Raw genomic sequence first — 72,089 nt, 5'->3', positions numbered from 1 at the left:
ATGCAGAAACCATTGCCATCACTTTCCAAATGTCTCATGTGGATAGCTTATGATCCATTAATGACTTCACTGATATGTAGCTTTAAAGTAACTTCAGGCAAGTCCCCCACATTGTTTTAGGCAATACAGCATTGACAACAATAAGTTAAAGAACAATGCCATCCCAGAAATGCAACCCCCATAAATTGGTCCACATGGAAGTAGCTGAAATTGGCTATCATGATAACTGATAAGTTGAGTCCATATTAAGAAAATTCTGAGTGGGAGATTCAAAATTGTACCCCAAGTCTATTATCTAATGTGATGAAACCCCCTTGTAAGTTTAAATTACTGGCTTCTACCGCCTCCCAAAAAGAAAGAGTAATAACTATCAAACATCACAACTAAAGGCACCACCTCTTGCAATTTTCCAAGAAATATATTGATGTACATCTTTTGTTTTATGGCCCGTTTGGATTGAGGGAAAGGGAGGGAGAGTAGAGTAGATTTAGCACAAAATTAACTTATTTTTAGCTAACTCTACTCAACTCCCCTCCACTCCCCCTCCTTCCCCCTCCATCCTTAGTGAAGAGAGGGACTGAGTACCCTAAGCAGTCTAAAAAATATTTTGGAAGACTAGCACATGCTGAGTACCCTAAAACTATACAAATAGGAGGATTGAAGCTACTCTAAACTTAGTGAAATTTCTTTTTTAACACTTAAAATACAAAAAGCACTCAATTTTCAAGCTTCACAATTAAATTATCTTTGTAAGTGACAATTTTTCTAAATCTCCTTAAAACTAAACACTCTAACAGATAAGCATAAAGGCTCAATTTCTTACTAGTGTTTAAGGCTGGGGCAGCTAAGCCACATCGAAGTTTAACCCAGAAAGAAGGAAGATATCCACAGTAAAATAGCCCAAACATGGTACTACTGAGCTGTGCAAAACGAGGATTTCCTCTCTGTAAAAGCAATGCCATAGCAACAACAAAGGCAGCAAATGTCACGGAAATGTCAATTTGACCGAAATACCTGGCCACATATGAGAAACACTAATCAGAAACATATATTCATCACCCTCCCAAACCTGAAGAATGCATTTATAAAAAATGAGATAGAAAGTTTCACTATCGTGCAAGTCTAAAGAATTCTTTCTGGAGTAAATTTAACGATAGAAGTTCAGTTTCTTAATGTCATTTGAAAATTAAGGCAAAAGAAAGAATAGGGGTCCTGTGACGAATATATCCCATATCCAACATTTCATCTTTAATTGATTTCCCCAGAGTATACTCAAGGATATTGCTTTGCTTTCTCTTTCTATTTCTTCCTTCAATCTACTCATAATAAATTTGAGTCGATTTTCATTCTTATTTTTGCTCTTTCTCTCTCCCTTGTGTTGAATCCTTGTGACACCAACAATGAGTTGCATTTCAATATAAATTTGAGTAACTATCTGGATTTACTATGGGAAATATAGCTGCATCTAGAAGAATTTTTTGACTTAAAAGGACGGATAAAAAACTTAGATGGAAAGCAGCTTGCCTTGCAACCAATTTCATTGTAAATGACATGGACAACAGGAAGGTAGCTTGTTGATTAAATCACTCAACTTTTCATTTTATATATTTCCCCTCACCAAATCTTTTTTGTTACTACTTTTAAAGTAAAAAAAAAAAAAAAAAAAAAAAGAGGAATTTGATTATTGATGCAATTGTCACTATTTTCTGATTATTAAAGTAGCATAGTACGCAAGAAAAAAGGGAAAAAATTACACTAAAAAAATAAAGAAAATTGAAGAAAAAAAAAATCCCCACTAGAGATGCATAACTTACAAGGTAATTATGGGCATGACAGCACAAATGATGGAGCACACTCGCGACACGTATCGAGGAGGGGGTGTCATTCCTGCAGTGATTCCATGACTCCTAACTAAATCGAAATACTCACGTGCACCAACAAAAACAGCAGCAGCCATGAATGCCGTGAAAATCCATCCTCCAGCCAATACAACACCACCAACAGAGATTCCAATGCCAAGTCCAAAAACAATTCTTTTCCTTAACTGACTGGCTTTCTGTTGATGCTCCGAGAGCAAATCCTCATTTTCTGATAATTTATCACCTTTGTTGACTTCCTACAACATATCCATTTCAGTGATTCCACTCAACCATACATCCATTCTCACAAAGATACATAATTATTTTAATAAGTAAAAATTAAAAATAAACCAAAGTTCCAAACTTTTTCACATCAACCATGGCAACCATCACAATCTTTTCATCCATAACAAAAAGCCTAAACTTACACCATATATTCCAATTTTCCCTAATTATCCTACATACCATGAATATTTTATGAAATTCTATTATATAAATATATATTTTCTTTATCATCAATTAATTTCTTAGGCTAAATTACAAATTTTACATCCTCTAACTTTGCCATGTTTTCAATTCAGCTCTTTATATTTTTTTTTTTTTTCATTTCAGTCTTTGAATTTCATTCATTACAATGGAGTCCTTCCATCCAATCCGCAGCATTATTTAAAACCTTTATCGATCGAATTGGGCCGAACTAGATGGAATTACTAAATTGAATACATTTTTGATTGAAATTGATATATTAAAAAAAAAAAAAAAAAAATGAAAACTTACAATAGTGAATTGAAAACATGTCAAAATTAGTCTCCGTAATTTATATTTTAGCCTTTTCTTCTAACTAGTTTTCTTAGCACACATTAAATTCAATAAAATAACCACACAAACACACATAAATTTAAGCTTTTTTTTTTTTTTTATAAATTTATTTTTCAACACCGACACATTTTTTAAAATAAATTCTTTCAAAATCGAAAACAGATTAAGTTACAAGCAAATTCACCAAAAAAAAATTGAAACTTACAAGCAAATTCAGCAAATAACCACACAAACAAACATAAATTGAAGTTAAATTCACCCAAAAAAAAATTTTTAATTTATTACAATCTCAAATTCAAATTGAAAGTACCTGATTGGCATTCTCCTTGCCGAGCTGGTCCAACACATTAAGTTACAAGCAAATTGACCAAAAAAAATTGAAACTTACAAGCAAATTCAGCGAATAACCACACAAACAAACATAAATTGAAGTTAAATTCACCAAAAAAAAATTAAAATTTATTACAATCTCAAATTCAAATTGAAAGTACCTGATTGGCACTCACCTCGCCGAGCTGTTCCGGCTCAACTCGAGCCACGGCGGTGATGACGCGCCGGCGAGCCAAGCCGCCATCTCGGCCGAGCCGAAGCACGCTTTTGCGGTCGTCAAAGACGAAATTGAGCTTCACAACTCTAGGACGAGCAGGAACTAGGGCTTTCGACGGTGATGAGTGGCAAGGGCAACGGGTTATGGAGGACAGAGAGAGCGGAAGAAGCTTGTAGTTGTAGCGTCCGATTCCTGAATACGACGTCGTCGCCATGAAAGCCGCCGAGTACTACTACTACTACTGGTTCTACGGATTTCGCATTGGTTGAGAGAGAGAGAGAGAGAGAGAGTGAAACTGTTGTAGTGTTTATTTTTGTTTGTGGTGTGTTTGGAGAGAGAAGGAGAGATTTGAGAAACCGAAGAAGATGATGGAGCTCAGATCGAGGCTGCTCTTCTTTGCGCGTGATAAGCGATCGGGGATCTGCCACGTAGGATTCATTTCTTTCCTCTTTTAAATGGAATCTTGTTTTCATCGTTAAAGAAATGAGAATGAATCTAATAAATTATTCATGGGGATCTTTGGTGTAATAGAAGTAATTATCAATAGTCATTTTATCGTTTAGTTGTGTTTTTATTATACAAAATATTTATTTTTTAAGTGATTGTAAATTTGTAATATTTATTCTTTATTGCATGTAATTGGGTTTAAAATTAATATATGTTTAAGCTATATCTAATAGTCAAACTTATGAATAGTTACTGTTATTTTTTATTTTGAGTTTAGTGTTATAATATTTAAAAATGAGAAAGATAGTGTCCTAATGTTTAGAATATTTATCTAAGTGAGTTTTTTTTTTTTTAAATAGTAAAAAATAATATATTCTTAGGAACTTTTTTTAAAAAATAGTAAATTACTCTCTTAACCAGTTTGTGTTTTTAAATTTAAAATTATTTAACTAAAAGATAGAGGTATTTTAGAGAGTTTAAGAATTTGTGTGAAAATAATTTAGTATGCAAAACGATGAAACTCAAATCAGAATCAATTATTACTTATTAGTAATATAGATTAAATCTTCTATTACCGATAATAAAGATTAGTATTCTTAATATAATATTTATTTAGTGTACTAAATGTGCCTTAAAAATTAAAAATATTAGTGTTATGTTAATGAGTCTAGTTAACAGGTGTTATTATAGCAAATAATGAATCATTTTAAGAAAATTTTAATATGACTTTAATGGGAAATTTTTTTTTAAAAAGTCAAAAAAGTTTTTTTTTTTTTTTTTATGAAAAGTTTCTAAGAATATTTCTTAAATCAATGCCCTTAGGGGCTAGGGCATCATTAACTTTTTCCCATGTTACTTACAAGACATTGTTTGATATCATGTTTTTAACTAACAATCTTTATCAAATTTATCTATGTGCAAACATGTGTAAAATAATGTGTAATAGGTTTTATGATAAAAAGAAAATCACATTAATTTTTTTTTTTAAACTTATTTATGGAAGCCTTTAAATGAATTGGATAAGAGTTATTATACATAATCCAATATTAACTTTCATTTCCATTAAAAAAACTAGTTGTCATTCATTAAAATTTAAATTTTATTAAGAGCTATAAAACACCACACCTTCACTATACAATATCCAATTATTTATTTGATCACTGACTATCTTTCTAGAAAATCCCCAACTATTAATACCACAGTCATTTCTTTACCTTTGTGTGCATACTCTATCACAGACCCATCCTCATCCTTACATTCATATTCCATAACTGATATGATAGAAAGTCTCCCCTCAGACAAAAAAAATCACATAAAAAACCTAACCCTTGAAGCCAGATCCAAAAGAATCGTCAGAATTCTCCATGATTACCTTAAACAATATTACAACCATTTTCTTGCCATCTATCCTACCTTGACCAGCCATGGAAAACACTTTTTGCCTTTTGGATATCTAATTGGACTGTTTTCCATTACCTTTACATGTGGTATCTACTAAATGAGTATTATTTGTGCATTCATTTTGAACCAGGATTTTACAAGCTCCTTTTTCCAAACAATAATAGATATTATGAAAAATTCTATTTTAAAATCCTAAAAAATGATGCGCATAATGGAGATTGGAAACAATATACCACTGAAGTTCATCCAAGATTTGGACACAAAATTACTACAGGATCCATGATTGTCAAGTTTAATTCAAAAAATGATATTCAAGCAGAAGGAATTTTCCACCCGCCAGAAGTCCATTGGCTCACCAATCCAAATAATTCTTTCCATGTGTATGTGGACCCCTCTTGGTCATGTTGCTAGAAAGCACTCAAGTTGATAGAAACTCTCAACACAAGAATTGAAAATCCGAATGAATCGAGTCCAAGTACTCCAGAAGTCTATCACCAGCAATTGCCACATGTTGAATCTTGGGAACTACCCAATCCCTTTCTAGCTGGCCACCTTTTATAAACAATGACCCTTATTAAGACAATCATGACCCAGATGGATATTGATGATGACTGGTTCCAAGGAAGAGATGGATGGAACTAATAGTGTACAACACTTAAAAATAAATAAAATAAAATAAAATAAAATAAAAAGGAAGAAGATTTTATCCTTATCTGTCTGTAGCATTTATTCCTACATATGGCAGCATCTTTAATCATTCCCATGAATGACAGACGCTTTTATCATTTTCAACAGATCCTACCAGAAGATATTATGGTACTCTGAAGGAGATTTGTCCATTACCAAGCCCATGCATTCTACTGTATTGTCAGAAAAAGAATTGTTTGTAAAATATGTTGAATTGTAGTTTGAGTTTCGGGTTCTATAAATAGTAGATCAGTGTATAAAGGAAGGATATAGAGCCTTAGAGTTTCTAAACTCCTCCTTTCCTCCTTATGTAAAATTCCTATGTCATATGTAACAATCAATCTAATAATATCAATTTGTTATATATAGTTTCATGTTCTATTCCACATTTTCCAGTAATATTCTATGTATTGTTAGCTACTTACATTCTCAACCAACTCCCATAATCTTCTTATACCTCTTTTGAATCATAATCTTCTTACACCTCCTTTGAATCTGTGTGTCTTCCTATATGTCCTCTATATTTGGTATTAGAGCCATATAACATTTTCATCTCCTTTGATTAGTATACTTAGATTATTGTCTTAATTGGTATGCTCTGTGATTTACAGTTGCCACAATACGTGGATCCTCTATACTAATCACGTCAAAACACTAGACTATATAATCAAGTAGAACACTAAGGTTTAACTGGAACTAAAATTACCATTCATCAGTGCTAACGCCATAATTATGCTCCTATTTTCTTTTAGAACACAATCTTTTCTTTACAATTATCCTTTGTTAAATAGTAAAATATTTTCTTATTATATAATTGTTGGCATGGGAACTTGCTAAAATTATTTACCCCAGTCTCCCATCACACTTGGTGCACATCTTCACATGGTAAAAGCTTGGAGTATTTCTTAATTGGGAAAATTACAATAAACCCACCTGTGCTTTGGCCCATTTGCATTTTGCCTACTTATAGTTTAAAACTTAACACTTTGCCCACCCAAACTTCATTCTGTTTTTGCTCCCCGTTATCCATCTCACCTTCAGACGTTAAAAAAACACGTTTTTAATAGAAATCACAACATAAGAAGGATCAAAACCACTTTCCCTTAAAAACTTTCCTCGCGAGTCCTAAAATCATGAAAAATCTCCATCTACATCTAATATACAAATTGTGCTACAAGAATAAATCGAGACGAGTAACAAGTTGTTCAAAGGACCTAAATCTAGGTAATAAATCAGTCATTGTTTGGGTTTTCGAACTATTTTTCTTTGGGTTTTATAATTTTTTGAGAAATCAGTCAATGTTACATGTATTTATCTGTCGAAACTCATCATTATTGTGAATGTTACATGAATTTGTTGATGTTTATGAAAAATGTGATCACCTGTGGATATAATTTGTTGATGTTTATGGGCATTTTATCTGTCGTGGTCATTGTGCCTCATTATGGGCTCTACGAATCTGTTAGGTTTTAATTTTAGTGCTTGCATGTGCTTATTAGTAAAACAGAAACATGTGATCCCTGTCTCCTGTGTGTGTTGCCTTCTAAAAACAAAACAGAAACATACAAGTGTATATTTTTTATGTGTCTATTCTTTTACAATTCGTTAATTGTCTACGTGTAAAATGGTAATTTGTTATTGTAGATGGATGATATAGATTTCAAATTCGAGGTTCATTATGGGGGTACTTTTTTGTAGAACCCAAATTTAGAATATTTTGGTGGGGAAGTTGAAATTGTGTATGATAAGAATCCTGATAGGCTTAGTTATTTTGGAATAGAAGCTATATGTGATGATTTGGGGGTTGATGAACCATATAGGTTTCATTATTTAGTTCCTGGGGGCAACTTGAGCAAGACTTAAGGCTCATAAATGATGATGCAGATGTGGTGTCTATGTGTAAGCTTCATGCAGAATGGCCAATAGATACCATCATATTATATGTGGAAAGTGGTCATACTCTTTACAGTTGAACTTCCTAAAGGGGTTGGTGGAGGGGTTAGTGGAGGGATAGATGAAGGGGTTGGTTGAGGTGAAGATGGAGATGGCCAATTAGAGAGTAATGGTGATAGTGTGGTGGTAGAAGAACCACATGGTATAATAGTTACTATTGAAGAAGAGTTTGATTGGTTGAATGAAGGTTTAGAAGGAGAAAACTTTGATGATAATGTATTTGGTGTGATTTCTCCACCCACAGTATTCCACCTGAGCCTAACAATGATTCACCTCAACCAACCATTAATACACCTCAACCAAACACTAATACACCTCCTACAAACATGAATACACTTCAGCCAAATATTGTTCTACCTCCATATATAGATGTAAATGAGGAGTGGGCGGCTTAACCAACTTTAGATGATGACATTGCAAGTATGGATAGTTTTGATGATGAGCAAAGGCCTAGCTTCCTAGAATTCAGTGAGAAGACTGATATGAGAAATGTTAAGTTGGTAAAAGGGATGAAATTTCCAAATTCCAAGGTTTTTAGGAAGGCTCTGATGAAGTATATCATTAAAAAACATATTGATATCAAGTGGAAGTTAAATGAGAAGAAAAAGATTTCTGTACATTGTAAGAATAAGTGTGGATGAAGGTGTTATGCTTCTATGGTTACTGGAGAGTACACGTTTCAAATTAATACACTTAATTTTGAGTGTACCTACCCTCTAACATTTCAAAATAGCCAAGTTACATCAGCATATATGGCAATAGGTACTTGGAATATTTTAGTAGAAATCCAAATTGGGAGGTCTCAAATGTCCAACACCATGTCATGCAATAGATTTCAGTTGATTTAAGTCTTAGTCAAGTGCATAGATTAAGAAATGCAACTAAGGGTTTGATCACCGGGAATGAAGAGCAGCAACATAGCCTACTTAGAGATTATGTAGAAATGATAAGAATGATAAATATAGGCAGTAAGGTGATATTGCAAATAGAGATGGAAGATGAGAATGCATAACCCAAGTTCAAAAGGATGTACATTAGGTACAAAACTAAAAAACAAGAGTTTCTAGGTGGTTGTAAACCATTTGTTGGGCTAGATGGATGTCACTTGAAGGGTAGGTTTGGTGGGCAATTACTGTTTGCCATTACCAAGGATGGAAATAACAATATATTCCCAGTGCAATAGTTGTAGTTGAGCAAGAGAACAAGGACAACTAGATATGGTTCCTGGGGCAATTTGCAGATGATATTAATAGGCCAGAGTAACTAAATCTGGTATTCATCAGTGATAGGCAAAAATAATTCTCATATTGCTTATAATTATTACTTACTTGTGATGTTCATATTGATCATACTGTTACTTGTGATTCTAAACTTACTTACTTATATTACTCAGAGCCTTATACTTGCAATGGAGACTCTATTTGCAACTATAGAGTATAGGTGTTATGTGAAGCACATATACAACAATTTCAAGGTTAATCACAAGGGTATGAAGTTGAAAAGTGTATTGTGGAGGTGTGCTAACATAACATTAGTTATGGAATTTGAGAGAGGGATGCAATATTTGAAAGATTTGGATGAAGAAGCTTGGAAATATCTTGCAGATATAGATCCTGCACAATGGACCAGATCTCATTTTACTCATAGGGTTTTGACTGATTGTATTGTCAACAATTTGAGTGAGAGCTTTAACTCCATGATTTTAAAGGCTAGAGATAAGCCAATCTTATCAATGCTGGAATGGATTAGGGTTAGACTTATGAGCAGACTTTACATAAAGAGAATTGACATAGAAAAGTATCGTGGCAAATTGTGTCCAAACATACAAGACAGGCTGGAGAAGTTGAAAGTAAAGTGTAAGGGCTTTTGTGCCATGCCATTTAGGTGGTTTATGTATGAAGTTGACAATGAGAGGGAGAGGCATGTGGTGGACTTGGTAAGTAAGACATGTAGCTGTAAAGTGTGGGACTTGAAAGGAATCCCTTGCAAGCATAAAGTTGCAGCCATTTTTGTGAATCATGAGAAACTAGAGGATTACACCCATCCATGCTATTATAAAGATGCTTATGTAGAGACATACAAGACATCCTTACCTCCAATGTCTAGTCAGTCTAAGTGGATTCTAAGTGGCCTACCTGCTCCTGTTGCACCTAATGTCTATAAGCCACCAAGTAAGCCACCCATAAAAAGGAAGAGGGATGCTGATGAGCCAAGGAACCCTTACAGAGTTTCTAGAGAGAACAAGCCCATCAATTGTGAGAGATGTTAAAGGGAAGGGCACAATGCAAAAGGATGTAAGACTAATGTCACTGGTGAGACACCATAGGAGAGAAGGAAGAGAATGCAAAAATCTAAATCAATAAGTATTTTTTTATGTGTGTTATTTAATTGTTACCAGCCATACATTAATAACTACTTTAACATGTTGAAATTTGGTTGTACGCAAGGAGAATGGGCTTTTACATGTAAACAAAGATCACAAGCCCCATCCTCATCTCAAGCCCCATCTTCATCTCAGCCCCCACCAACTCATTAGCCTTATAATTTGGCATTCTTTAACCAGACTTCAGGGTTATAGCCACTAGCTCAATGGTACTCTTTAGACTTCAAGAATATAGTTGAAGGAGGTTCATGGTTCTCTTTAAGTCAGCCAGCTCTACATACCCTTGCAGAAACATGGGACACTAGAGTACCATCTTACAAGTATTATAGTTTTAAGTTTGATGTTTATTCATAAATTAGTAAAATGGGTAGCTAACATCTCAATTCTTGTATTTTATACCCTACAAGACCACATGCTACTAGAGGAACTACTTTAAGAGGAAGAAGTAATGCACCAAGGACACAAAAACGTAACACAAGAGGTGGAAATGGCAGCTATGGGAGGAGTGGCAACCATAAGGGCAAGTGTAGTCAATGAAGTAAGGACAGAGCAACCATGGAGTTATATATGTCAATTAATTATTAATTTAATATTTAGTAAACAAGGGCAGGGCAATGTGTTAGTTTATATACTGTTGGGGTTATATGATTAAGTGTTAGTTTATATGCTGTCAAAACATTATTGGGGTTTGTGTTATTTTTGTAAGTTTTGCACCAAATGCATTATATGCAATGGTCATGGCAGGTGCAACTGTTTTTTGGTTGTTATACCAAATGCCTTTGTTTGACTGGTGGTTGATGAAAGACAATGTTTAATGCCACTTTAAGTGTGTAGACAAATTCCCAACTTAATGGCAAATGTTTTATGTGATTATTTTGAGTAATTGTTGTCATGTGGTTGATTATTGCAATTGAATATAGCAGGTTTATGTGTGTATGTGTTGAATACATTAGATTTATTATTTTAAGTTGTTGTTGTCATGTGGTTGATTATTGCAATTGAATATAGTAGATTTATGTGTGTATATGTTCAAGATAACATGTTTATTATTTTGACTAGATGGCATTGCACTTATCTTATTTTGCAAGTTGACAGATGGTTGTCATGCACTTTCAACACAAACACCAGACACAATGCACTTTAAACAATTCATTTTCAACACAATTCACTTTACACAATGCACTTTCAACACAAACACCAAATACAATTCACTTAAAACAATTCATAGCATCTAACAAAACACAAGACACAAGTTGCTAATTCACTTTAAACCATAGTGCTATTACAAAATAAAGTGGCTTCAAGCCAATATTAGCCAATTAAGAAACTACTTATATATTACAACCCACCAAGCAAACTCAATCTCATCATTCCAACATTCTCACTTGAGCCAAAACAAAAAAAAACAACATAACCGAAAAAAAAAAAAAAAAATGAAAGAATTAGTGCAATTCTGGACTTTCTCTCTTGTTCTAAAGCTCTCGCTACTATCTCCTTGGCTTTAATAGAGGAAGCTCGAAACTTCCTCTCCCTCTCAGTAGCTTTTGTTGCCCTTTCTTGAGCAATTTCTACCATTTGGGTAGCTTTTGTTGCTGTTTGGGTAGCAGTTCTTTCCCTTTCATTTGCAAGTTGCAGCTCACTTTGCAGTATAGATAGCTTTTGTTGCACCAAAAGGGCAGCTTCATTCCCACGTATACAAGTGGGATTATCAATCCAATGAAAGAAAGGGTACTTAGGACCAACCTATTCATAAATTTAATTAAACATATCACTTTCCAAACTCACTTCAGTCAACTAGATTAACTAAAAACTAAACTTACTTTATATCAGCTATAACCCAGAAACCTTCTCCCAAAATTATCCACTGTCAGACTTGTTCTCAGCACACAAGTCTTATATGTACACATATGCCTACTTGAACCTAAGTAATTTCCACTCGAAGAAGACATTGCTTATCAACTTTTGCCCAAATTTCCTATGAATCAAAACTACATATCAATGGACTTTTGCCAACGAATCAATCTTTCAAAAGGTGAAAACCCAACCCAAATAAAGTAGAAATTTTGTACCTGGTTTGCTGTATCTTCAACTTAGAAATGGCTCAAGACAACCTAAAGTCAGAATGTTTGGAATGATGAAAATTTTATGAAACACATGAAGAAAAATAAAAAACCTAGCTCAATACAAAGATTTTTCGTGATTCTAGGGCTCGTGGGGAAGGTCTTTAAGGGAAAGTGGTTTTGATCCTTCTTGTGTTGTGATTTCTACTAAAAATGTGTTTTTCTAATGTCTAAGGGTGAGGTGGATAATGGGGATCAAACAAAATGAAACTTAGGTGGGTAAAGTGTAAAGTTTTAAATCACAGGTAGGCAATGTGCAAATGGGCCAAAGCATAGGTAGGTTTACTGTAATTTCTCCTTCTTAATTTGTACATTTTCAAAAAAACCACAAATCTCAGTGTAGTTTCTTTTATTTTTATTATTATTTTTATATGGTTACTAAACTGATTACAAACAAGAATGCATTTACAATTTTTAAATTCTTGTAGGACCTTGATCAGTTTTGGTTGTTGATGAACTGTACTTAAGTAACAAACTTTTCAACAAAATGTTTTGATGGTGTTTACTTAGTATTGTCATTTGTTTATGATGTCCAAATGAATTGTAGTTGTTATTAGGTTAAGGTGTTTATTTTGTTAAACTCATTTGGACTACATCACTCTCTTATGTTAGGGGGTGTTTGGTACACCCACTCAAATACATATTTTCAGTTTTTAAACAATATTATACGCATTTTCATATATTTTTTCACTTACACATATTTTCAAACAACAAAACACATGTTTTCAAACACATGTACCAAACATTTCTGGATATGATTTGCAATTTGGTTTTAGTGTGTTTACAGAAATGATTAAGCACTTAACTGTGTTTGCCATGCTTGCATTGTGTGCGCATACGTGCTAAATTTCTTATTTCTTAGTGTGTGTAAAGGTATTTATGCAAAACTATTTGTAAATTTGTCTTGTAGTCTTTAGGGTATTTACATTTAAGATGATACAGAGGGATTGCATATTGCATGTTACCGTCTATTAAGATCAGCATGGAGTACACGTGTGATGTTTGGTAGTAAATCTTCCAAATCACAATATATGTCTTCTTACCTTCTAAAAAAAAAAAAAAAAAAAAAAAAAAAAAAAAAGTAATAACAAATGAAAAAAAAAATCTCAATATATATTTAATTTTATTTTTCTAGTCACGTATGTTGTACATAAAATGTGAATATATCTTAATATTTTTTAACGATGGCGAGTTTTAGGGATAAAACCAAATGGAATCATATCATTGATTAGATGGCCTCACTCGAAAGATTATATTGAAGGCCTTTCAATGCACAAGTTAGGCAGCAACCTTGGCGGTAGAGCTTGAGGCTTTCTTTGGGACGATATCTATACTATTCCTAAGAAATGATGTGTTCGAACGTAGGATAATTCTATTAGCTCAAAATTGTTTCATTAGATGGATTAACGACATGACAAATTGTATGGGTTTTTCACCAAATATGGAATTAACGAGACAGAAAGTTCAACTTTTAAGGATAAAAAAGTGTTTCATTATCTTAGATATAGCCTTATTTAATATAAATTTTGCCATCCATGGCTCATATAGGTAGGTGAAATTGGCTTTTGGCAATGTATCAATATGCAAGCCGAAACTATTAATCGAAATATTGCTGGGTAAAGTAGCTCAATATGAATTTCTATTGAAAATTATATTGTTGGTGGTTTTTAATTAATTTATTTTTATCACATTATCACATTCACTATGAGTTAGGGAGTAGACAAAAAAAGGAAATTTTATATGTAAAAAATGTGTTTTCCTTCAATATTTTTGTTCACTTTTAAATTTTATGTATAACTTTTTAAGACTTCACTTTTGTTTTTGTTTTTTTTTTATTTATTTATTTAAGTACAAGTATATTTTTGCTCATTCAGAAGTATATGTAAAGTTGCTATTGTAGTTCAATGGCTTTGGCAGTTTTTATTTATTTATTTATTTTTTTTACACAATAACTTATTTTTAAAACAATTTAACTTAAGCAATATACAAAGGTTATTCTATACAACAAATTACAATATATATCTCTTTTTTTCTTGCTTGGTTTAGTCTTCAGCGTCATAATTTTTTATTCATTCTAATTTGAAGTTTACACGTTTGTCCGCTATATTATGCATTTAGAACTACTAATATAATTATGAGTGTGATGAGACTAGCTCCAAAAAATGAACAAACTCACATATGAACATATGATTTCAATGCTATTTTGGTGTTCATATTTTGAAGCTAGCCTTATCACACTCCAACTGTATTAGTAATTCTAAATGCGTAATATAGTAGACAACTGTGTAAACCTTAAATAGATCGCGTGTGTATATATATATATTGTAAACCTTACAGAAATGATTAAGCACTTAACTGTGTTTGCCATGCTTGCATTGTGTGTGTATACGTGCTAAATTTCTTATTTCTTAGTGTGTGTAAAGGTATTTATGCAAAACTATCTGTAAATTTGTCTTGTAGTCTTTAGGGTATTTACATTTGAGATGATACAGAGGGATTGCATATTGCATGTTACCGTCTATTAAGGCTTTATTTATTATTATCTTTTTTTTTTTAGAAGAAAGTCCAATTTTATTCATTAAGGAAGGCTGTTAAAATCAGTTTGGAATGTTGCAACTTGCAAAAGAGAATGAGGAGACCATTGTTTTAACCCTCATTTCTTTTTCCCCATTATATACCATAATATTTAATTAATAAAGTCTACTATCATTTCCTCTAGAAAAAAAAAAAATGATTAGCGTGGAGTACAAGTGTGATGTTTGGTAGTAAATCTTCCAAATCACAATATATGTCTTCTTACCTTTTTTTTTTTTTTTGGTAATAACAAATGGAAAAAAAAAATCTCTATATATGTTTAATTTTATTTTTCTAGTCACGTATGTTGTACATAATATGTGAATTATATCTTAATATTTTTTAACGATGGCGAGTTTTAGGGATAAAACCAAATGGAATCATATCATTGATTAGATGGCCTCACTCGAAAGATTATATTGAAGGCCCTTCAATGCACAAATTAGGCAGCAACCTTGGCGGTAGAGCTTGAGGCTTTCTTTGGGAGGATATCTATACTATTCCTAAGAAATGATGTGTTCGAACGTAGGATAATTCTATTAGCTCAAAATTGTTTCATTAGATGGATTAACGACATGACAAATTGTATGGGTTTTTCACCAAATATGGAATTAACGAGACAGAAAGTTCAACTTTTAAGGATAAAAAAGTGTTCCATTATCTTAGATATAGCCTTATTTAATATAAATTTTGCCATCCATGGCTCATATAGGTAGGTGAAATTGGCTTTTGGCAATGTATCAATATGCAAGCCGAAACTATTAATCGAAATATTGTTGGGTAAAGTAGCTCAATATGAATTTCTATTGAAAATTATATTGTTGGTGGTTTTTAATTAATTTATTTTTATCACATTATCACATTCACTATGAGTTAGGGAGTAGACAAAAAAAGGAAATTTTATATGTAAAAAATGTGTTTTCCTTCAATATTTTTTGTTCATTTTTAAATTTTATGTATAACTTTTTAAGACTTCACTTTTGTTTTTATTTATTTATTTAAGTACAAGTATATTTTTGCTCATTAAGAAGTATATGTAAAGTTGCTATTGTAGTTCAATGGCTTTGACAGTTTTTATTTATTTATTTATTTTACACAATAACTTATTTTTAAAACAATTTAACTTAAGCAATATACAAAGGTTATTCTATACAACAAATTACAATATATATCTCTTTTTTTCTTGCTTGGTTTAGTCTTTAGTGTCATAATTTTTTATTCATTCTAATTTGAAGTTTACACGTTTGTCCGCTATATTATACATTTAGAACTACTAATATAATTATGAGTGTGATGAGACTAGCTCCAAAAAATGAACAAACTCACATATGAATATATGATTTCAATGCTATTTTGGTGTTCATATTTTGAAGCTAGCCTTATCACACTCCAACTGTATTAGTAATTCTAAATGCGTAATATAGTAGACAACTGTGTAAACCTTAAATAGATCGCGTGTGTGTATATATATATATATAATTTTTTTAAATTTTTTTTTTTTGAGGAAAGTATATATAAGACAATACTATTAAATAAATCACGTGAGAAACACTAGTGTCCGAGAAAATTTCCTAAAACTCCGTCCTTAGAGGAACAGTAAAGTACAGAGCAAAATTCAGATTTGTAATTCAATCCGAAACCCCCCATTAACCAATATGCCAAAACATAGCCGCTCAGGTTCCGAGTCCGAAGAAGACAATGAAGAATCCCCGGAAAATTCAGGCTCAGACTCAGAACCAGAGGACCCACAGCCACAAACACCCAGCAACAATGGTGTGTCAGAGTACGAGAAACAGAGGCTATCGAGAATTGCAGAGAACAGGGCTAGAATGGAGGCTCTGGGCTTGCCCAAGTTTGCTTCTTCGTTGCTGGGTTCTGCTCAAAAAGTAAGCAACAAGAACAAGAACAAGAACAAGAAGAAGGGAAAAGAGAAGGTTGATGATGATGATTACAGACCCGATGAGGTGGAAGAGGAACCGAGTTCTTCGAGCGAAGAGGAAAAATATGGTGATGAAGATGAAGATTACTCTTCTGGGTCACGTAGAAAAAAGGTGTGGCTCTCTAATCTCTGTGCGTGTATTTGAAATTTGCTTTGAAGTTTTCTTCTTTCTTAGGTTTCAATTTGCTACCTTAGTAATTTCCCAACTAGTTTGTTCGTATAAGTTTTTATAAAAATGACTTAGGTTCTCCAATTAAATTCAACCATGTAGCTTGCTGTACTGACCAAAAGCCACATTGAAGATAACACCTTTTGTGTTGCATTGATCAATACAATCACATGGTTGAATTTAATGGGGGGAAATTGAAGCCGATTTAGTCACAAAAATGCCGAGCTTGTTGTTGTTGAATATCATGAATATGGATACTGTAATGCATTCTGCTAATATTTATCAACCAAGGACAGAAATAACTTGTTCTTGCATTCACTAACAGACAGTTTTGGGTACTTAAAATTAGAGCTTTCAGTATGGATGTGCTCTGGTATAAAAATAAAAGAAACCATAATACTGATAAGTTTAGTGATAGATGACACAGTTTGTGAAATTGAATGAAAAAATGTTCCTTTCTGGAATTTTATGGCATCCATTTGTCTAAAGATTTCAATCAAGTTTTAGATTAAAACGTTCTTAGATACCACTTTAGAGTCAGAGAATGAATCCTCATAGAAGTACCCTTTACAGGGAAAAGTAATTAGTATAAAGTGCTATGAGGGCACTTTCAATCTATTAGAACACGAGAGTTTCTATCAGTGTCTCTGCTGTAATTGGCATGTGTTTTCAGTAATTATCTAAGATATATAACCATGAGCACTGCCTTGACATAGTTTCTGAATACTCTTGTTTTTTTTTTCATTTTACTCCAGGTTAGGAATAAAGGTGCAAAACCTAAGAAGAAAGTTCCTGCTCATAAGGGTTTGAGCAAGTCAGATTACATTGATAATGATGATGCACTGAGGCAGGCAAGTTTGAATGAATTTCTTAATAAATATTCTTTTCCATTGCCAGCTTTAGGTCGAGTATTTGTTCCAGTAGACCATTAAACAACTAATGCGAGAATGGCCCTATGCTATTAGACAGAAAGAAGTACACTAATTCTTTAGCATTAATATGCAGGCAATTGCTCTTTCCTTACAAGAGTCTGCAGGACTTTCAGGTGTGGTCCATTGTGGGCCTTCGAAATGCTCTGAAGCTGATGTAGTGAATGCTAATCTTAATGAGAAGAAGGGACATACACGAATTCAGGAAGATACGGGGAAGAGGAAGAGAAAAAAATCGGTTTGTTTTGGGCTTAAAATTATTTTACCATGCACAGATCTTTTTCCTTTTTTCCCATTCTTTGTTCTCTCACCTTGTTTTTTGATGATTTACTTTATATTCCTGGTGAGCAGTTTGCTAGTCGGGTGCAAATGACTGAAGATGAACTGGTTCTGAACTTCTATCAGTTTGATGGTAATTTCTGCTGCCACTGTCTGGTGTGTGCGTGTGCATGTGTAGAAAGAGATACAAATGGAGAGAATCTGGCATACAGGTTCAAGAACCAATTAATAGGAACTATATAAAGATCTTTAGGGAAAACTATAACTAAAAGATGTTTTGATTTTTGAAAAATGCAGGTTTGAGCAGGGTTCACATTTGAATATATGTTTTTATACACTAGAAAAAATGAGGTCTCTTTAACTTATGCTGTAATTTCATTTTTTTTTTTTTTAAATTTAGTTTAGATGTATTTCATTTCAATTGGACAGATTAGGTCTTACTTTCAAATCTTTGCCAGCCAAAAAAGGCAATATTCCTATTTGTGGTATTATATTGCTTGCTTAAAGAGATTTTTGGTCACTGATGAGAGTATTGGCATGCAGATACATGGAAGGGGGGCATAACTGTGAGGGATATCGAAAGAGTATCGAATGCTCATGATTTTATGTGGACTAAGCAGGAGTTGTCTGATATGATTCATTGCTTCGATAGTGACAGAGATGGGAAGGTCCGTTCCTGCTGCTCTTTGATCTCTCTCTCTCTCTCCAGTTAATATGAATAACTAAAGATAAGTAGTTTTCAATGAGAAGTGTTTGAAATTTTCCTGAATAATAATAGTATGCCCATGTGATGAACAAATTAATGAATATTAAAGAAAAATGTTTTACTAATATCATCGAAATTGAACAATAAGAAAGATACCACATTTAAATAAGTAATATATATTTAAAGTTCGGTAGATTACTACACATACTTTGAGCTAGTTGGTGCAAGTACAGTGTGTAGGACACAATTTATATTTTATGATGTTCATACTAATATATATATATATATATATTACATTTTAATCTTCTGTTGAATTAAGTCTCTACTTCTGTAACTGATTTCATTGCAGCTAAGTCTCGAAGATTTTCGAAAGATTGTTGGTAGATGCAACATGATAAAAGGGCCTGAAAGTTCTTGACTGGTTCTAAGTATTGACAATCTAATCGAACAGATCAATTGGAGGTATGGTTAGGATTTGGATATGATGATTTATTGATCTGTTTATTTTCTTTCCCTGCCAAAAAGTAAGATAACCTTTTTTCCCTCTTCACTTTTGCTACAGGCAAGTAGGTTTTTCAAGCTCAGCAACACATTGATATCTAGAAACAAGTTTGTGATTCTTTGGATTGACTTTGTAGCTAAGCAATGAATGCATCCTTGAATATATAATATGTTTACCTTGTGAAGTGGAAAAGGCTACACGTCTGGTGCATTGCCTTTAAGGAGCCAAGGGCTGTTCCAATATGAAGAAAAAGAGGCCCCGTGACTTATTAGCAATGATTTTATCAATTTTCCAGGTTTTTGTTACTTTTTCCGGTGAAGGAATTTATTGGTAAATATTGGCTAGTGATTTTAGCTCATAGTAAAGTGCTTTATTTGTCTTATATTTTTGCCGAAGTATTTGTCTTTCTTTTGCTATTGGACCTAAGATGATCATACATATATAAAGGCCAGTAGTTATATGATTATGCATATTGAATTTGGCTGTGAATCAGTGTCAGTTGCCATGATATGCATGTGCAGCATGTTGCTCAGCCTCATTCATTCATCGATTTGTGAGCATGAGTTGAAACATAAAGACATAAATAAACACATTCGAATACTAGAATATCAGTCAATGAGTTAACCATGTGTCTAATTAGATTAGCTCCAAGGGGTGCTCGAAAGTGTTTGAAAAACCTCATATTAGACAAAAATAAAATGTCATTCAAAATGCCAGGGTTAAAAGACTGAAAAATTGCTAGCATTACAAGTTAGGGGGAAAAACTCCCAATTCTAGGAGCACGGTGGACTGGAAAAGTCTGGATTTGGCCCAATGAGGGTGAGTGGAAATCGGATGCATGAAATAAGACTTGGAAAAAGTAGCCTCTTGATTATCATTCAATTTTTACCCATAGCCTATTAAACATCATTAGTTTGCAATTGTTAACAGGACAAAGTTTAGTTACAAAATTGGTTGTAGTTTTAGACTACAAACTCACTCAATAAAATAAATATTACTGTATATTTTGAAAATCTAACCGTTGAATTATATGTTTTTACACTTTTAATACACATGACAATTTTTGTGTTAATCGGATATTATTTACTATATAATCTATAATTTTATATTTTATGCATAATTTTAAATTATGAAAACTTGCAATTTAAAAATTTATTGATGATATAGTTATTGATCTTTAATTTTCTTAAAATTTTACAAACATGGAGGATATAAGAAGAAGATGTAATCCAATGGTGGATTTGTCAAAATTCATCTCCAATAAAAAGATATTGAGTGAGTTTGTAGCCTAAGGTTACAATCGATTTTGTAGCTAAACTTTGTCTTTGTTAATAAATCATATTAGGAAAGTGTTGACATCATTTTTATAGAAAATATAAAACAAAATTAATTGCTTTATCCTCTGTGGCATTGGCTAACATTTCTGGTTTGGCAAATTTGTTAAAGTTAATGATTGGACAACTGGTAAACAAGGTTTTCAGACCCGGACCGTTCATTGAACCGTAAAGGGAGAGGTTCAAGGTTTTTGAGGTTGAACCGAGGTCGAACCGGGATCGAACCGTGATGACGTCATAATTAATTTAATAATTAATTAAAGCCTTAATATAGATATTAAATTTATAAAACTAGCAAAATTGACTAATATATCTATATATGTGAGGGAAATTTAATAATTTTCAAGCATATATTTAATAATTAAATAAGAAAGTTAATAAAATAAAATAATAACCATGAAAACATTAAAATTTATGATTAATTTTTAAAATAAAGTTGAATATCTTTGAAGGATTTTAATTATATTTTTTATTTTTTATTTTTTGTAAGAGATGGATAATTTAATTAAGTAGAATAAAATTGTGTTAAGTTGTTTTTATATAAAAAAAAAAAAATTGCTAAGGGGTTGGACCGCACGGTTCTTGACCGGTTCGTACGGTCCAATCCCGGTTTTAGGGGTTCACGGAATTGCCACATATGTCCGGTTCTTTATACTTAAAAAACCGGTTTTCATCACGGTTCACGGTTTTCACGGTTCGACCTCCCGGTCCGGTCCGGTTCTGAAAACTATGCTGGTAAAACCTGAAGCAGAAAGCAATATAAATGTGAATTTGCATTGTACCCCGTGAAATTTATGGCCTGGATGCACTTTAAAAAATTTCAATCACTCCCAATTTCCCAAGGCTGTAATCAAACTCTTCTTGAGCTTGACATGACCTTGCCCGTAAACAAGGGCTCGTTATAAGTTCAATTAGTTGGAACTTGGTTTAGCTTTGCCCAACTTGCTTCACTAGTTGATTTTAGTTAAAGCTCAAATCACATCCTAACTCAATTCTTGCCCAAATTCTTGTAACTTAAATGACACTTCTTAATGATTACAATGGAAACGTTTAGAATTCAAATATCCCATTCTCCAATTATTGAATTATAAAAAAATAATAATAAAAAAAAAGAATCCTAACTCCATAACCATGATCAAGCCTTGGAAAGTTGAAACCTAAATCTCAACTTAAAATTAAAAAAAAATCATTTTAAGATAGAATAAGAACAAAAAGTAAAATCCATCCTGAACCAAAACAGAAAACCGTTTTCCCCACATTAAAGGTTAAAAATGAAGCTCTCTTTATTTAACCACCAATCATGCATTGTATTCCCTCAGACTAAGTTCAAACTCAAACTCTTAATTCAAGGGGAAAAAAACCCCTCAAACTCTTAAAACTTGAACTTTTCCATGTGTGTCAAGCGAAGATTTTAAAATGAGATAAATTAACACTTAAATTTGTTGATATAGATATTTTATTAAAAATAAAAAATCAACATTTGTACGTAGTTCATAAAGTGAAGAGGAAAAATAAAAAAGAAAGAAAGAAAAAGTTGATATCAACAATTAAGTTTTTGTGTCTATCCAAAGAATTTATTAAATAGTGAAAGAGAATTTGATGGAAACAATTAAGCTTTTGTTTTTATTTAAAAGATTATTGTAAATTAATGCAACCACTTGGTAATGGCCGAAACACCACCAATCTGTAACCCAACTAATGCAAGGAAGGTGAGCCCACGGCCAAAGGGATTACAGACGGTGTGGTTTGGTGGAGGTGGGGGGGAAAGAGTCTATTTCCGATATCCTGTTAGGGTCTCTTTTGGGAGGTGTTTTGCTGGGAAAGTATCTTTACCAAAAGTAGGTAGTAAACTGGCGAGGACCACTTGATGCATGCTAGAGGGATTGGTAGAGAGAGACCCAAGGTTTTACCCTTCAAAGGGGAGAGAGTTACACGGCAGAACGAAATGGATAAAAATTTGTCGTGGGATGGGTAGTGGAAGAGAAAGAAACATGTACATGCTTAGATGTAGTGGAGGTGGAACCCATACGGCCAAAGGGGTAGTGGGCACCTTTGAGGAGTGTTTGCAGCGAACAAAAATGGTTGGTGAGCAACAAGACTAAAAAAAGAGAAATCACGTAAGCTTGATTTAGTATAAATAGGAATAGTACCTGTAGGGTCAGTTTTTGCGGCCCATGCCCAAGGAAATATGGATTCAGAGCCCACCGAGCCCAAAACAATAAATTTTGTAGAGAGTGGGTGAAAGAACTAGGCTAGTGATGAAAATAACAGTATCAAACAGCAACACTAATGGGAAGATTTGGATTAATGTGTTCTCGGACTAATATGAGTGCTATGTCCGAAGAGGTGCTTTTCATTAATCATCTAGGATTACAATGCCTGGAACTACAGGAATCAAATATCTCCTTTTTCTCCCCCCACATTAGCCCCTCAAAATTGTAGTTTTTCGTTCGCACCCGACGAGAAAAAGTAGGATTTTGACTTGCCCCGGAGCAAAAGCTTGTAAACAGGCAAATTTGAATTGGCACGTGCATAAGCATAGGAGCTGTCGCTTTAGTAATGCCGTTGCGGTTTCCTTATTCCCCAGGCGCTGCATTAATTGCACCAGGTGGCGCTTTGTCCTTCGTATCCAACGGTGATTGAATGATCCAACGGCTGTGGTTTTTCTTCGAAATTTGGGCGGGAGTGTCCCTGACCCTTCGTTTGACTCCGTATAAAGCTTCAGAGGACACTATTTCTTCCTCACTTTGCGAATCTTCAGACGCTCCAGAGAGAACAGACGCGCCGCTCCGTCCAAACCTCTCAGTCGCTGCTCTCAGGCTTCCCCAGAGCCATCAAGAACCCTCCTACAAGCCTGAAATCATCTCTCCGATTTAGTCCCGGTGAGTCATCGTTCACCAAACCATTTAGTTTTCTCTTCGGCCAACAGTTTCATCTAAGCACCATGGGAAAACTCGAGTACATGATGGATACCCCTGAGCAATTAGAAGCATTTAGGGCCACGTACCACATACCTCCCAACGTGGGTGTGAGGTATTGCCCCCCAGAAAAGATTCTAACAGACCGGGAGACGGGAGAAGTAGTTATTCCCCTTATCGCCTTCAAAGAAGGGGGAATGACCATCCCCATGGGTCCCATTACCACTAGCTATCTCCGAAACCATAGGCTCACTCCCTGGCAGTGCGCACCCAACATGTTTAGGATTCTAGGGGCCATTGAACACCTTAACCTTCACCTAGGATTGGGCCTTACCTGGCTCGACGTAGTATATCGGTACGAATGCCACAGCCAGCAAGACCTAACATGGCAAAGGGGCACATGAATACCGTTAAAAGGAAGGTGTGATCAATGTCAGCGCTTCGCTCCGAGCATTCACCAGCCAGGGGGAAACCTTAACCGCTATCTAGCCATGGCCTTTCGCCCAATGGGCTTGGATATTGTGGGACCTTTCCCAAAGCTGCAGGAAACAAGAAGTACCTCCTGGTCGGAACAGACTATTTCACCAATGGGTTGAAGCTGAGCCCTTAGCCAATATTAGAGACGTTGATGTGCAAAAGTTCGTGTGGAGATATTGTCCCCGGTTTGGAGTTCCTCGCACTCTCATCTCGGACAACGGCTTGCAGTTTGATAGCAGGGCATTCAGGAACTACTGCAGTGAGCTGGAAATAGAACAGATACTCCACTCCAGCCTATCCCCAGGGTAATGGACAGGCAGAAGCCGTCAACAAGGTCATACTGAATGGCTTAAAGAAGAGATTAGATGATGCGAAGGGCAAATGGGTAGACGAACTGCCGCACGTACTTTGGGCTTACAGGACTACACCTCGTAGGTCTACTGGGGAGACCCCTTCTCAATGACCTATGGGGCTAAGCTGTCATTCCTTTGGAGACCGGGTTCCCAACGATGAAAACAAGTTCATTCAGTCCGCCGATAACGATGAGCAACTACAGAGGAGTTTACTTGATTGAGGAAAGGAGGGAGAATGCAATGGTTCGGCTGGCACATTATCAACAAAAACTCAGGCAAGGCTATGATGCTAACGTAAAGCTAAGACCACTAGAGCCTGGTGATCTAGTGTTGAGGAAAGTTGTAGGCACCGCAAAGAACCCGGCTTGGGGAAAACTTGGACCCAATTGGGAAGGACCATATCGTATCACCTCAGGAGCAGGCATTGGGGCATATTTCTTAGAAGACCTAGATGGTCATGTAATACCGCGCCCATGGAATGTAAATAACCTCAAGAGGTACTTTTATTGACCAAAAATCTTCTTCAACTGACGTGTCAATTCTCTGCGTAAAATATTCGTTCTCAAGTGTTTAAACTTAAATCCAATCATGCCTGTAGTCCTCGGACCAGATGATTTGGGTTAGTTAGCACTCAGTTACAGTTCTATAGTGTTTAAACTTAAATCCAATCATGCCTGTAGTCCTCGGACCAGATGATTTGGGTTAGTTAGCACCCAGTTACAGTTCTCAAGTGTTTAAACTTAAATCCAATCATGCCTGTAGTCCTCGGACCAGATGATTTGGGTAGTTAGCACTCAGTTACAGTTCTATAGTGTTTAAACTTAAATCCAATCATGCCTGTAGTCCTCGGACCAGATGATTTGGGTTAGTTAGCACTCAGTTACAGTTCTATAGTGTTTAAACTTAAATCCAATCATGCCTGTAGTCCTCGGACCAGATGATTTGGGTTAGTTAGCACTCAGTTACAGTTCTATAGTGTTTAAACTTAAATCCAATCATGCCTGTAGTCCTCGGACCAGATGATTTGGGTTAGTTAGCACTCAGTTACAGTTCTATGGTGCTTAAACTTAAATCCTATCATGCCTGTAGTCCTCGGACCAGATGATTTGGGTTAGTTAGCACTCAGTTACAGTTCTATGGTGCTTAAACTTAAATCCTATCATGCCTTAGTCCTCGGACCAGGTGATTAGGGTTGGTTAGCACTCGAATGCAGTCGAACCCCATAATCCTTGAACGATCGACAGGTTAGTCAATACGCCCCCCCCCCCCCCGTAGCTGTCGTCACTGGGGTTTAGTGTTAAAATTCCTGATTGCGTTTAGATTGATTCTAATTATAAATATCTTCCTCCGTTATGTTTAATCCGAAACCGAGGGTTAATAACTTATGTTTTACTTGGAAAGACATGCAAAACTCGCGTATGCACTTATTCTAATCATTACTCATCAATAACTCTTATTCGGCCTGTCCTTTTCAATTCTAGTTTTTATTACTCACACCACCAGTATGATGCATCAGTCAAGTTATTTACATTATTATTGTGTCACAATTGCAATGTATGATTGTATGTACGGCAATAGTAAGTAATAAAGCATGTATCAAAGACATCAAAGATAAATAGGGGGCCATTCCATTCAAGAAAGAATATGTACTTACATCAGCAAAACAAGAAAGGAAAACTACAATCTCTTAAACAGAGAACAAAAAGTGCAAATGCAAAATAAAAACCCTATATATCTATTCTTTCGCGGGAGGAAGCACGGGGTCAGCAGCCTGGCTTGTCCGAGCAGTAGCTTCAGGAGGCTTTTCCTTGGGCTCAGAGGAAACTCTCTCTCCGCCTGACCCTTGGCCTTTTCCTTTGGCTGGATCAGCTGGCTTATCTTTGGCGCCGACTACCAGTTTCCTTGCTTGCACCAAGGGTGGACGGAGGAGCCTGGCTGGTCTGGCTTGGCCGAGAAGCCTCAGGAGGCGGGGGAGCAGAGGAATCGTCCACTGGGATCTCTTGGATATCAGGATCGTAGTAGATGCTCCCAGGTAACCTCAGGGGAGAGTCCGAGGGCACCCCAGCTGCGTCCAAGGCTTTTTCCCAAGTTTTGCCGCAGTACTCGCGACAAACTGAGGCAAACTGTTCAGTGAGTTGCTGCGCTGTCTCGTCTGCCCCCAACTGGTACGCCGCCTTCTTCTCGGCTTCAATTGACTCCTTGGCCAATTGAACCTTTGCTCAGCTGCTTTGGCGTTCCCTCTAGCCTTCTGCAGCTCAGCCCTGAGGCCTTTCACCAGCTCTCGTCGTCGTCGCCAAATTGACCTCTGTGGCATTCAGCAGTTTTCGCTGCTCCTCGACTTGTTTTTCAACATTTTTAAGCCCAGCATCGAGGCTTCGTTTCTGGGAGATCACCTCTTTGAGCTCCTCGGACATCTGAGAATGCTCCTCCTTCAGCCTTCCAAGGGATGCTCCGCCTCAAGCCGGGACTGGGTTGCTGCTTGGGCCTTGACCCAGGAGTCCTTGTTCAAACCCTCAGCCACGTAGACTTGCTGAGTAATCTGCATGACAACACTTTCAATGCTAAAAAGAGAAACGAAGCCAATCAGGTATAAAACTTACTCATAAATGGCGCACTTACCATGGCTAAGTCCCTCTTAAGAGACATGAAGAGCTCCTGCGGGTTGAAGCGCCTGTAGGACTCCATGTCGTGGGGGAGGAGGAGTGGTTGCTGCAAGGCTTCGGCGACGTAGCCTGCCCTCCCTCCGTCATAATTCCTGAGGGAGGTATCCCACAGGATTGGAGCGCCATCCAGCTCCAATTTGGGAGACCAGATTCGCGGTCCTCCCCTCGGCGGACATCTGCCACAAAAGCCTCTTCTCGGCTTTCAGTAGACGAGGCTCTATAGGCTCGGCTGTCCACCACTTTCTGCTGCTTAGCCCCTTGTCTGGCGGCGCTTGTTTTTCCCCGACCTCAACGTGGGGCCTCTTCTTCTTCAAGTCTGGATTGGGCTTCAGACTTGGGTCAGGAACCTGCGTAGACACTGGAGGCAGTGTCACTACTACCTTTGATGTCCCAGCCCCTTTCTGCTCAGGCTTTTTCCCCCTGCCCTTCATCAAACTCCTCAGGTCCATATGGTCGTCTGAAGAGCCTTCAGAATGAGCAGCTAACGGATTAAGGTGAATGCCCGATTGCCTGTCGGTATCCTCCTCGGCATCTGAAACCTCTATCACTCGAGCGTCCCCTGCACCCTCGCCCTCAAACTGGAATCTATCTATCTGTTCCTCTAACGAGAAGGTGGAAGAGCCAACCCCTTCGCCTTCAGCCGCCTGCCCGAGAGGGACTTGCTGGAGTGGTCGGACGAGTGGGGTATAGCTTGAGGGCATGGATGTGGTACGGGTTCTAGATCATATGGCGCCAAAAAGCCCTTCCAACCAACGTCAATACGGGCGAGGCGGGGATCTCCTTGGACAATTGCGTTGCCGACCGGTTGAAACCCTTTGGATTTCCTGTGTAGCCCAGAATCAGAGGAGCCGATTGGCTGTCCGTCCTCGCTCACGAAAATCTCGGATCTCAACAGGAAATTGAGGGCGGCGACGTTCGTAAGACTTAGCCGAGGAGATACGAAGTTTTTATCTGTTCCAAGGCACAGCAAAGCTATGTTAGACTCAAAAATAGTAGCACAAAAGGAACCAAAGACGATTAAGAGACGAGGACCCTAGGCCTATGGTTAGTATGCCTAAATCTAACATGGCCCACCTGGCTTTCCACGCTTGGTTGGGCAGTGATGGCCGTCATGCCATGCACCCGAGACGATCACATAGTCGTCTTTCATCCCTTTGTTGGATTTGGGGAGGCAAGAAATGAGCCTGACCACGTCCGACCGGGATTTTAAGTAGTACCCCGCGNGGACACACATGAAGATAACGGGAACAGAGAAATGTCAAGGAGGCATACTTCAACCACCACATTTAATGCACTGCACCTACCTTCCTGGCCGCATTTATGTGGATAAGACCCCTGAATAGTGCTTTCTCAGCTACCGCCACTCACATACGGCTAAAAGTGGGGTGATGGGACTTGCACTCAAATGGGTGCCTGGATGATGAACAAGTGGACGGAGGAGATGTAAAGAGGCAGCGCTATATAAGGGAAGAAAGGGAGAAAAGAGAAGAGGGGGCGAAAAAGGAGATATTTGATTTTGTAGTCCAGGATTGTAATCCGAGATATAATGAAAAGCACCTCTTCGGACAAGCACTCATATTAGTCCAGAACACATTAATTCAAATCCTCCCATTGTGTTGCCGTTTATACTGTTATTTTCATTATAGCCTAGCTTTCACCCACTCTCTACAAAATTTATTGTTTTGGGCTCGGTGGGCTCTTAATCCATATTCCTTGGGCATGGGCCGCAAAAACTGACCCTACAATTGGCGCCGTCTGTGGGGAGGCTTGTGCAAGAGTGAAAACAACAGTTGATGATGGCAGGGCAAGGTGAACAGCAAGTAGAATCCAGGGCATCCCAACACGTGGACCATTTCGCCAACCTAGAGAGGGGACAAAATCGTGAAGGTAGCGTACACACAGTGCGCCTTAGCCAGGGCCAATCACAGAGCGGAAGTCACATGTCCCATGCAAAGAAGAACCGCGACTTGCAACTGGAAGTAGAAAAACTAAAGAGAGAGCTGCGCCATGCAAAGAGGAGACGGGCTTCCTCATACTCTGAGGATGATCTTGATGATGAGCAGGATGTCTCTTATCAGCACAAGTCCAAGACACCAGCCAGCGAGTCCTACACTTATGTGGAGGAATCCCATCGTAAGAGACAACGAAGAAGTCCATCACACGAGGACATGGAGAACGATGCCATGAACAGGGCTCTGAACCAGATATCTAAGTCGCCCTTCACGCGCAGGATAGAGGAGGCTAGACTCCCTCGGCGTTTTAACCAGCCAACGTTTACCATCTATAATGGTAAGACTGACCCCGTGGAGCATGTGAGTCATTTTAATCAAAAGATGGCTGTCTACGCCAGAGACGAAGCCCTGATGTGCAAGGTTTTCCCTTCCAGTATGGGCCTGTGGCCATGAGGTGGTTTGACGGCTTGAAGGCAGGCTCCATCAACTCCTTCAAAGAGCTCACTCAGGCATTCGGCTCCCGTTTTGTCACCTGCCGAAGAGCGGCCAGACCTGTCTCTTCCCTGCTATCTTTGTTCATGCAGGAAGGTGAATCCTTGAAGGCATATTCAGATAGGTACTGGGAGATGTTCAATGAGGTGGAAGGTAACAATGATGCAATGGCCCTCAGTACATTCAAGCTCGGCCTCCCCACTGATCACGGTTTAAGGGCATCTCTATCTGGCAAACCGGTCGCAAACGTGCGTCAGCTAATGGACCGCATAGAGAAGTATAAGAGGGTTGAAGAAGATCAGCAGCAGGGCAAGGGAAAGGACAAGGTTATCTCTCAGGAGAGGAGGATTCGCGGTCGGACCGTTACAATTATAATAAACCGCGAAGGATTTTGCCGGGCAATCAGGATCGATGAATCCTCAATCGGTCAACACCGTGTTCAAAGAGCCAGTACACCAGGTCCTGGAAAAGATCAAGAACGAATCATTCTTCAGGTGGCCGAACAAGATGATAGGAAACCCCGAGAAACGCAACTATAATCTCTACTGCCAGTACCATCAAGACCATGGCACACCACGGAGGATTGTAGGAGCCTGTGGGATCACCTGGACCAATTGGTCCGGGATGGTAAATTGAAACACCTCCTGTACCCCTCCGGTGGCCGAGGGCAGACGGGACAAGGGCCACGCAGAGATGACCCCCAAAACCGCCGCTAGGACTATAAACGTCGTCTTCGCCGCGCCAGGAAGAACAGGATCCTGGCCATTGAAAGTTATGTCAGTAGGCCGACCACCCGTAGGGGAGTCGGGCCGAGGACCTAAGAGAGCTGAGTCTGGTGTCCGTTGGTCATGGGATTCTCGGACGAAGACATGATCGGCACCATCCAACCCCATGATGATGCACTAGTTGTCACCCTCAGGATAGGAGGGTACGATGTAAAGAGAGTGATGGTGGATCAGGGTAGTGCAGTGGAGGTAATGTACCCAGACCTCTACAAGGGGCTAGGCCTAAAGCCCCAGGACCTGACGCCGTACGATTCCCCCCTCTTGAGCTTTGAGGAAGGCCTGTCGTTCCGAAAGGCCGGATACGCTTACCGGTGCAGTCGGGCACCGAGGTGGTAGAGTTAGATTTCATAGTTGTGGATGCCTATTCGCCCTACACGGCACTCGTGGGCAGACCTTGGATTCATGCGCTTGGGGCTGTTCCCTCTACTTTGCACCAAAAGGTCAAATATCCGTCAGAGGACGGATACGCGAGATCCGAGGAGACCAGTCTGTTGCTCGTTAGTGCTTGGTAGCTGCCATTCAGCATAAGACCCCAGCCGAGTCCTCGACGCTGCCGGGAGGGATTTATAGCAACTACAGTCTCGGGGGTTGCCCTTTGAAGAACCAATTGAAGGCACTCGATGTGAGGATCTGACAAAAGTGGTCATCGGAGATGATCCTGATAGGTTCTTTCAAGTCGGATCTCAGCTGCCTCTCCAAGAGAAGGGAGAACTGATAGAGTTCCTAAAGCGAAATCTCGATGTATTTGCCTAGAATCCTTACGACCCCAGGGTAGACCCGGAGTTATATGCCACCACTTGAAGGTGAATCCACTGATCACCCCAAGAAACAGCCCATTCGGCGCCCATCCAAGGAGCATGCTGATGCAGTAAGAGACGAAGTAGCGAAACTCAAAGTGGCCGGGGCTATCAAAGAGGTTTTTTATCCCGAATGGCTGGCAAATACCGTGGTGGTGAAGAAGAAGAGTGGGAAGTGGCGAGTATGCGTAGACTTCACAGATCTGAACAGGGCATGCCCAAAGACCCTTCCCAATGCCAAAATAGATCAGTTGGTCGATGCCACTGTCCGGCCACCTGTTCCCGTTATCTTCATGTGTGTCCTAGGTTCCTCTCCCTCTAGACACTTGTCCAACAGATCATTTGAACCTCCCGTGCTCGTGTTGGGTCAAACCTCTTCGGATCCGAGGATGTTGGACTACTCGGGCACATGATTACCTCCTCGGATGGCACACGTGCTCGTCTCAAGCCATTCCCTTGACGTGGGCCTCTGACCGAAGGTCACTCCTCCTCGGACGAAGAGTGTTCCTCATTCAGGGCCTTGGGCCCAATAAGTTGGGTTGGGTTTTTCTCCCCCCACAGACCCCATGACTGATATCACTTTTTTTATCCGTCAATAGTAGCTTGCATATGATTTGTTGTGAAATTAATGTGAAAATGTTGTGGACTTAACATTTGTTTATTTGATCTATAAGAAACTAAGATCTCAAAAATTATGAAAATATTGTGAAAACAACAAGTATTACAACATTTTCACAAAATATTTATTTTTAGTTGTGGTTCATTACAGTCTCATATTTTATTATTTTATTTTGACTTATAAGAAATTGACACTTCAATAATTATGAAAATATTATGAAATTTATTGTATCAATATAACAATATATATCCTAACTCATATAAATATTTATTTAAAAAAAGAGCACAAACAAATAACTGAAAAAAGAAAAAGGAAAAAAAAGGCCAATGAAGTGATGAACAGTACGTATTGAGCAAACTAGAAAGTACTGTAGTTTTTACATATTTACATAACAAGTGTTATAACATTTTCACAAAACATTTATTTTCAGTTGTGGTTGGTCACAGTCGCATATTTTATTATTTTATTTCAACTTATAAGAAATTGAGGCCTCAATAATTGTGAAAATATTATGAAATTTGTTGTGTCAGTATAACAATATATATGCCAGCTCATATAAATATTTAAAAGAAAAAAAAAACCTCAAACCGATGACTGAAAAAACAAAAAAACATTATAACTACTGTAGCTACAGTGTCAATTGAACAAACCAAAAGACACTGTAGCTACGTGCATTCACGCTTTGTATAATTTTTTTTTTTTTTTTTTAAGAAAATTAGATAATAGGAGAAAGGGAGTTAGGGTTCTCCCACTCACTTCCAAGTTCCAACCATCCTTAATTTTTTTGGTTATAAAATTATAAGGAGAATTTGATTTTAGACAACTCTATTGAAAGAGTAATGCTATAATTGTAACAACATATTCCATGCCAATTAATAAATTTTTATTGATTCTCGTATGAATTTCCATTGACATCATTTTATTATTTATAATCATTAAAGACTTGTCACAATGATAATTGTGAAACATTTTGTGAATATTTGTGTGGCTTTAAAGTTATCACCATTGGAAAACATATAAAGATAGTATTAATTGGAGGGGTAAAGCTTGTATTTAGTGCCTGAAAATGATACGGTTCAAACATGTTTCTACATCTTAGCATGTCTAGTACAAAAAAGCACTAGACGCAAGTCATATCCTAATTGGAGTTATAGAGTCTTGTCTTGAACAAACAAAAGGCATTAAAAGAAGTTAAAATGCAAACTGCACTCCTAAAATTTAGGATTTTTGGATTTGACACCTTGAAATTTTAGAATTTAGATTTTACTCATTGAATTTATATTTTGTTTGCGTTAGAAATCTTTCCCTCCATAATTTATGTTATATTAAGTGTCACATAAGCTTATCAGGTGTATTTAATTCATCCAATAAAATAATATAAAAAATGATGCCACTTTAATGTGACATCATTTTATTGGATGAACTAGATACACGCGACAAGTTTATGTACTCTATCTATCTCAATTTGTTTGTTAGAGATTTTACTGCGGTGGTCATTGTATATGTACTCTCTATAATTACCTTGTGTACTCTAATAGTGATTGCCAAGTGTAATAGTTGTTGTCATAGGATTCTGTTGTAGTTGGTTATATTGATAGGTGATAGGAGTTAGTTAGGTTGGTTAGTACCAGCTGGTGACAGTTGTGAGCAGTTAGTTACAGACGACATAATTAAGGGATATAAGAATAACAACAATATGTACAAAGAAATCAATCAAAGAGTTATGTCACATACTTCTTTCTGTGTTCTCATTCTTCCCTTATATTCTTTCACTATTCTTAGGAGGACAAAGAAATCAATCAAAGAGTTATGTCACAATACTTATTTCTGAGTTCCCATTCTTCCCTTCTATTCTTTCACTATTCTTAGGAGGCCTAGCTAACCTCGAAACTAGCTACAATCTTTCATTTTCCTTTTGGTTCTTTATATTGTTTGTTCTGTTTGAAAAGTTAAACTTTTTAAAGGAACATCATTTATTGTTTTGTTTGTCTTATAAAAATTTATAAGTTTACAAAATTACTCTTAAATAAATTTATCAGCTTTTTTATAAAAGAGTTATTCTTAATGAGACAACTAAAAATTTGTCCCAATTAGATAGATTAAAAAAAAAAAAATTTTTTTTTTTTTTCTTTTTTTTTTCTCTGTTTTTGTTTGGGGTAATGTCATCTTGTCCACTCTTTTATTTTATTTTTTTTTAATTTTTTTATATATAAAGCTGTTAGTTAACATTAAGTTGTCACAATATTTTTGCAATTGTTGATATGTTAATTCCTTATAGGTTAAAATAAAATATCATACTAGAATCATTCACAACTAAAACTAAAGGTATTACGAAAAAAGAAGTGCCACATCTACAACATTTTTCGCAACACTTTCACAACATTGTTCATTAGGCTTTTTTTTTTTCCCACAAACTACGGTACACCAGTTTTGGTTGTACTGTTTTTGTCTTTTATTTTAAATATTTATATGTGTATATATAGTTATACTGACTTAACAAATTCTTACAATATTTTTACAATTACTGACAATTTGCACTGTTCATTAGCCCTTTTTTTTCACAATACGCTAGTTTTGCTTGTGCTTTTAAATATTATATGTCCATACATAATTACGTTGACGCAACAAATTTTTACAATATTTTCATAATTATTAAAGTGTCAATTTTTTAAAGGTCAAAATAAAATAATAAAATAAGAGACTGATACCAATCACAACTAAAAATAAATGTATTATGAAAATGTTATAATGTCTTCTTCTTGTCACAATATTTTCACAATCACGAGATCTTAGTTCCTTATAGATCAAAATAAAATAAAATAAAAAGAAATATTATGTCCACAACGTTTTTCACAACAATTTTGTAACAAAGTTTATGTGGCAATGTATTTTTGAAGGATAAAAAACTAATATCAGTAATGGGTTCAATTTAAAACAAATAACAACTTGTCATTTATAATTTATTCTAAAAATATTATGGATGTAGCATTTCTCTAAAATAAAATAAAAATGTATCTATTCGGATCCTACAAATAAAAGTATTGTGAAAATATTTTAATATTTTGTTATATTCTTAGACTTCCTTTTTGGTATATATAGTCAAATTTAGTGAGCCAAAATTTATTATACATTTCACGCATAATTTTCTTGTATTGTCTTTTTGTTAGGTTTTTTTTTTTTAATGCATAATTTTAAAATTAATAATAATTTTTTACTTAAAATTTTTTATGAAAATACTGTGGATGTAAAAATTAAATAATACTAGGGCATTCTCGATTTGGAATAAAAACTACTATAACTTTATGATAGTTTTTCAACAAAATAACACCAAAACACACTTCATATTCTTTTGGATAATCAACACCAGAACACTTTATTTTAGACTTTAAAAAATTTCAAGTTATTTCATTATTGAATCTAATAAGGTCATTGTGCAATAAGTGTCACACCTCAAACCCAAAAGGTTTCAAAGCATGAGAAACCAAGCCTTCGAAAGACTGTATGGGAATTTTTTTTTCTTTTTCTTTTTCTTTCCATTTGATAAAGTAAATAAATATATTGATCTCTCCACAATACAAGTCAGAGCTCAATGACACAATTACAAGCAATACAAACTACAAATCATGTGTCTCCAAATGTACTTAACAATCCAACACTCCAAATAAAAATAAACACAAAATCATGATCCTCTCAAAGGTACACAACCTCAACAAAAATCTAGGCCTACCACACTCAAGGCTAACAAACCTCAAGAACCCAATCTCCAGTAGCATTAGGTATGGCCTCGATAAATTTAGAAAGTCGAGTCACCAACCAGTCATAGCATAAATCTCTCAATTAGCATAATGCTCCAATCACCACCAATAAAACAAGCTCCATACCCGAGGTATAACAAATTTATCTAAAAAACTGTTGGAGAATAGGATGAGCTAAAGCCCAGTAAGTAGCATAATTAATGGGAGTGGAGGAAATGCAAGTTTCATCTTCAATAATAATAATATGACAAGAATGATCTAATAATGAAACACAAAGTTTCTCAAATTAACTACCTTGAAACTATATACTATAATCTGTGAGCACCAACACTATAATTCCCAAAGCCATAATATCTAGCATAAGATAAATTATCACAAATATACCACACTACCACTTAGATCGATCAGGGGATCTACCCATTCACAACTGGCATGATATTGTCCTCTCCGGTATACAGACTTTTGGCCCCATGGACAGCAACCTCACCTATACCCTCAAAGTTTTTCTCTCCCCCCATGGGCAGCAGAGAGAGTGCGTCAAATAGGACCTCTCTTGCATGTGGTCTCTTGGCCCCATGGGCAACAGCCTCACATCAAGGAACCTCTTCCCCCCATAGGCAGCAGGGAAGAATGCGTCATCCAAAGTAAAAGGGCACTGACCTAAACTTGATTTTGTTGTTACAAAGACTACGGAAATCAAATCGGGTGATCACTGGGAAATCACACATGACATGGTGTTAAAACCACATAAACTCACAAGTTATATTACTTTGAAACACATAGCTCATATCTAGGTAGTTTCAGAAAACCTTAAATAATCTAACTTCTACAAAGTGTGTAAGATTTTCAACTTCATTCTTGTCAAGAAATTTCTATGAATTTCCCACATAACAAAACAAGATAAGCATCTTTAAATTCTCTAATATACCATAAAATCCAAGATTTCTTTATCAAAGATTAAATAAAAGATGCTCATTTTTCCTTGTCAACAATTCATGCATTTCCCCAAATGCAATGCCAAATATAATGCATTTTTATATATAATAATATATAATAGGGTCACTACACTACACTTTTAAGAAAACACATATCCATATATAATTTTCCAAAATGGGTTTGACCTAAAAACAATATTTATGAAACATGGTTATTTTCCAAAAATCCCATTAAAAAAATTACTTGCCTTAGCAGTCCATTCCAAATTTACCTCAACTAGGCACCTCCTTCAACAAATCAAGTTACTAGTTCCATCACCAAGTACTTTAGAACCTAGAAACACAAGTATCAAACCTATTAAAAACAAGGCCTACAACAAAATTATGCTATCGAATTTGTCTCCATAAATCCGAGAATATTCACTCAAAAATAAAACCTAAGGTCCCAAAGCCTAGCTTGACCATCCCAAGACGAGTACCCCTACCTAAACGGGAACCAAACAAGCATCCAAGAAACTCATAGTGCTGACACAACCAAACCATTTTAAATTCATTGCCGCAAAAATGTTCATCATAAGATAATATAGCATACTTATGAATCTCTTTGGGTACTAAATAATATATATAAGCTAAAGATAAGATCATCCAAAGTTTGGGATTTATTCCACAATTTCTCAGCGTTTTTGTCCTGCTTTTAGATTTAGTACATAGCAGGGCAGCCATTTTGTAAAAATTGTTTGGTCAATGAAACGTTATCTGATTAATTCAAAACTTTAAGGGAACATTCCCCTATATGTATACAATATACCACAGAAAATTCTGCTAAAACGATTTTTCTATAATTTATTAAAAATCATGCATTGCGGTTGACTCAAATCTGACATGACAGCCTTAGAAAATTGCTATAGTTGTAAGACTAGCCCAAATTATTTGAGAATTCACTCACATTAAAAACCACCAGATTTAAAGTATATTAAGAACAAGGAATCAAACCCAAAATCTCATATAAACAACCTATCAAACACTAGGTATGCAAAAAAAAAAAAAAGGGCACATGCTCACACTCCAATTTCAGAAATTCAAAGTTAACACTCTTACAAAAATCAACCTCAAACTCTCACAAAATCAACTCATACGATTTGCTCAAGGAGACCCAAGTTTTTAACCATGAAGAAACTCCAAATTATCATCATTTGTAAAAGCCTTTAACCATTTAACAAATAAATCCACCAAATCAAAAATCCATGTACTCAATCACATGTATACCACTCATGTAGCTTAGATTAGAAAGAAATCTTAGAAAAACTTGAAAAGCTACCAAACAATTAAGAGTTTTACCTTTAAAACTTTGAGAGAACAGAGTGTATGGGGTTTCTAATGGGGTTCTTCGGTGAAATCTGCCAAAAGTGGTGGTGGATGGTTGGTTTACCGGTGAGGGAGTGAAAGAAATAGAGGGAGCTGGAGTGTTTATGCGTGTGGGCTTCGGTGGCTGAGTGAGATAGGAAAAAAGAGAAATAGAGAGCAGGGCATACGTATGGTGATGAGAGAAAGGGACTGTGTTGATGGAAGCTAGCATTGTGGACCACTTGTTCCAAAATATCTTAGGATCAAAATTACAACTTTACCTGTAAAGTTTCTCTATATTTAAATTGGTCCATTCCAAAATTAACTAAATACTATCACATGCCCAAATATTCAAAACTCCCCCATAAAATAGTTAACCACACTGATTAAAAAAAAGGTCAAATTTAGATATTATTCTCATTGAAAAAATTGCTTTAAAAAATATATATATTTTGGGTGTTACAATAACCAACTTAAGCAACAAACGAGCCCCGGGCCACACCGGGAAATTTTTGCATGTGCCCAGTGAATGAGACTTACTATGACGCCCTGACATATTGGACCCACAGATACACATAGCGTAAACCAGTGAAATTAAGAGGACACAACACACAAATAAACAAACATATAGTAATATTCTAAATTCTATAACATTGGTGATGGATTACTAGCCAACTCTTAAGCTGTCAAGATTTGAACCCAGCATCTACCACCAAATTATGGCCAGTGACAAATTGGGAATCCTCAGAAGCAAGAAACACCACAGCGTCCGCCACATTTTTCGGCATTAGCAACCCACCTTTCAAGTACGAAACTGACTCTTGCATCTTAGCTACCTCCTCATCATTCAACCTCATCGTGTCCTTCACTATTGGCGTCCCAACTAACCCTGGTGAAACACAATTCACACGTATCCCATATGAACCCACCTGCAGGCTTGCCGACCTCACCAACCCTAACACTGCATGCTTCGACATAGTATAGTCGACAATGCCATTATAGGAACCAACACTTGCCGACACGCTCGCTGTGCAAATTATGCTCCCCCTCACGTGCCCTTCCACCATCGCCTTCACCGCGTGCTTCACACACGCCACCATCCCGCGGGCGTTCACCGCCATGAGCTTGTCGTAAGCCGACAAGTCTATGTCGAACACGCTCTGCACGCACGTGTTGGTCGCTCGACCAATGCCCGCATTGCTGAACATGATGTCGAGGCATCCGTACTTATTGACTGTCGAGTCTACCAACGTTCTCACCTGTTCCTCGTCGCTGACATCGCAATGAACATAGCTGCATATGTTGGGGCTGATAGATGCAGCGACGCTTTGGCCCATTTCGTCTTGGACGTCCGCGATAACGATGGCTCTTGCGCCGTGGGTGGCGAAATGGCGAGCCGTGGCTTCGCCTATTATATGAACCCACCTGCAGGCTTGCCGACCTCACCAACCCTAACACTGCATGCTTCGACATAGTATAGTCGACAATGCCATTATAGGAACCAACACTTGCCGACACGCTCGCTGTGCAAATTATGCTCCCCCTCACGTGCCCTTCCACCATCGCCTTCACCGCGTGCTTCACACACGCCACCATCCCGCGGGCGTTCACCGCCATGAGCTTGTCGTAAGCCGACAAGTCTATGTCGAACACGCTCTGCACGCACGTGTTGGTCGCTCGACCAATGCCCGCATTGCTGAACATGATGTCGAGGCATCCGTACTTATTGACTGTCGAGTCTACCAACGTTCTCACCTGTTCCTCGTCGCTGACATCGCAATGAACATAGCTGCATATGTTGGGGCTGATAGATGCAGCGACGCTTTGGCCCATTTCGTCTTGGACGTCCGCGATAACGATGGCTCTTGCGCCGTGGGTGGCGAAATGGCGAGCCGTGGCTTCGCCTATGCCGCTTGCTCCGCCAGTGACTATGGCCACCTTGCCTTCGAGCTTGTTCTTTGGCGTTGTGGAGTCTGTCATTTCGTTTGTTTGCGTAAATCAGGTGATTGAATATCTTTGCTATGTCGAAAAGGCTAATTATATACATATTAATCTTTCATTTGTTATGTGCTACTTTTAGCCAACTACTACCAAGAAAGGTTGTCCGACTCTGGTCCCATACATACAAAAGCATGGGCACGAGGATTGACAGACTGCATTTGCACGTTTTGCATTTTCTCCTCTTTTTTTTCCTTTTTTCAGCGCTTATAAACAGTAATTGATATTGTTTATACATGTGATAATACTGTGTGCTACTTTTAGCCAACTACTCCCAAGAAAGGTTGTCCGACTCTGGTCCCATACATACAAAAGTATGGGCACGAGGATTGACTGATTGCATTTGCACGTTTTGCGTTTTCTCGTCTCTTTTTTCTTTTTTCAGCGCTTATAAACAGTAATTGATATTGTTTATACATGTGATTATACTGTCAAGAGATAAAGTTACTATTTACACCTGTTTATAAGACCTATACTTACTTTATTTAAGAAAAAAAATATTAAAAATTAATTTTACGATACTATTTACACATTTAAAAATTATTTTATTATAATATTTTTAATTTTCAATTTTAACGGACCCTTACAATAAAGAGCCTGACAAATAAGTCAAGTTAGTTTTAATTTATTAAATAAGAAAAATGACATGTCTGCAATACTTATTGCTGTTACGAATTAGTATAATTCGATCTAATTCAATATTGTATAGATTCCTTTGCATTCTTTACTAGAAAGAAATTATGGGTTAATCTATATTTTGCTGGCCTTTCGAGCTTGTGAAGATTCAGCTCGGTAATAGCATGGCATGCAGATATCACCCACAAAGGACAGAATATATGGGAGATAGGTAATATTAATATTATATAGTTTGAAGTTTTTTTTTTTTTAGGAACTTGTATGGTTTGAATTCTAACCGGTCCTGTTTACACTCTCCAATAGCAGTGTGCCACTTCGAATTTTTAGTTCACTCTGCATATATGAGTGAAGACGAGAGTTTTGGTGGCTATGGCTTGAATTGATTGTAGCCACTTTATTTGACCATGGAATTGCTGATTGGAAAAGTACTATAAGCCAAATAGTACTTGCATGTGATCACTTCTCTCTTTTGTATGCTTTGTCTCCTGAATTTTGTGATTTTGGTGCATTGTCAAGATTTGGTATCACATCTACATTAAATGTGTTAGTTTTGCTTCATGGTCTTTGCCGAAGTTGTTGACTTCATTGTTGCATGGCTTTCTTGTTTGCATGCCAACACTTTGGTATTGTTTTGCTCTATGTATATGGAGCTTGTTATTCAAAAGTGATGTGGCTGAGCAGCAAAATGTGAGCTAGTGGTGTGGCAAAAATGAGGGGCTTGTTGGGGGATGTGTAGGGAAGAGAAAACTTCTCTTTGTATTAGATGCAACCCCAAACTTTGTATTGAGTCTCAACCTTTGTACTGTGAGGGAACTTTTGTATTTGTGTGAGAGAATAGCATTGGATGTATTGGGATGTGGGCATTGTGAGAGTACTATTACACCATTCTGTATTTTTCATATTTATTAGTGAAATTTTCTCCTCATTGTCATCTGTGAGAACGTAGGCTAAAAGCCGAACCATGTAAATCATTGGTATTCTTTTGTGTTTGTTTGTGTCTACTTTCTTGTCAACTTTGCTTCATTCCTATTAATTATTAGGTGAGGTCTTTTGAAAGTTCATAATATTTTGATAATCAATCTTGTGTGGAAGTGCTATCTAGAGGCATTTCCTATGAAAATTTGGTAATAGAGTTTTTGCAATTTACAATAGTAATGGATCGATTGGTGTTGTTAGGGCACTATCATGGAGGATGGGGCAATGTTAATTAGGTCATGGGTGGTTGATTGCTACGGTGACTATGGCGGGGGGCTGGGAAATTGGGAATGGGTTGATCTAGCCCCTATTTGGCATGGGCTAAGTTAGGCATGAGGGTTTGGTATTGTAGAAACAAACCTATAAAAATAATTATTTTAGATTATTGTAAATGGATCTATTGCAATATGAAGATTGGGATGTGTGGTATATTGGAAAAGTGGAAGGCTAAAAGAGAAAAAATGCCTTTTAATTTCAGAATGTCAAATTTTGCAAAACTAGATATGAGTTCTCTCAATTGTTTTTACAAAGAATCTGACAAAGTAGCTTGCATTTATAAATGCAAGTGTGTGCAACCCTCTTGGCTGAGATACAAGTGTTGGAAGTAGGTAGGCTCTGGCGCACATGAAAAATTATTCAATACACCTGGTCAATTCTTACTTTCTCACATGGTAGTTCATTCATTTCAATTTATTTTCATTCCACTATTTTTATTAAATAAATGGAATAATAGTAATGTTGTTATAAAAATTTCCTTTCAATTCCTTTTCATTCCACTCTAAAAAAAAAAAAAAAAATTATATTTCATATCTTTTCTTTCGAACATCCAAATAGTATACAAATAGATATTTAGAGTCCGTTTGGGTATAACTTATTTTGCTGAAAACTGAAAACTGAAAACATTGTAGTAAAATAATTTTTAAATGTGTGAATAGTATCGTGTAACCTATGTTTTATGAAAAAATTATTGAAAAGTGGAGTTTGTAGATCCCATTAACAGTGCACAGGACCCACTGATGTGGCTGAAAATGAGTTGAAAAGTCAAAAAATGCGACTAGGGACGGAGCCATAACTTTGAGTTAGGGGGGAAGGTTTTACTGTTGGCTATGTGCAGTGATTTCAACCTTTAATTCTGCTACAAAGTTGCTAAGATTTTTTTTTTTTTTTTTTTTTTTTGTAGTTAAGAACAAAATTATTTTTGTTTAGAATTTTTTTAAAGGTTAGGGTTATTTATTTTGGATAAAATTAGTTAATTTTTTTTTTTTTTTTTTTTTTTTTGTAGTTAAGAACAAAATTATTTTTGTTTAGAATTTTTTTAAAGGTTAGGGTTATTTATTTTGGATAAAATTAGTTAATTAAGCTTAATTTTGTTTTTAATTTTACTGGTAATTTTTGTTGTTAAGCTTTTTTTTTTCTTTTGGCTTGAATGTTTTGTTTTAGATTTTACATCTATAAATTTTTTTATGGTCACTAAAATGAGTAAAATACTAGAGCTGCAAGTTTTTTTATTTTTTTATTTTTATTTATTTTTTTATTTTATAAATTACTTATGTAATAAGTGGTTACTAGTAAGTAAAAAAATGATGTAAATGGTGTGCTCATATGCAAACCAATAAAAATTTGCTACTAAAAAGGTTTGTAAAAATGTTATAAAAAGGTTTGTGAGTATAGTATTACTCTTAAAAGAATCAATGATATTGTTAAAGAGAAATAAAATGTAATTTTATAAAACAAAATTGCTAAAATTAATACACATATATATAATAATATTTATTTTTTTAAAATTAGGTCCAAGGGTAGTTCCACCCCTGAGTGCGGCTACTGTTCATAAACAATGCATGAACAATAGCTGCACAGGGATTACAGCTCCTGAAACACGTGAAAAAAAAATGGTGTAAAACACGCAAACGTGAATGCAGTTTCAGTGAATCCAAACACATACCTATTTTCTTTATATTGTATTCTATAATATCTGTTATGTTCGATTCATCAATTCCTTTGTAAACTCTCAAATATAATATAATTTTTCTAATCACTCCCAGCAATGCCTTTGTAACTTATAAAAGGTGTTGTATTTGAGTGGCATGATGAGTACTGTTACTTCATCATATAATTTCACAAACTCAAGTTGAACTTTCTATTAAGCATACATTTTGAAATTAATAAAATGATATATACCTTGTATGTATCAATATGATTACTTCGGTCATGGAATGCTAGATTATGTCCACAACTTTCTTATTAGCTTCTTCTTACCTTATGTAACACCCCAACCTAATTGCATAATTAATCTTATGGGTTTATATGCATGTCATTATCTTAATTACTTTTAAGTGCATGAAGCTTTGATTTTGTGATATTATAGAACATATATGCTCTTTTAATGTGATGGATATAACTTTATAAAGGTAAGGATATATATATATATATATATATGCAAAGTGATATTATTTTTGTAGACAAGGGTGAGTGTGAATGCAAGAAATTATTTTTGTAGAAAAGTGTGAGTGTGAATGCAAGAAAGTGGAAAGTGGGTGTGATTTTTCTTTCTCTAGCCATACACGTATTCCACCCAAACTCCCCATCTCTTATCTCCTTTTTGCTGCCCCAAAAGCCTTCCCTTATCCTATTTTCTTGGCTGCATCAGACCAGAAAGTCCAGCCCTCTTTCCCTACTCTTTTCCTTGTTTTTTGTTTCTTTCTTCTCCCCTTCTTACATGGCAGCCCTCCCTCTCTCACCAAAACAAAATATCCCTCTCTAAAGAAGAAATTAAAGGGTTAACACTAAAATTTCAGCTTCAAATTGTTGGGGGTAAGTAATCAAAACTTCATTTGTTTATTTCTACTTCTTTAACCTCTATCCTGATTTTATAGGCTGAATTATGATTCTGTTTTAGTGATTTGAAGGTTTGATGATATTATGGTTTATTAAATGTTTAATAACATATTTTAGTATGTTTATTATAGGTATAAAAATACCCAAATGAAATTAAGGCATATTGCTATTTGTTGATGATTTTGTAAGAATATGTACTAAAGTTGTCTTTGTGACAAATTTGATGTTCACAACAAGAAAAATATATAAATCATATTCCGTGAATTAGGATGCTAAGAGTATTTTTTATGAATTCTAAGACACACATGATTGTTATGGAAGTGGTCTCACAGAATTTGGATGAACATAACAGTAATGGTTTAATTTTTAATTTGCAAGAAATTTTGTCAGGGCAGATTTGAGTATGCTGTCTTGTGTGATTTTTAGTAAATCATGGGTTTATTCTTTGACTCCAAAATTTTTATGGTTTATACTGGACATACAGGGGAGTAGTTATGTAAAATTTCATGACAATTGGATGTGTGTGGACAGCCCATTTGTATTTTACAAATGGAGTATTTTCTGCTGAAATGAGCAGTGAACAACATATGCTACACCTGACTTTGTGGATTTAATTCTCAAGTTAGGGTGAATGTTTTGAACTATAATTTAATAAGCTCATCCTTTGATATGTTAGAATAATATATAAATTTTATGAATTGGTTTCTCTGTGATTTAGTACATCATGTTGTCTGATGAATGTATTTGTATTTGTGGGAACCTCTTTGAGGTGGGATTAGGACTTCCTTGATTTTAAGAGATAGGCTTTGAGATGAATGTGTAAGTTGATGATAAGGAATTAATTGATAGTAAGTAATAAGCTTTGATATTTGTTTTAGGTGTTACCAGTTCTCCAAGTTTAAGCTCCTTCGACTGTAGGCTCTCGGTTTCTCTGCTTTCAAGTAAGGGATAAGTTATATCGGTATTTGGTAAATCATGAGATTATTTTAAAGTATATTATGCATTAAAAGGTTTTTTAATTAAAGATATGACATATAATCATTATTCTGACAAAGATATGTTTGTGAGCTTTCGAAACCTTATATATACGATTTAAGCATATTTATGCTATTACTGATTCCACGAACATGATGTTTAAAGAAAAGAATGGAAATTCTATTATTATGAAATGTTATGGAAAATAAGAAATTTCAGTATGATGTATAAGTATGAAAGGTTTTCGGGTTATATCTTCTGATGATCTGAACTCTGTCAGTAGGGGTTAATTACTAGCTCTCTATGGAAAATGTTATATGATTGGCCATTAAGTGGGATTGACTCTGCTGTACCCGCCCTTGTTGGTTTCGGCCAACTTGTGGAAGAAGTCAACCTACCCCTATGGTTGAAAGATATGTATTATGATGTGATCTTGGGAATACTTGGCATTGTAGGGAATGCTGGATGCCTAGCACCGTGGTGCTAGAAGCCTCCCAAATAAGTACAGACTTATCAGCTATGGACTAACCAATAAGTTATTTATGAATAGCTATATTATGTTATTAATCATGAGAGAATTATTTTGTTAAATGCATTGTGGAAAGTTAAAAGTTCTCATGAAAAGAAAAAGTTTCTAATGAAAAGAAAGTTGTTCATTAAAGATAAAAGTTTCTGAAGTTTTGTTATGCTATAAAGATAAAGTTTCTAAAAAAAGTACAAGTTTATGTTAAGAAGTTATCAGATATTTGTTTTTCTTTATGAAATATTAAGTTTTATAATTATGAAAGTTATAATATTTTACAAGAAGGAGTTTATGAAGGAAAGTTTTATTATTCTTTAAGATGCTTCCAATTTAAGACAAAGTTACCGATTATCTGATTTTAAATTGAAATGATCATTTTGTAATGGAAATATATATGTATGGTAACTTTGTAAGAAATGAAAGAAATTCAATCTGAAAGACTTTGATAATATTATTCTGATAAGAAAAGGTAGAACAATTATTTTTACGAAGAGCGTATAAGTTATTATTATAAATAGTATAAAATACTATCAATGAAAAGGGGTTCTCCTATCTAAATAATTGTAAAATGAAATGAATTGATTTACATGCATCCTTATTAAATTCTCATATATCTTACCTTTACTGAGCTGTGTAGCTCACCCCTTCCACTCTTTCAGTCAACAGGTTTTAATTTGGAGCAGAGAGAGCCTTAGTCGAGTTTTGGAAGGAGCTGGCTTTAGTTTTAAAAGTATAGATTCCAAATTAGCAATTCGATGTTTAGTTTTGTAGTATTGTGTATTTGAGGATCTAAAGAAAGTTGTATACTATACAGTATTAAGAGATGTATTATGTGAGATTCAGAATCTGAGTAACTGGTGGATTATATTATTCTTCGAGTACAGTGTAGATGCTCTGAATGTCAAGTGAAATGTTATATTATTTAAGTAAAGAAACAAGAATGAAAAGAAAAAGAGAATCTTTTTAAAAGTTTCGAAAAATGTTAAGTTGGTTCTTGTCAATATCAGGTTTAAACTTGGTATTAGCATGCCGGCCATGGTCACAAATCTGGGTATTGGTTTGGGGCGTGCCACCTTATATGTAGCTTCTTCAATAAGTTTCTAAGCCAAATACTGTGACAAACACTTGAAGTTGCAACAATACACTTAGCTTCACAAGTCAAAATAGTTGTCTCTTCAAAATCCTTGTAAATGCAGTATCGTCCATATATACTGCAAGTAATGAAAAAAGTCTTTGTAGTTTAATAGCATTACTTGCTCTCATTCTTAAAGAGATCCATGATCTAATTTCTACTCTTACATTTTTATAACTATCAAATTATAAATAAATAAATAAAAAATAATGTCAATATTAGATCTAGGTGAAAGTTTTATATCAATAATTATGAAAAAAATTATGCAAATATTTGTATACTTAACATTACTCAAAATTTATTATGATTGAATCATACAATTTTTCCTTATTTTTACCATATATATATATAATGCAAAAATAGGCGACGATGCATTGGTCTCCTTTGAACATGACATCAGTGTTATACTGCTGATAAGATCTTCATAAAATTAAACAAATGAATCCATTATATGATTTGAAAGAAAAAGAAAATGTTAGGACCACAATTTTTGCTACAACTTGCTTACGTGACAAATTATGAAAGGTAGAGTAAAAGTGATGTTAGGTTCTAAAGGTTTAGGAATTTATGTATTTAGAACTCTAATGTGTAATATTGGCAAACCATGATCAAAACAATATGTTTAGTCTTGTTATAGTGTGCTCAAAGTTGTTTAATTATTGTAAAGTTGGAATCGAGAGACTGCAGATGCATTGGGGCATTTCAGTCTGGCTCGATCGATCGAAGAATAGATTCGATCGATCGAAAATCGACCAGATTGCGTTTTCTGCAGAATTTCCAACTCAGCCCTAACTCATTAAACGTTTAGGGTTTTATGTTTTTGCCCTAGGTATATAAGGTAAAACCCTAGCCACGTTTTTAAAGTTGCTCCAGTTGTATTGTTGCTCATACATTGCTGTTTTGTGTAAATCTCTTGTGAGATCTAGAGGAGCTTTCCTTTACACAAAGCTTAGGGTTTTCAAGTTAGAGATAGTATCAATATCTTGATGATCAACTTGGTTGCTACCATTGAAGCTTAAAGAATATCAAGCGTGGGTGCTTGTAGCTGATTGAAGAATCCAAGAAAGAAGGAGTCCGTGGATTCGGAGCTTGCACGTGGTCGTGTCAGTAAGTTCTACTGGTGGGTAGCATTAGGAAGTCAAGCGGGGAGCTTGTAGTCCTTCTGTATGAATTTCGATTCTTTCGCATAGTGGATTCAGGTTTACCTTGAGGATAGCTAGGTCAAATCCTCCCCAGGTTTTTACTGTGTGGTTTCCTTTGTGATCATATCATTGTGTCTTATTATTCCGCTGCTTTATTATTTTGATATGATTATTTGATTGCTTTAACCTAGAATTGCATAATTTGACTAAGTAATAACTTGGCTAATTAATCTAGGCTAACCAATCTGGTTGTTTTAAGAGGTCTAAAACCGTTCACACTCAATAATGGGTTGGGTTTTGTAGTTTCAAATCTGCACATTGGCTGCTCATTTCCTTGTCAGTGGTTTTTCTTTCATTTCAGTTGAGCACTCAATAATGGGTTGAGAAGAGTACTCAACTGTGCGATGATTTTGATCCTATCTGGATTCATATGACTCATCTATTTGTAAAGTAATATGTTTTTATTTCTGGTCAATATGAGAACCGGTTACTACATCTTGTATGAACATTGTCACATAAATTTTAGCCAAGCCAGTAATGTAAGATTGTCACCAAGTGAGACATTAAAAAGTAGTTGGATCAATGTATGAATTGCTAAGGTGTGGGATTACGGAATGTGGCCTGGCTTGTGTTGGTCTTCGGCCCCTCAACCATGGGTTAATGGGTAACCAAACCCATCATGAGTGGTTAGCAATCAAAAATTTTATACATGGGACAACTTTTGTGTGAGGAATTGTAAGAGCTAGTATTTGATCAGAATTTATGTTTCACCACTAATATTATTCCAAGATTAAATGTAAATTGACTAAAGAAAAAATAAATAAATTTAGTAACATGAAAATAAAAAACATTTTTCGTAACAATGCATGTGTTTAAGAAATCCCAAATTGAGATATACAATCCGGCGGGGATTGCAATAGATGGACACAGCACCCATGCATAAGGCAATCTCGACGCCTTAATCATAGTGAACCTTGGTCTAATCATGATGCCTTTTCTTGTCAATATTCCTCATAATTGCTCTTGGATTAGACTAATCTATTGAAGCTTAGAACTAAAGCCAAGAAGCTTGTATGGCATGAAGTAGGTGATGGAAAAAGTATATTCCTATGGCTGGACAATTGGCATCCAGATGGGGTGTAGCTCCAAGCTTATGGGCCCAGAGTTATCTATGATGCAATGGACTTTATTGTTTTTCATCGTTGGCTTTATTTTGTGTGATTTTACATGTAATTTCTTTAAGTATATACCTGTATTTAGGTAAGGCTTAGTTTTAAGATAGTGAAGTTTTGCTTAAGACAGTAGCTCTGGCGATTAGCTAGTGAGCCACCAGATGACATGCGAGCAGCACATGGGAGATTCAAAATTATTTTATGCCAGGGTGGTTGGCTCCTAGCCCGTTAATAGGTCAACCTGCCAGTGAGTCGCCAGGTACTCTAACAACTCATTTTGTCTGACTCTTCCTCTCCTTCATCTATATTATATATATCCACATTACCCATGATATTGTAAGAAGAGTTTTTTCTCAAAAACTCTAAAAATACCATTTGAGAGTTAGTGATTGTCATCCATCAATCCACTACACAATTCTCTTAGTTTTCTCTAATCTCTTTCCTCTCCAATATCCATACCCATGAGAGGAACTTAGTCCAAATACAATCCACACACATTCTTAGTGTAGAGTGTTGATTTGGAGCAATTGAGAAGCATTGGGGCTATACCAATCTTTTGTGGTGCAATTGAGCATAATTGAGGGATCCGAAAAGGTAGTGAAGACAAAATTCCTTGAAATTCGTTGGTAGCAGGAGTTTGGAGGATTCAAGTACTGTGGGTGGCTTAAGCTTGGAGGGTCTTTGTGTTTTCATGTACTCTAACTGATTTACTAGTAGATAATTTTGGCTTGTCGGGCTGAAGAGGTTTTTCCTTCGGTTTTTTCTGTTTTCCTCTTTGATAACACTCCAATGTTATCTTGTGTTTGCATTCTCTTCTCCCTTACCACTCTTGTTTAAATTGCATGTCAATTATGTATGACCATGGTTTAGTTGTTGGTTTCGATTGATTAATTAATAATCACATCAATTAATCAAGCCGTAATTGAAATTTGGGGTCTTAATTAGCTCTAGTAATTAGACTAGTGCTATTTCATACTTAAAGGCAAGGAATGGCATTGGAGGCCAAGGTCTGAAGATTTGGTCAGGATTCAAAGTAAATTGCAATTGATAGACCTTAAAGAGAATGATAAAGTAATTTGGACAGCATCCCCTTCAGGGGAATTTAGCATTGCTGCCACTAGGAATCATCTTCGTAGCAAGAAGAGTGAGGCCCCCAGGTGGAAGCTGATTTGGTTCTCTGCTACAATACCAAAGCACAACTTCGTAGAGTAATTAGCAATGAAGGACAGACTCTCAACTAAAGCAAGATTGATACAATGGGGATTCACTAGGGATAGTCTATACTCCTATTATAAAATGATGATTGAAACTAGAAACCACTTATTCTTTGAGTGCCCTTTAAATTTAGCAAGAGAATTTGGCAAGCTATAATGGGGAAAATGGGCTTTTGCCCTTATTTTTTAAAATATCCAGCAAATTGTCCCTGCTTTGAAACTATTAAGCATCGTGTCCCTGTTTTGAAACTTGATTTTGAAAAAAATCGAGTTTCTCATAGAACTCGATTTAAAAAAAAGAAAAAATTGAGTTTCCCATAAAACTTGATTTTATCATTATCGAGTTCTAGGTAAGTTTTTGCCATGTTGGAGGAGCACTCGTTAGATGATTAAAACTTACTAAGAACTCAATTTTCTAAAAATCAAGTTACATTGAAATTCGATTTTTAAAAAATCGAATTACATTGAAACTTGATTTTTAGAAAATCGAGTTTCAAAACAGGAATACGATGCTTAATAGTTAGAATAAGGGCGAAAGCCCATTTTCCCCACCATAATGGAGCTTAGTTTAATTCCTGGTATGCTTATAAATGGGTGGAGGTGGTCAGCTGAGGAACAAATCGCCCACTCGACAGTAACTTCAAAGTTTCTTTGTGTTTATGGGTCACTGTTTATCATCTTTGGATACAGAGAAACAATAGAATTCATGGACGAAGCATCAAAACCAAAGAGAAGCTGATCAAAAGTATAAAAGGGGCTGTCAATTAAGGAAGGAATGGAATAATTTTTTTTTCCAAACTCCTAACAGTAGCATTCTTGCCTACGATTGGGCGTTTTATTATGTGTATTCATTTTTATGCATTTGTAGTGAGCTATAGTGCTAGGTGTAGCAAGGTTTTTGAGCCTTATAGGAATTTTAGCTATGAGTGTATATTGTAGGTGATGATGCTCAAAAATCATCAGTGAGTTAATCGTCCACACACGCGCCAATGGGTGTACCTGAAGAACAAAAGAGAAGAACCAATCAAAGGGCATCGGTGGGGTGCCGGCCAAAGACCCTCCGAAGGTAAGTTAGTGATAGAAGAATCTTCAAGAACTCAATAGTGCAAGAGCTAGGGAGAATTCATGTCTCAAATGGGTTATGGTTTGTTGTTTATATAGTAGTGGAGAGCTGACTCGAATCCCTTGATACGGGGGAATTTCCTTGTAAAAAGAAGGATCCCAAGATACTTGGGATCACCTTCTCATATATAGGAGATTTGATTGTGTGGTAAGATCTTTGGGTGTGACACACAAGTAATTTCCATGTATGGACATATGAGTGGACCTCACGCGAGTTCCATGGGAAGCCCTAAAGTGATAGGTCGTCGGGATTAGGGGTTGGATTGTTAACCTAGGTCCGGCAGCCCATAGGGTCGGTCATCCCTTTGGGATTAGTTAAAGTGTAAGGCCGATGATCAGACGAGGAAGGTTCGGCGTGTGAGGAAGGTTCGACATGAGAGGAAGGTTTGGCACACGAGGAAGGTTCGGCACCCCGTGTCGATCAATCAAAAATTATCCTTATCAGCTGCCCCCTACTCCGTCAGTCGTTGGGATAGCCGACGAGTCACAGAGTATGTTAGCATAAGTGCTTTGCCTTAGTGTCATGCGTCATAAATAAGGGTAATTTTGTCCTTTTGACAGGGCTAAGGACAAGTGTCACTTTCTGATTTGGGAAGCCAATCATAGCAATGCTTTGTTTTCCATGCCAGATCGTCTTATAAATAGTCCAATGTTGTTATTGTCCTCATTATTTGAACATTTTCCACTGATCCGAGAGCTCATCTGTCGGCACTCCTTCTTCATTGGTTTTTATCCATTCGTTCATTCTAGGTATGCCTCGTTGGTTTTATATATACTTTTTTGCCTTTTTATCTTTCTCCATTGTAGCCACTCTTAGGAGGTAGAGTAGAATCTTAGTTTGCATTTGTCACTTATAGGTGAGAGATGTTTGAAGATAGTGAAGCGACGAGTGATCGTACGTTGTCAGTTCGTGTGGGTTCGGGCGACGACTTGTCCAGTCCTAGGCTTGAGTCCATGTCAAAGGGCTTATTAGTTTCTGATAGGGAGTTTGCATCCGATCCCCTTTTTGAGGGAGCTAGTCTTTCTAGGCGACATCCTCGAGAGATTGTCCTTCCCAACGACTGGTCCATTCATGATTTCCCAGTCAAAATGAGTGACGAGGTCTTTAGCAGGCTGAGGCCTCGCTACCAAATACCTAACGATGTGCCCATCAGGAAGGTTGACATTGGGGAGAAGTGTTATAATAGGAGGTCGTCAGATGTAGGTTTTTATGAGACTGCCTTTATAGCTATACTTTGTTTGCCCTTATCCTCCCTACATTGTTGGCTGGCCTCTTGCATGGGCATATCTGTCAGTCAGATTGCTTCTAATGCTTGGAGGGCTTTTATTGGGGCCAAGGTGTTATGGGGTCAGCTTAGTGAAGGTCATCAGTCCCTAACTTGAGAGGAGTTCTTCTACTATTACAAACCCCAAGAGATCCCTTGGTCTAAGGGTTTTTCTAGTTTCCTTATTTGTTTTAGCCACTGTTTTCCTGAAGATCCTTCCTAAGCAAGAGGCCTTTTTGGAAATGGTCATTGAGATACCTTTTGAGGGGATATCCTAGAAGAAGCTTGTCAATTTCGACACATTTCACGCCTTTTGTGGTGGATGTGTCCCTTCTAAGGAAGCCCAATGACTAGACTGAATTTCAAGAGTTGGTAAGTGCTTTGCTTGTCGCTCTTACTTTGTTTTAGTTCGAACTTCCCACTTTTTAACCCGTTCATCATTTTCAAAGATGGACTCTATGAAAAATAAACAAGCTACAAAGAACAAGCAGGAGAAGATCAAGAAGGCTGCTGCATAGAGAGCTTAAGGTAAGGGATCGTCGGTCTTGCTCCCTCATGTCTCCAAAAAGAGGAAGTATGCTTCCGATGTTCAATCGTCGAGTAAAGGCGGCAATGGTTCTTCCATTCATCTAGAGACACGTAAGGTTGTTGTTAAGGTTTGGTAAAGGTCTTATGACTTCCTAAGGCCCCGTTGCCCCTCTTCCTCTTCCTTTGCTAGTGAAGGATAAGGAGTATGTAGAGGACATAACTTGTTCCATCGTCTGAAATGCTAATTTGGACGAGTGCTCGAAGCAGGAGACTAACCTTTTGGGTGACTCTAGTCTCCATGACATGATGAGGCTATGTTGTATTTTTATTCCATTCATCCTTTTTCAAGTACCTTCGTCCCTTTTTGATGTGGATTCGTCCCTTTTTTAACAGGGTTTGGTGAGGATGTGAGCTTTGCAAATCTGCTGTGCTTCTAGCAAGGCGTCGATCAAGTGCCTGAAGGTTTGTCTAGAGTTTGAAGTAGATGCTTTGAAGAAGTTCAAAGAATCTTCTCAGATTCTTGGTCAAGAGGTGATTGATCTGAATGCCAAACTCAATGGGATACCTCACCAAGGTAAAGGAGGAGGCCATTGAGGAGTTCTAAGTGTCCCAACCCTATTTCAATGAAATGAGGGGTTACTATAGGGACGGGTTTGAAGATTTTCACAATCAAGCTGTCCTCATGTTCCCAGATATGGACTTCTCCCAGATCCATATGAAGCTTGGTGCCCCGATGACTTATGCTACTGATCCTATTCCTAATGATGAGGAGACAGAAGATGAAGTGCTGGTGACTGATGGGCCTACTGATGAGGCCAACGACCCCAAAGGTCCCAACGATCAGCCAACCCATACCCCTGCCTATCTTGGAAAGAAATTGTTTTTTGTATTATTTTTTTAGTTCTTTGGTTTGTAATTTAAGAACAATGGTGGTGCCATGTTTGGAGGCATAAGTTAATCTTTGCCCTTCGTTTGGGTTTGATGCTTATACTTTTCAGCAACTTTATAAAGCTTTTTGTTTACCTTATAATAATTTTTCTTTTGTATTTTGTATAAGTGTTTACGCTCGTCGATTTACCTTTTATCAAACCGTCAGTCGTCGGTCTAGAGGCATTGTCTTAGAATGTCGGGCACTTATTGGCCCCTTGAAGGAGTTATGATTCGTTGGTTTCCCTTAACCCAACTCTCCTTTATTTTCTTTTTTCATTGAATCATCAGTTTACCCTTAGGGTAGGGTTTCAGAATTTACATAGATCAGGTGTCTGAGGACTTCCCTAATTGTCGATTTTATCCTTTAGGTAGGACTTTGAGTTTTGATAGGGATCAGATGCTCGAGGGCATCCTTGATTGTTTGTCCATCTCGTAAGTAGGACTTAAGATTTGATCAAGTGCACGAGGGCATCCTTGATCGTCTGTCCATCCTTAGGTAGGACTTAGGAGTTGATCAGGTGCACGAAGGCATCCTTGATCGTCCTTCCACCCCTTAGGTAGGACTTAGAAGTTGACTAGGTGCACGAGGGAATTCCTGATCGTCCGTCCACCCTGTAGGTAGGACTTAAGATTTGATCAAATGCGCGAAGGCATCCTTGATCATCAGTTTGCCTTTTTAGTAGGGCGTTGCTTTTAATAAGCCTTTCTTCATTGTAGATAGTAATGATTCCCTTTAAAAATAAAATGAATAAAATGTTGATAACTTGCTATTTCATAAGCCAAAAAACCGGTATGTCAATTACTTAAACAAAAACTTAAGGAAAAGTGATAACATAAGTGATAACACAAGCTATTGCTGATGCATTACTAATAGTATCTTCTGAGGTGCTTAGCATTCTAAGAATGGTGCAGCATTTGCCCATCGAGTGTTTCCAAGTAGTAGGTGCCCTTCCTATTGCAATCAATGATTTTGTATGGACCTTCCTAGTTAGGTCCCAACTTCCCTTGCGTGGGATCTTTGGTGGCCATTGTCACTTTCCTCAAGACAAGGTCCCTGATGTTGAAGTGTCGAGGCTTCACCTTGGCACTATAGTGCTTGGCCATGAGGTCTTGGTATCGGGTCATTTGTTGTTTAGCAGCCTTCTTCACCTTATCCAGCAGATCCAAGTATAGACGAATCCCTTTTTCGTTCTTCCTTTCGTCATGATGGGCTATCCTGTAGCTTGCTATTCCCACTTCCATAGGGATGACAATCTCACTCCCAAATGCTGGACGAAACAGTGTTTCTCCTATAGGTGTCCGAGCAATTGTCCTATATGCCTATAATGTGCTTGGTAGTTCCCCTGGCCATATCCCTTTTGTCCCCTTAGGCTGAGTCTTGATTAGTTTGAGCAAGGATTGGTTTGTAATCTCAACTTGCCCATTGGCATGTGTGTGAAGAGTTATGGTTCTTGATCTCCAATTGCTTGCAAAAGTCTCTAAACGCATCATTGTCAAATTGTTTTCCATTGTCAGAGATGAGGACCCTAGGAATCCTATATAGATAGATGATGCTTTTCCAGATGAAGCTATAGACATTTTTCTCCATGATGGTTGCCAGTGGTTCTGCTTCTACCTATTTGGTGAAGTAGTCAATCCCAACAATAAGGAACTTGAGTTGTCACATTGCCATTAGAAAGGGTCTCATGATGTCCACTTCCCATTGAATGAAAAGCCATAAGGCATTCATCAACGTGAGTGGTTCTGACGATTGCCTTATGACATTGCTGTAGTGCCGGTACTTGTCACATGCCTTCATGTAGGATTGGGCATCCTTTTGCATTGTATACTAATAGTACCCTGTTCGTATGAGCTTATGGACCAATGATCATGCCCCTGAGTGGTTCCCAAACACCCCTTCATGGACTTCCCTCATGACGTAGTCCGCTTCATGGGGGATCAAACACCTTAGGTATGGTCAAGAGAAGCCTTTCTTGTATAACATAGCTGCTATTAGCACAAAGAGTGCTGCTCGAACCTTTAGTTGTCGAGCTTTGTCACTGTCCTTCGGAGGTGTCTCATTCTTGAGGTAGGAGATGATTGGCGACATCCAGTCAATGCCCTTTGGTATCATCTATATCTTTGATTCCTCCATGGCAAAGGATTGCTGAATGAAGGATAGGGCTTGTTAACCAACCATCATGTGTTTTACAGACACAGCTTTGGCTAATCGATCGGCATGCTCATTTTCTTCCCTTGGGACTTGTATGAATTTTATTGCAAATGTTTGACTTATCCATCTGTTAATAAGGCCGAGATACTTTTTCATTTGTTCTCCATTGGCTTCGTAATCCTTGTTGATATGCCCAACGACAACCTAGGAGTCGCTATGAAGGATAACTGATGAGGCCCTAGCTACTTTGGCCAAATCGAGCCCTATTAGAATGGCTTCGTATTCAACCTCATTATTGGCCGTTAGGAATTGGAGTCAGACGGCACATTCGATGTATCCCCTTTGGGGTATTGAAGAACCACTTCGATCCTTTTAGCACGTTTGTTGGACAACCTGTTCGTTTGAACCTTCTAAAGGGTTGCCCCCCAGTTGTCAGTTTTGCCCGCCATAAATTCTGCGATGAAGTCAACTAAGGCCTGGGCCTTGATCACAGTCCTTGGGCAGTACCGTATGTCGAACTCACTTAGCTCTATTGCCCATAAGACCAATCATCCGATGGCCTCTAGATTATCCATTTTTTCCAAAAGGGCTTGTCTATTTGAACCACTATGGTATGTGCATGGAAGTATGGCCTAAGCTTGCAGGTTGCTATGATCAAAGCGAAGGCTAACTTTTCCATGAAAGGATATCTCTCTTCTACCCCCCTTAGTGCTTAGCTGGTGTAGTGCACAGGTAATTGCACACGATCTTCTTCTTGGATCAAGGTTGAACTACCATGGGGAATATGGCCAGGTATAAGAAGAGCTATTCATCAGGTTTGGATGGACTTAGGAGTGGTGGGGATGCCAAGTATGCCTTCAACTCCTCAAATGCCTTCTGACATTCATCGGTCCATTCAAAAGCTTTCTTCAGGACCTTGAAGAATGGCAAACACTTGTCCGTTGCCCACAAGACAAAACTGTTGAGTGCCGCGGTTCTTTTGTTTAGCCTTTGGACCTTTTTGACGTCCTTCGGGGGGCTTATCTCTAGGATTAATTGAATCTTGTCGAGGTTGACTTCGACAACCCGTTGGGATACCATGAATCCAAGGAACTTTCTCGATGATACCCTCAACACACATTTACTAGGATTCAGCTTCATTTCGTAGAGGCGAAGAGTTTCGAACTTCTCCCTAAGATCATTCAAGTGGTGATCCTTTTCTTTGCTCTTCAATAACATGTCATCTATGTATACCTCAACGTTCCATCCGATCTGTCAGACGAACATCTTGTTTACAAGCCTTTGGTATGTTTCCCCCGTATTCTTCAATTCGAATGGCATGACCTTGTAGCAAAAAAGGCCTTGGCTTATGACAAACGATGTCTTCTCTTGGTTAGACTCCTCAAGCTTGATCTAGTTGTAACTAGAAAAAGCATCCATGAAGCTCAACAACTGGTGTCCATTCATCGAGTCTACAATGAGGTCGATTTGTGGGAGGGGGTAGCTATCCTTTGGATAGGTTTTGTTTAGATTGGTGAAGTCCACACACATCCTTCACTTCCCATTTTCCTTCTTAACCATTACTACGTTGGCCAACCATTCGGGGTAGTAGACCTCTCTAATGAAGCTTGCGTCCAACAGCTTGTGAACTTCTTCGGCTATGGCCTTGTCCCTTTCTTGTGCAAAGACTCTCTTTCTTTGTTGGACAGGTGGAAAGGATGAGGAGACGTTGAGCTAATGGACCATGATATTCAAATCGATCCCAGGCATGTCCTCATGGCTTTAGGCAAAGATGTCTAGGTTGTCCTTTAGGAAAAGGATCAGCCCATTTCGAACTGAAGGGTTGGCTACTGTGCCAATATGAGTGATCCGATCTGCGTGTTCTTCATCCAAGGAGATGGTTTTTATTCCCTCCGTCAGTTCTACATTCACTTGTCACTCCTCAATGTTCATAGTGGTCATTTGTTCGTCCATCTCCAGCATGGCTACATAGAGCTCCCGGGCCGCCATCTGATCTCCGTGGGCCTCTCCTATCCCACACTTTATAGGGAACTTCAGTAGTAGGTGATATGTGGATGTGGTTGCCTTCCACGCGTTGAGCGTTGGTCACCCTATGATGGCATTGTAGGCTGACAAGCAATCCACTACCAAGAAGGTGACATCCTTGGTGATTTATTGATGATAGGTGTTGATGGTTACAGGTAATGTGATAGATCTGATGGGCATGACCTTCGTTCAAAGCCTACTAGAGGGACGTCCAATGGCATGAGTCATGCCTTATCGATCCTTATTTGTTGGAAGGTCGGATAGTAGAGGATGTTAGTTAAGCTTCCATTGTCCACCAAGACTTGTCGGGTATTGTTGTCTGCTATGGTTAGATTAATCACCAAGGCATCATCATGGGGGTGATGGACTCGTCATACATCCTCCTTAATGAAGTTGATCATCGGGTCCTCCATTCAAGTAAGCTTAGGTGGACAACCGGTGAGCTGAACATTTGCACCATTCGTAGGTAGGTCTTCCTTGTCTTCCTTGAAGATTTGACCATCGTGCTCCCCTTGATGATCATTCTTATTTCTCTAAGTGGGGCCTTAGGTCGTTCGTCGACTTGTTGGTTCGGCTCTTAGTCCCTTATTGGGGTACGATTGTTGTCATGTTCGTCCCTATCCTGCCCGTCATTCTAATTGTTCGGCTCTTGATCATTCCGTTGCTCCAACTGTCATTCCAACTCATGATTTTGTTGAGTGAGTCATTCAATTGCTGCGGCAAGGGTTTGCACCTACCTCTCCAATGCATTGGGCGGGTTCCCGATCTATTGGTTGGTGGTCGCCATTGATAGTGTCAAGACCATACAACTCTTTGTCTTTGAAACGACGATATGGCTTATCGCTTGTTTCCCATAGACAGTGCCAACTGACGATGCACAAAAATTGTCAACAAGTTGATCGTCCACACATGCGCCAATGGGTGTGCTTGAAAAACAAAAGAGAAGATCAATCAAAGGGCACTGGTGCAGTACTGGCTAAAGACCCTCCAAAAGTTAAGTTAGTGATAGAAGAATCTTCAAGAACTCAAGAGTGCAAGAGCTAGGGAGAATTCACGTATCTCAAATGGGTTATGGTTTGTTTTTTTTATAGTACTGGAGAGCTTACCCAAATCCCTTGATATGGGGAAATTTCCTTGTAGAGAGAAGGATCCTAAGATACTTGGGATTACCTTCCCATATATAGAAGATTTGATTATGCGATAGGATATTTGGTTATGACTCGCAAGTAATTTCCTTGTATGGACATATGAGTGGACCCCACGCAAGCTCCATGGGAACCCTGAGGTGATGGGTCGACGGGATTGAGGGTTGGATTGTCAACCTGGGTCCGATGGCCCATGGGGTTGATCATCCCTTTGGGATCAGTTAAAGTGTAAGGCCGATGATTAGACGAGAAAGGTTCAGCACCCCGAGTCGATCAATCAAAAATTATCCTCATTAATAGGTTGTGGCTTGTGCTAGAGCTCATGCTCTGCTTTGTGTATTGTTTGTTTTGGGCAAATTTTTTGAGTTTCCTTGTGGACCTCTTTTCTTGGTTTCCTTTGTTTTATGGTAATAAAACGTTCTCAATTAACAAAAAAAAAAAAAAAGATGAGAGACCCAAGTTAAATTGGTGTGGCGTACACTGTACATATGAGTGAAAAACATAAGGATAGTGGATTGAAGGGATTTTTGAAACAAAAGATTAGTGTTAAGGTGATCACCAATGAATGTATGCCTTGATAGGCGCCCTTTGTACCAAGTGAGCCAATGAAAGGAAAATAAATTAATTTTTAACCACATGCATGATATTTGGCTCTTTAGACCAAATGGAATTTGTCTAAGATCCTTAAGAAGAAGACCTATGTCTCCCACAACTTTTACCTATAAAATAATCTTTAATTACAAAAAGAGTAGTTTTAATAAAGAGAAGAAAAAGATAGGAATGGAGAGCACATATTAACCAAGTGGAATAGGCAAAATTAGTGAGAGGTTGTTGTGTTAGGTCCTTTTGTAGTTGTACTCTGATTATATAATGTATTATAAACCAGGTTTAAAATACTAGTATTACTATTTTCGTGTGTGTTCTAATAAGTATTACTGTTTACTCAAAAAAGAAAAATAGGGATATTTATCCCACGTTGGTTGTGTGTGTCTAGTGTCTGCTGTTTATAACTCCAGTATACAACTACAAAGATTAGACCCTTTTGTAGTTATACTCTAGTCATGTAATGTATTATAAATTCGGTTTAAAACACTAGTATTACTATTTTTGTGTGTGTTCTAATAAGTATTACTGTTTACTCAAGAAGAATTTTTTTTTTTGGGAAAATAATTTACATTCAATTGTTTGGTTGCATTCTTGAAAATAATATGGAAAATATATTTGCTACTACTTTCTCACATTTTCTCATCTCCTAAGCACATATATAATAAAGATAAAAAAAATTTTAAATGAAAAAGATCGTGATTGGGGATCGGCAATGGCGGGGCTAGTGGTTGGCTACCGGAGACCAGGGACATTGGTTGGGGGATGAGGTGGTTAAGTGGCGAAAAATGAAGGGTGGAGATTTGGTTGATATGTTTTGGGCAAGGATAAAAGTGGTTTACAAAAGATAAAAGCGTAAATCAAGTTTTGCCATAAGAGCATTCACATTCGGTTTCTATAAATTATCCCATTTTGCCATCTCAAAACCTACTTTATCTATTATATCATACAATTTTACAATACACCTAATATCCCATTTCTTATTTATCTCATCTATTCATTAAAATATTAATTTCACCGCCTCTTTCTCTCCCTCTTCCTCTCCTCTTTCTCTCTTTGTCCCTCTTCATCTTCATAAAAAAATAATTAAAAAAACCCAACCACCACAAAAAAAAAAAAAAAAAAAAAAATCCCCCTCAAGACCCAACCTCTTCACCAACGAGGCCTACTCTGTCACTGGTGAGCTGTCACTCCACTTGTGCTTCTATTGTACTGAGACAAATTTTAAAAAATGCAAAGTTTTTCTATTCAAGGCTAATTGGAGCTGATCTGTTCAAACAAGTTTTTCCAAAAAACATTTTCTTTGGTAAAATAGAACGGTAAGATCCTATGACTCATCTTTACCTCTACCACCACCAAAAAAAAAAAAGTGCAGTGCAGTCGAACCCAACTAAAGGGATATGAGAATGTAACATGTTTTCTAATTGTTGTAAGGTGGACCACTGATAAGAAAAAGTAATTATTATTTATAACAAAAATGTAAAAATCAAGCTAGTTCTAGTTAGAGTGTGCCGAAGTGGGAGGAAGAGTTTTTAGCTTATAGGTTTTGGTCTTTTTCTGAGTTTTCTGATGGGAGAATATGAAAGTGAAGGAAGAATAGAAAAATGAGAGAACACGGGTAGGGATTCTGGTGCACTAGTAGCATAGGTCAGAGTGTGGGTTTCAATTTTTTGAGTTCTTGAAGTTGAAAACAGAACCATGTTTAGGTGCCAAACTGGGCTTTGGAGATTTTTGAGTGATAGGAAATGAGTTATAGAGTGATGAGTGATGATATTTGAGTGATGAATGATGAGTGATTTTTTTATTTTTTATTTTTATTTTTTACACCCAAACAAGGACTAACTGACTAGGTTATAGTGCACAACTTATTAGGCAGGCCATAGCAGATCAACCGTATTTTATAAAGTAAAGGCACGTTTGATACACTGAATGAGAATTATGATATAAATGATAATATTTATTACTAGAAATAAAATGTGTTATAATGGAATAACTAAACCCTATTCATAAGTTATATTTCCTAGAAAATAATATTTTTTAAATTTGCGAGAGAGATGAGTTATGTTTTGAAGATTTTTTATTTACATAATTGTTATGTGCATATGGAAAGTTTGTTTAATTGAAAATATATAGTTTTATAATTTATTACACTTATTAAGGAATAACTATGACAATCATTTTAAAAATAAATATTTATTCTTCATTTAAAAAAAAAATAGTTATTCATAATAAATTATTATTTCATGTAATAACAACGTAATCAAACTATGGAATAATCTAAAGTACAAGAATAGCTATTATACATTACAATGCTTATTACAAACTACCAAACATGCTTTGAGGCAAATAAAACAACCAAACAAATTAAATCCAACCACTTTAATTAGTCATCCCCTAAAATTCCTCATACCTAATTGGTTGGATTTATGTCTATCATTTTGTCACAATTTTGTAATGGGTTCACAACACATGTTTTTTTTTTAATTTTTTTATTTTTAAAATTTTTTAATGCCATGTATTGGACTCATAATTTGTTTTTATTTGTATCATAGAATGGGTTTAAGACCCATGTGGTTTTTAAAAAAATACAAAAATTGATTAGAACGAATCATAAAAAAATAATGATGCATTTTGCTTATATTGTTACTTATTTAGACAAGATGTTGGTAGATGAATGATTTCTTAATTATTTTTGTACATTTAAATATATGTAGCTGATAGCATTGATAATAAAGTTATCATACAATGATTTCACAATATGAAAACTCACAAGATTTTTTTTTTTTTTTAAGACATCAATGTATTCAAGTTTTATAATCATCATCATCATCATCATCATTATTATTATTATTATTTTAAATTTAAGTTTCTTAATAACCATCTTAAAAATAATTCCTTAAGCTGCCACTGGGAAAATTGTACCACTAGGACATTCTTGGTTTGGAACAAAAATTGCTAAAACTTTATGATAGTTTTTCAAATTCTTCATAGTGATGAATACTGGGGTAGTGGCTCTCGACCATTCAATAAGATAGCAAAATTTACCAGAGTAGTAGATGATTGTTCATTGATTGACTTGGGCTATAGAGGTCTAAAATTCACTTGGTACAACAGAAGATTTTAGGGGAATCTGGTTTATGCAAGATTGGATCAGGGTTTACATAGTTTGGAATGGGTGCAACTGTTTCCTCAATCTAAGTTGTCCCATGTCCCATTCGGTTTCTTTGATCATATGGCACTGTTGGTGAAACTCCAAACAAATGCTGCAAATCCTCCCATCAGAAAACATAGGATGCAAAGGGAGGTGGTCATGCAAGGGGACTCATACGTTCTATCAACACAAAGTGGGAATTACTCACCAATCTGGAGTTAGAGACTTAGAGTGTCATTTGGATCCTGCAAATAAGCAATTGTCTAATGCAAGAAACGCATTAGATTGGAAATTAAGGAATTAGTGGCTCAGGAAAATACATATTGGCACCAGCGCTCAAAGATTTCATGGATGAAAGATGGAGACCAGAATTCAAAATTTTTTCATATAATGGCTTCCCAAAGAAAGAGGGGTAATGAGATTCAAAAGTTACAAGATTTAGATGGTATTCACAACAGTCTAATCTAGAGAGGGTGACAAGTGATTATTTCTAGACAATGTTTACTAGTGCTTCTACTAGTTCTATCCAGCATGTAATTAATCACGTTCGTGAAGTAGTTATCCTGGACATGAACGACATTTTATTGGCTGAGTTTACTCATGATAAGGTAAAGAGAGCTTTATTCCAAATGCATCCTACAAAAGCACCGGGGCCTGATGGTATGAATCCTTTATTTTTTCAGAAATATTGACATATTGTAGGTACTAATGTTTCTAATGCAGTTCTTGATTGTATTAATTCTAGTAATATCTTGCATAGTATCAATTTCTCTCATATAACTCTAATCCCAAAAAGAAAAAAATCTGGAGATTATGTCTCATTTCCAACCAATCAGTCTTTGTAATGTCATTTTCAAGATTGTCTCTAAAGTCTTAGCTAACAGGCTGAAACTAATTTTGGGGAGTATCATATCTGAATGTCAAAGTACTTTTGTGGCAAATAGAATGATCACAGATAATATTCTCATCTCTTTCAAGACTTTGCATCACATGAAATCCAAACGTCAAGGGAACACCGCATATAAGGTGATAAAGCTTGATATGAGCAAAGCTTGTGATAGGGTTGAATGGGACTATCTAAAGGTGTTGATGTTGAAGATGGGGTTTCATAAAAAAATGGGTTGATTTGATCATGGCTGGGATCTCATCTGTTTCTTACTCAGTGTTGGTAAATGGAGCACCTTCAGGCTTTATCAAACCCTCTAGAGGCATTTGCTAAGGAGGTCCTTTGTCTCCTTACTTGTTTTTATTATGCACAGATTCTTGGCATTATTAAGGTATGCAGCACATCATAGGGATCTACATGGAGTGAGTTGTTCTTGGAATGGACCTTCAATCACCCATCTCCTCTTTGTAGACAACAGTTTGCTTTTTTGCAATGCTTCTTTATCTAAGTGTCATATTATCAAGGAAATTCTTCATGCTTATGAAATTGCATCTGGGCAGAAGATTAATAGTGATAAAAGCTCCATTTTCTTCAGCTCCAATACCCCTACTCATTACAGGAGGAGATCAAGCGGTTCTTCAATGCCAATTCCAATGTGCCTTTGGAAAAATACCTTGGTTTACCTCCTCTAATTGGCAGAGGAAAGAAGCAAGCCTTTGAAGACATCAAGAGTAAAGTTCAATCTAAACTTGGTGGTTGGAAGGGTAAACTATTATCGCAAGCTGGCAAGGAGGTTCTTATAAAATTTGTGGCCCAAGCCATCCTAGTTTATGCTATGAACTGTTTCCTTCTTCCCTTGGGGTTGTGTGATGACAACAATTCCATGATGGGGTAGTTTTGGTGGGGGCAAAAAAAATGAGGAAACAAAAATATATTGGCTGAGTTGGAAGCACATATGTCTAGCAAAGAAGGATGGAGGTTTGGGGTTTCGGGATCTCAAATGTTTTGATTTAGCTTTATTGGCTAAATAGTGCCGGAGGCTTCTCCACAATCAAGATTCTTTGCTCTAGCTATAAGATCTACAAAGCCAAGTATTTTCCCAATAATTCCTTTCTTGAAGCTACTGTTCCTAGTCACTCCTCCTATGCTTGGAGAAGTATTACTCATGGGCGAGAACTTATCAAGCAAGGGAGTTGTTGGAGGGTTGGTAATGGCTCCTTGATCAACATCTAGGCTGACAAGTGGTTGCCATCTGAAGCCAATCAAAGAGTCCTCTCTACTTGTACAATTTTACCACCTAAAGCAAGAGTTGCAGATCCCATGGAGTTTGCATCATTTCAGCCAAGATGGAAAACCATGCTCATTGATACTAATTTTTTTATCCTTTTGAAGCCTAAATCATAAAAGCCATTCCTTTGAGTCCACAAAGACCCAAAAGATTTTCTAGTTTGGACTAGGAACAGATTCGGGGTGTTCTCTGTCAGAAGTACATAGTTTTTACAAATTGAGATTGAAAGAAAGTTCATAGGTAATGAAGCTTCATCATCCAACCCAGCTCGGTTTCACTCATTCTGGAATGGCATTTGGTCTGTTCAAGTTCCACCCAAGGTCAAAACATTTATCTAGAGAGCATGTAATGACAACTTACCAGCTTGTACTAAGCTGTTTGAAAGGAAGGTGCTGCATTCTTTCTCTTGCGTGCTCTGTAATGAGGAAGCTGAAACTTGTGATCATCTCTTTTTGGAGTGTTCATATGCTCAAGCCATTTGGCTGCAATCTCCTCTGTTGAATTATTACAGGTTCTATCCAAAGATGAAATTCATTGATGCAATGAATGCTGCCCTCAAGAAACTACCTGCTTCTGTCTTTGATACATTGTGCATAGCTTGTTGGATGATTTGGAAATGTAGGAACAGAGTTGTTTTTAATAACATTGCTCTTTCTTATCATGAGCTATGAGCTCGGGCAAATCTATATAGACTTGAGTTTGTGGAAGTCCAGCAAAAAAACCCACAGGAAAGTAGTTTGAAAGCAGCAAGGTGGAGTCCTCCCTAGTCAAATGGTATTTACAAACTTAATGTGGCTTTTTCACAATAAAAAAAGTCATCTTCTGTTAGTATTGGACTAATTATCCGAAATAATGGTAGAGAAGTGTTAGCTGCTGTTTGTGATAAAATTGTGAAGGAGTTGAATCCACTGTGCACAGCTGCTTGTGTGTTGAGTAAAGCTTTATTGTTTTGTCAAAGTACCAGCTTTTCCCATGTGCAGGTGGAGAGTAATTTTGCAGAATTGATGGACTTGTTGAATTGTAATCGAATATGCTCTCTAGAGGTGGCTTGGATTTTGGAAGACATTGCAATTATTAAGGATAGTTTTAATTTTATTTCTTTTTCTAGTATCCTTTACAATGTAATCGTGCTGCACTAGTTTTAGCTAATGCTGCTAAAGAGAAAAACAATGTCATTGTTTGGTTAGAATAATGCCCCTCTTTTCTTTTTTCTATTGTACAAAGTGATATACATTAATAAAGTCTACTATCGTTTTTGCTAAAAAAAATTAAAAAAAAATAAAATAAAAAATAACACCAAAGCACACTTCATATTCTTTTTCGATAAAAACACCAGGACACTTTATTACAGATTTTAAAATAGTCCAAGTTATTTCATTATTGCATCTAATAAGGTCACTATGCAATAACCAACTTAAGCAACAAACGAGCCTCGAACCACACCGAGAAATTCTTGCATGCGCCCAGTGTACGAGACTTATAATAACGCCCTGACATATTGGACCCACAGATACACCCAGCGCATAAGACACCACAGCCACCACACCTGTAAAATTAAGAGGACACAATACACAAACAAACCAACATATATATAGTAATATTCTAAATTCTAAAACATTGGTGATGGATTACTAGCCAACTCTTAAACTTTAGGTTTAAACCCAGCATCTACCACCAAATTATGGCCAGTGACAAATTGGGAATCCTCAGAAGCAAGAAACACCACAGCGTCCGCCACATTTTTTGGCATTAGCAACCCACCTTTCAAGTACGAACTTAACTCTTGCATCTTAGCTACCTCCTCATCATTCAACCTCATCGTGTCCTTCACTATTGGCGTCCCAACTAACCCTGGTGAAACACAATTCACACGTATCCTATATGAACCCACCTGCAGGCTTGCCGACCTCACCAACCCTAACACTGCATGCTTCGACATAGTATAGTCGACAATGCCATTATAGGAACCAACACTTGCCGACACGCTCGCTGTGCAAATTATGCTCCCCCTCACGTGCCCTTCCACCATCGCCTTCACCGCGTGCTTCACACACGCCACCATCCCGCGGGCGTTCACCGCCATGAGCTTGTCGTAAGCCGACAAGTCTATGTCGAACACGCTCTGCACGCACGTGTTGGTCGCTCGACCAATGCCCGCATTGCTGAACATGATGTCGAGGCATCCGTACTTATTGACTGTCGAGTCTACCAACGTTCTCACCTGTTCCTCGTCGCTGACATCGCAATGAACATAGCTGCATATGTTGGGGCTGATAGATGCAGCGACGCTTTGGCCCATTTCGTCTTGGACGTCCGCGATAACGATGGCTCTTGCGCCGTGGGTGGCGAAATGGCGAGCCGTGGCTTCGCCTATCCCGCTTGCTCCGCCAGTGACTATGGCGACCTTGCCTTCGAGCTTGTTCTTTGGCGTTGTGGTGTCTGTCATTTCGTTTGTTTGTGTAAATCAGGTGATTGAATATCTTTGCTATGTCAGAAAGGCTAATTATATACATATTAATCTTTCATTTGTTATGTGCTACTTTTAGCCAACTACTCCCAAGAAAGGAGTCCAAATCTCCTGTCTTATTAATTGTGCTTCACTTCATGCTCTACCAATAAAATTTGGACAACTAACCTCTTTCATTAAAGTCAGAGATATCTCATTTAATGAGAAAGACTAGTTGTCCAAATTTTATTGGTGGAGCATGAAGTGGAGCACAATTGATGAGACAAAAGATTTAGACTCCCAAGAAAGGTTGTTCCAAGTATAAGGGTTTACACCCTCCAATTGTGCCACGTCAGATTCTTGGTTCACTCCAAATATAGAGTAAAGACGAGAGTTTTGCAATGAGTTGCTATGTTATCTCACAACTGCGGGTGAAATCATAATGGTTTCCCCCTTATCAGTTGCCAAGAAATGACTGAGAGGAAAATATCACTTCATTCAATGGCTACTTGAAAAATGTAATATATAATGCCGAAAAATTAAGTTAGGGGTTCATTTGTTGCATCTTACTATGTTAGCATTTTTTTCAGCAAAAAATACTATTAGCATTTACATCCGATTTTTCCTATCTTAATAGAAATTAACAAATTACTCACAAAATTGGTTCTAAATCTAGATAGATTTTTTGTATCTCTCTCTCTCTCTTTCCAGGAATTTTCTTCAAGATGGTCATTAAAAAACTTAAATTTAAGAATAAAAATTGAATATATTAATGTCACAAAAAAACACACAAATACATAAAATTTAAAATTTTCAATTTACAAGTTTTTACATTTTAAAATAATTGTATGATAACTTCATTATCAATGCTATTAACTGCATATTTTTCAATGTACATAACTAAGTAATCATTCATTTACTTGCATATTTTCAAAATAATTAATACTATAAACAAAATGCATCATCTTTTTATTTTTATTTTTTATGACCCATTCCAACCAATTTTTGTTTTCTTTAAACCAATAAGGGTTGAATTGAAGCAACGCTCCACTATATATATATATATATATAATGAGATGGGTTTAAATTACATTTTGTGTAACTCTACAAAAGTTACACATTTTTTAGACCATAAATTTCTAAAAGATCTAACGGTTAAAAAAAAACATAATTAAATATGATTGCTTTTACCTTATTACCTAATTAATACTAGCATTCTCTCTCTTTCTCTCTCTCTCTCTCTCCTTATTTATTGCTTTCCAAGACATAATATTTTGTTCAACGCAACCTAAACAAAAAATCTAATTTTTTGGTTAGATTGCGTTAAAGCAGTAGATAACTTATATATACATATATATATATATATAAATTTACGGTGAAGATAGAAGTATATAATTGTGTAAACAAAAAAACAAAGAAAAACTGAGTTTATTTGTGAATAAACTCAAGTGACAATCGACAATCGTTCAAAAATTTGCTAGAGCAACCTTAAAAGGACCCACAAGTGCAAACTGATTTAAATAATATAAATGAATTAAAACCTGAGTCCATTTCACAGTCCAACAGAAATACCCTTTACACAAACACAAACACCCAAAAAAAAAAAAAAAAAAAAAAAACCAAATCAGAAATGGTTGATTCATGGGTTTCCTCAAACGCCCAATACCCAACTTATCATAATCTCATATTTACACACGCTAAAAATGCAATTAAAGATGCCACCAGATCTGAAACCTTAATGCACATTGCTATTATAAGATTACAAATAGATCAAACCAAATCTTAACAAGAAATATAAGAACTAGGCCTACCGAGAGAGAGAGAGAGAGAGAGAGAGAGAGAGAGAGAGAGAATGGGTTGTGCTTGGCTGAGTGAAAATGTGGACCAAAGGGGTTTGCCTTGCCAAGCGGTACGAGTCCAGAGTTGGGGTTTTAGGTGGTAATTTATAGAGAATATGGAGTGTCAATAAGAAGCAAATTTTGGGTTAGATTCATTCACTGTTACGCGGGGTCTACATTCACGGCTGAGATTACATGTTACCTGTGTTCAAACTCAGTTTTTTCTTTACACAAATATATACTTCTATCTTCACCGTAAATTAAAAGAAAAAAAAATTATCTGCTACTTTAACGCAGTCTAACCAGAAAATTAGATTTTTTGTTTAGGTTGTGTTGAACAAAATATTGTCTCTTGGAAAGTAATAAAGAGAGAGAGAGAGAGAGAGAGAGAGAGAGAGAGAGAGAGAGAGAGAGAGAGAGAGAGAGAGAGAGAGAGAGAGAGAGAGAGAGAGAGAGAGAGAGAGTGCTAGTATTAATTAGGTAATAACGTGGAAACAATCATATTTAATTTTTTTTTTTTTTAACTGTTAGATCTTTTAGAAATCTACATTCTAAAAAATGTGTAACTTTTATAAAGTTACATCAGGTGTAAATTATTCAAGTCAATTCAAATTTGCTAAGAATATAAATCTTGCAATACAATTTATTTTCTAATAAGAAATTTGTTCATAGTACTAGCAAAATAAAAAAATAAAAAATTATAAGTTCATTCAATATATTTAACTTAGGAATTCAACCATTACATTAATCATATTTAATAAAGCATTTAGACATTACTTTAGAGCATATGCATTACGTACAAAATGCACTACATAAATCCTACAAATTCGATTAAAGACAAAAGCAAGCACTAATAGACTAGATGTTCGAAAAAAATGTGTTTATTTTTTTAAAAATAGTGATTTTAAAATATACCTTTTGAAAATACAATTTTAAAAGTCACAATTAAATATTTGATAAAATTGCGGTTTGACAATCAAGCTATTGATCTAAAAGTGCTATTTCACTATAAATTACTAAAATTAACCTTTAATGAAACAAAATGGTCAAATTTTATTTTTGATGAACTCAAATTTTTGTTTAGGGTGTTCAAGGTTTTTTTTTTTAGGGTGGTCAATATATAAGCTATATTAATTTAAAATTAATTTTTTAAGGTATATAATTTTTTTTCCTCAAGTAAGACCACCCACACCAACACATTACACATAGAGCCACCCCTTCTCTTTCTTAATGTTCGTTGGCCAGGGAGCATAGCCATGGATCACTGGCGTGCGACATCCTTTGTGGATTTGGTGTTGAGTCACTGTCATGGGGAAGGGGCTATGTTGATCTAAATGTGGGTGGCTGCGGTGGTGTTTGGCAAACTCAAACTTAAGTTGATCTTTCCTTTTAGCTTAATTAGGGTCGGTTTGGTACGTGTGTTTAAACAACAGTTTTCAATTTTTTTGAAAATACGTGTAGGTGAAAAAATGTGTAAAAATATGTATAATTTTGTTTAAAAATTTAAAATATGTGTTTAAGATCACGTACCAAATAAGGCCTTACATTCCCAAATAAATTGATACCTTGTATGTATCAATATGCTTACTTTGGTCACTAAATAATTAATTATTTTCTATTGTCAACGTTGACTTATTGTCCACAAATATCTAGTTGGCTTCTTCTTACACTGTGTTGCTTCTTCAATAAGTTTCTAAGCCAAATCCCATGACAAAAAATTGAAGTTGCAAATACATAGCTTCATAAGTAGAAAGTGTTAAAATTGGTTTCTTGAAATCCTTGTAAATGCAATATCATCCATATAGACTACAAGTGATAATAAAAGTTTTGTAGTTCAATGATATTACTTGCTCTCATTCTTAAGGAGATCCATGATCCAAATTCCCTTCTTCCATTTTTATAAATATCAAATTAAAAAAAAAAAAATGTCAATGTTGAATTCAAGTGAAAATATTGTTACTTTAATCACAATAAACTACATTAACAATTACGGAAAAAATTATAAAAATATTGTCCATGTAACATAACTTAAATTTCATTACTATTCAATCATAATATCAATGTTTTATAATACTTTATAAATACATTTATATAATGTCAATGTAGGCGATGATCATGTTTTGGTCTCCTTTGAACGTCCCATCAGTATTGTATGGCTGGTCAGATCTTCAAACAACTAAGCAAATGAATCCGTTATGTGTTTTGAAATATATATGAAACTGTACACATGAATTTTTTTTCTCATGTCCTATGGCACAAATGGTTAGGCAAGTCGTAGTGCATCAACCTTATTTTGTAAAGTAAGACTAGGTTTGCTATACTTAATGTGGATTTATTACTGAAAATAAAATGTGTTGTAATGGAATGACT

The 72,089-nt window shown here is 36.5% G+C and overlaps 4 protein-coding genes and 1 long non-coding RNA gene across 8 annotated transcripts in view; 2 read left to right on the top strand and 3 right to left on the bottom strand.

The window, feature by feature from the left end:
* The window catches only part of LOC112020372 (phosphatidate cytidylyltransferase 4, chloroplastic), a 20,489-nt gene extending 16,808 nt beyond the window's left edge, over positions 1 to 3,681 (bottom strand). The window contains exons 1-4 of one of the 4 annotated variants that reach the window (XM_024052934.2): positions 3,170 to 3,681; positions 2,989 to 3,012; positions 1,815 to 2,116; positions 824 to 1,014 (exon numbers count right to left, since the gene is read on the bottom strand). In XM_024052934.2, coding sequence (XP_023908702.2) covers positions 824 to 1,014; positions 1,815 to 2,116; positions 2,989 to 3,012; positions 3,170 to 3,439 — 787 coding nt within the window. In that variant the 5' untranslated portion in view covers positions 3,440 to 3,681. The remainder of the gene's footprint in view (positions 1 to 823; positions 1,015 to 1,814; positions 2,117 to 2,988; positions 3,013 to 3,169) is intronic. The other 3 variants (XM_024052936.2, XM_024052937.2, XM_024052938.2) reach the window with 3 other exon arrangements.
* Positions 3,682 to 16,327: 12,646 nt separating this feature from the next.
* Positions 16,328 to 19,803, top strand: LOC112020376 (uncharacterized). Its single transcript, XM_024052941.2, has 7 exons — positions 16,328 to 16,841; positions 17,654 to 17,749; positions 17,904 to 18,065; positions 18,179 to 18,239; positions 18,650 to 18,774; positions 19,162 to 19,274; positions 19,375 to 19,803. Exons 1-6 carry the CDS (start codon positions 16,446 to 16,448, stop codon positions 19,228 to 19,230), a joined length of 909 nt encoding a protein of 302 aa, XP_023908709.1. The 5' UTR covers positions 16,328 to 16,445; the 3' UTR covers positions 19,231 to 19,274; positions 19,375 to 19,803.
* Positions 19,804 to 38,124: 18,321 nt separating this feature from the next.
* LOC112035070 ((+)-cis,trans-nepetalactol synthase NEPS1) lies at positions 38,125 to 39,842 on the bottom strand. The gene is made up of 2 exons (XM_065777313.1): positions 39,405 to 39,842; positions 38,125 to 38,896 (listed from the first exon to the last, which is right to left on the bottom strand). Exons 1-2 carry the CDS (start codon positions 39,716 to 39,718, stop codon positions 38,425 to 38,427), a joined length of 786 nt encoding a protein of 261 aa, XP_065633385.1. The 5' UTR covers positions 39,719 to 39,842; the 3' UTR covers positions 38,125 to 38,424.
* A 4,045-nt stretch (positions 39,843 to 43,887) lies between these two features.
* LOC112035071 (uncharacterized) lies at positions 43,888 to 46,550 on the top strand. The gene is made up of 3 exons (XR_002885449.2): positions 43,888 to 44,158; positions 45,061 to 45,123; positions 46,340 to 46,550. It is a non-coding gene; the product is annotated as an uncharacterized LOC112035071 (long non-coding RNA).
* Positions 46,551 to 66,719: 20,169 nt separating this feature from the next.
* Positions 66,720 to 67,941, bottom strand: LOC112034368 ((+)-cis,trans-nepetalactol synthase NEPS1). Its single transcript, XM_024067186.2, has one exon. It carries the CDS (start codon positions 67,879 to 67,881, stop codon positions 67,078 to 67,080), a length of 804 nt encoding a protein of 267 aa, XP_023922954.1. The 5' UTR covers positions 67,882 to 67,941; the 3' UTR covers positions 66,720 to 67,077.
* Positions 67,942 to 72,089: the final 4,148 nt, after the last annotated feature.

This window comes from Quercus suber, unplaced genomic scaffold (assembly GCF_002906115.3).
Source record: "Quercus suber isolate HL8 unplaced genomic scaffold, Cork oak 2.0 scaffold_153, whole genome shotgun sequence".
NCBI classification, from domain to species: domain Eukaryota; kingdom Viridiplantae; phylum Streptophyta; class Magnoliopsida; order Fagales; family Fagaceae; genus Quercus; species Quercus suber.
The sequence above is the reverse complement of the archived record's forward strand: the minus strand, read 5'-3'. Positions and strand labels throughout refer to the sequence as shown.

Coding starts and splice junctions, on each gene's coding strand:
- LOC112020376 (XM_024052941.2), top strand. CDS start 16,446: ATGCCAAAACATAGCCGCTCAGGTTCCGAGTCCGAAGAAGACAATGAA. Junction 16,842..17,653: donor CTGGGTCACGTAGAAAAAAG/GTGTGGCTCTCT, acceptor ATTTTACTCCAG/GTTAGGAATAAAGGTGCAAA. Junction 17,750..17,903: donor ATGATGATGCACTGAGGCAG/GCAAGTTTGAAT, acceptor ATTAATATGCAG/GCAATTGCTCTTTCCTTACA.
- LOC112035070 (XM_065777313.1), bottom strand. CDS start 39,718: ATGACAGACTCCACAACGCCAAAGAACAAGCTCGAAGGCAAGGTGGCC. Junction 38,897..39,404: donor ATTGGTCGAGCGACCAACAC/GTGCGTGCAGAG, acceptor GTGCGTGCAGAG/CGTGTTCGACATAGACTTGT.
- LOC112034368 (XM_024067186.2), bottom strand. CDS start 67,881: ATGACAGACACCACAACGCCAAAGAACAAGCTCGAAGGCAAGGTCGCC.